Source organism: Protopterus annectens, chromosome 16.part0 (genome assembly GCF_019279795.1).
Source record: "Protopterus annectens isolate FY-2018-M chromosome 16.part0, PAN1.0, whole genome shotgun sequence".
Taxonomy (NCBI): domain Eukaryota; kingdom Metazoa; phylum Chordata; order Ceratodontiformes; family Protopteridae; genus Protopterus; species Protopterus annectens.
In genome coordinates, this window is record NC_056750.1 from 652,620,099 (window position 1) to 652,692,187 (window position 72,089).

Below are 72,089 nucleotides of genomic sequence, written 5' to 3' on the forward strand. Positions count from 1 at the left end.
AGTTGGAGCAATTACAACCGACAATCTGGATGATTCTACTTAGATTCCTTTTAGATGCTTCTTCCATGAGGATTATAGATGACTAAAGCAAAAGGTGCTTCAACAAAATATTAGTTTAAAGATGTGCACACTTATGCAACCAGCTTATTGTACGTTTATTTTTTTTTCCCCCTAACAGATTTGTTTGTTTTTCAAGTGAACTGTACAAGTTATAGGTCACATTAAAGGTGGGAAAAGTTTTGAAATTATTTATTGTGATCTCATTTTTTTATATCACAAATACCTGGCATTTTAACAGGGGTGTGTACACTTTTTATATCCACTATATATAGTTAGTGGCTGTGGGGGGCTTGCCCCCTGCAAAAACATGATGTGAACTGTAGGAGTTGCACTTACTGAGCTTCTATACGGACATCACGTTCAATATTTGGTGAAAATCTAATATCTGCTGAATTCATTCAGCAGATTCGACATTTCAACTAAGTGATATTTTGCGATTTGGCATTACCGTTCGAGGTTCCAAACGGATTTTGTTTAAAATTTCGAAATTTTGGTAGGAAACAGGTTCTGACATCTGTGTAACAGTTTAGTATGGAAAAGCAGCAAAGTCATATATTTAACAGTTTTCCTATCAATATATATATATGCATATTTTTTTTTACTAACATTATTCTCTTTTATGTGCAACTGGTTTATACAAACGCTTACTGTAGTCTTGAATGTAGTGTGTATATATACATACGTGTGTGTATGTGTGTATGTGTATATATATATATATATATATATATATATATATATATATATATATATATATATATATAAAATAAAACCTCAAACTGTGAAGACTTAAAATTATAAAAAAAAATAGAACTTCAGTGGACTAAAAGAAAGGCACACTGACGCTGAACGGATGTTAAGCTTTCGTTCTTGCCAAGATTAAAGAACTTCCTCAGAATACAGGAATACAATAGAATGCAATAATCACTAGTTCAAATATATACAACTCTAGAATGTAAATACATTAGCCAATAAACGTGTTTTTCCAAAAAAAAAAAAATAAGGACACTGCCATTATAATAAAAAGGTAGATCAAATGACAGCATTAATGGGTACAGTGAATAAGATGCTGAAGGGGGCATGTCATTAGTTATACCGGCATAGAGCACATTTAATGTTTAAACTCTCATTCAGTCCTGGGCATGCTTCTGCATTCAATAATTATTATAATAATATATCCATACATACACCCTACTTCTGTTGTCATTTTGTGCTTCAATTATACAAAACAAACACTGTCTTCATTCATCTTACCCCCGTCAGGGAATCGTGACTGGAAGAATTGAAGAGAATGCGTGATATTGTAATCTGCAGATGTTTTTGTTTGTTTTATTTTTCAAGATTGTAAAATTATTATTAAAGGTTTTGTAATAATTTGGAGCTTTTCTCCCCGGGCCTCTGCTGAAAATGGGGTTCTACCTAGTCAGACTTTCTGGTAATCAAATATCAGTAAATCATATGAAAAGAATAAATAATAGATAAATAATACGAGAAGAAGCCTCATGAATCCCTTTGATGTTATGTGGTCCAGTCTCGCCTACATTCTTACTCACAGGTTCGGAGCCGAACATCGGCTCCGACTCGGCCAACTTATTTTTCTAGCACGAAGTCTCTAATTGGCTGGGCTAACCTGGTATCCCATGTTGCACCGCTCCATAGCCCCAGATCTCGTTTGCCGCTCATGTAGCTAGGACGTGGTCTCGCTTGGCTGTGGCTAAGTAGCTTTAAAACTTCTTTTTTTCTCACTAAAAATGGTATTTTTTCCTCACAAAAGCTATTTTAATAGCTGATTGCTCTTGTTTAGCATGTTTTTTGTGGTGTGAGTGATTTGTTTTGTGGTATCCCTCTGTTCCTACGGGCTAGGCCCGTTTAAGTTAGAGGACCTAGTCCTCCCTCCGTTGTATAGTTTGTCTTTTCCTGTGAAAAGGAAAGCGTTTTTTTCCTTGCTTCTGTGTGTGTGGACGTTAGTCGTGTCAGAATCGTTTAACTTAGAGATTCTTGTCAGCAGTTGTTAGCGGTAGTTTCCCGCCTTAACCATTGTGGGCCTAAGGTCCTGTTTCTGTTGTGTTGTGTACTGTGCTTTTTTGATATGTCAAAGGATCAAAAGGAACACAAACCCTCTGGGTTTAAGAAGTGTTCTAAATGCAGCTACAAGATGTCCATAACAGATGGACATTCTGTTTGTGTATACTGCCTGGAGGCTATACATTTACAAGAGTCCTGTAGCTTTTGTCACGCATTCAGCCCAAGGGTGCTACAGGAAAGAAAAAATAAACTTATACTGAAGGGTCTTCTAAAGCCTTCCTTTGAGGAGTCGTTGGACTCTTCCAATGGTTCACAGACTAAAGCCAAGACTTCTAAGGCTAAGAAGAGATCTCTGGCTCCATCTGTTTCATCGGAGCCACTGGAGAAGACTACCAAATTGGATTCTACTTCCTCGGCTCCCTTGTCCTCGGGGCCACAGGAGGGAGCTGTGGTTTTTGAATCAGCCTCTGCTCCAATCCTGTTAGAGCCCATTCAGAGCCGGTCTTTTAGTGTCAGACAAGGATCTCCATATACGAGATCACAGTCACCTTCTCTCTCCTCCAAATCCTCCAGACTCTCTGATATGTATGTGGATAGGGTGGTCCAGAGGCTCCAGCAGTCACCTGTGTTGGCAAAATTATTTTCGTCTCCGACCCAGTCGGCTCCGGAGCCAGTCCCGATGAGTGCACCAATGTTTCCTCCTCCGAGCACCTCCTTGTCTTCGGAGATGGAGTGTTCTGCTCCTGGTGATGATCTGCCAGCTCCGATACCTCTTAAGGCTTTATCAGTGCCGACGTCGGCTCCTACCATGTTGGCTCCGTCCTCTGGTTTCGGAACCCGGGTTTCCTCTGTCTGGCCCGAGGTGGCTAATTCGGGACTTTTGTTGGTTCCAAGCCTCCCTCTCGGCGCTCCAGCTTGGGGAACTTCGGCTCCGGTCGTAGCCTCGGAGGTTGGTCGATCCTCGGATTCGGGGGGACCCGCCTTCGAGGCCATGAGGAGCGCACTGGCCAGATCTTCAGTGACATCACCCGGATCGGTCATTCCATCCCCTTCCACACCGGTGAGAGCCTCTGATGTCCCCCTATCAGTTGACGGCACAGCCCCAAGGTCTTGGGATACCCCCATGAGCGGTCCCCAGCTTTCTTGAGGGCCCCTTGGAGTCTGTGCCTGAGGAGCCCCCAAGAAAGAAGTTGTGCAAGAGGAAGCACATAGACTCCCAGGATGAGTCTCTCACCTCTGATACCGACCTCGAAGAGTCAGAGGGGTCCCCCAAGTAGTCTTCCGATGACGTCTCTTTCTAAGACATCCTGAAGATTTTGAGGCAGAGAGGTGGCTGGTCGTCCAAAACCCCCTCTGAGGAGGAGTCTGTATTCCTCAAGACCTTTGGGGCTCAACCCTCCACCTCCTGGGTGTCTCCACCCTTTGATGAGCTCTTAGATTTGATCTGTCGAAGGGAGTGGGAGACTCCTGACTTGGTGGAACCTGTACCCAGACACCCTAATAAATTTCTTTCAGCTTCCCCTGGGAAAGAGTTCCTGTCCAAAGGGGTTTCTGTGGATGCCGTGGTGGCGGCGGCCACTCAGCAGGAAGTAGCAGAGTCTTCTTCCTCCGTCCATCCTCCTAGCAAGGAGTCCAGAAGTATGGATCGGTGCGGGAAGTGTACCCTCTCTTCAGCGACCTTCACACTTCGGTCTCTGAACTATCTTTGTCATTTTACTCGGCTTCAGAGAGATCTCCTTAAAGAGTTAGGAGATACTCTAATGGGTAACGTACCTGAGGTGTTAACACAGACAGTTAACGCCCAGTTGTCTACTCTTGGCTCGATTGTCAACTCGTCCATGAGGCTCATATCTTGTGCAGCTGAGGGGGCGAGCAGGGCAGCTAGCTCAGGTGTAGCCCTTAAGAGGCAAGTCTGGATGCGCCTTTGTTATTTTGCGGAGGCCTTCAAGTCTTCCTTCACTGACTCCCCCTTTGATGGGTCCTCACTCTTTTGGACCAAAGTGAAAGGCACCCTCACCAGATGCGAGCAAGAGGGAAAGACCCTGTCTGCCGTAGGGGTCCATTTTTCCCTCCCATCTAGGCCTTACCCCAAGGCTCAGAGGGGAGGAAAAATGTGGTTCAAAAAGTCACAGAAGTCTTTCCCTGCTGGTCAAGGTGAGTCTCCCTCCAGAGGCAGAGGAGGGGGGTGGCTATTCTGGGAGATGCCGCCCTAGGGGCAGAGGAGGCCCTCGCAATTTGGGAGACCGTGATTCCTTTCGCGGGCCCTTCCTGTCATCGTCCCTGATGTATTGCCCGACTGTACTATTCCGGAGCCAGTTGGGGGCCGCATTTCGTTGTACCCGGAAGCCTGGGCAAGTATCACTCAGGATCGATGGGTGCTTTGTATAGTTACCGGAGGTTATTCCATCCCCTTATTGTCAGACCCTCCTCCACCCAAGAGAATCCCAGACGTTCCACCCAGTCAAAGGGATCACGCAACACTAGAAATTTCAAAGTTGCTGGAAAAAGGAGTCATCCAACCTGTCCCCTCAGACCAGATCGGATTAGGGACTTACTCAAGACTCTTTTTGGTGCCGAAAAAAACAGGGGACCTGAGACCCATCTTGGATCTCAGCCGACTGAATCGCTATGTTCTAAAGTCCAAGCTCCGAATGGTCACCCTTCAGTCTATTTTTCCGTTACTGGTAGAAGTGTGGATGTGCTCCATCGACCTCAAGGATGCTTACTACCATATCAAAATGGAAGGGCATCCAGGAGTTACTTACACTTCGGCTGGGAGCCAGTCATTTCCAGTTTCGTGCCCTGCCCTTTGGCCTCACCACAGCCCCCAGGGTGTTCAACTGTTTGGCAGTGGTGACAGCTCACCTGAGACGTCAAGGATTCAAAGTGTTTCCATACCTGGACGACTGGCTCCTCACAGCCCCCATCAGGCATCTTCTCATTCAGGCCAGGGAAAAGACCATTGCCCTTTGTCATCAACTAGGAATTACCTTGAACTGGGGAAAGTCTGCCTTGCTGCCCTCACAGCTTGTCCTATTTATAGGCGCAGAGCTAGACACCATTCATATGTGGGCGTTCCTGCCTCAAGAAAGGATAGAGGTATTGCAGGGTCAGGTTCGCGCGTTGTTACCCCTCAAGAAGGTTCAGGCCAGATGGGTCCTACAACTCCTGGGATCCATGGCAGCCACCATTATGTTAGTGACTCTAGCCAGATTACACATAAGGCTTCTGCAGTGGCTCCTCTCTGCCCAATGGTCCTTTCAGAAACTTCCCCTGTCCCATTTGATCCTACTCACTGATCGGTACAAACAGGACCTCTGTTGGTGGCTAGGTTCCACCAACTTGAACAAAGGGAATCCGTTTATTCCTATGCCTCCGATTGCCATGGTGACTACGGACGCCTCCCAGATTGAGTGGGGGGGCATTATCTTGGCAGGATGGTCCAAGGCACCTGGCAGGATCACGAGATACATCTGCACATCACTGTTCTAGAGATGAGAGCGGTGTTACTGGTGTTGCAAGCACTGCAGAGCTTTCTTCCCCTAGGAACGATTGCGATTCACTCGGACAACATGTCCGTAGTGTGGTACCTGAACAAGTAAGGGGGAACCAGATCTTACCCCCTATGCAGAGAGGCCATGCGAGTGTGGCAGTGGGCAGTGTCTTCCCGACGGTTCCTAGTGGCAACTCACATTTCAGGGAAGGCCAATGTGATAGCAGACAAGCTAAGCAGATCTATTCTGATGCCTTAAGAGTGGTCCCTGAACTGCCGAGTTGCGGAACAGATTTTCAACAGGTGGGGTCAGCCTTGATGTGACCTTTTTGCCAATCCCCACAATGCCAAGTGCAGCGACTACTTCACTCTGATCCCCCCACAGGGGGAGTCACCCAGGGATGCTCTAGTCCACGATTGGCCTCCCGGTCTGCTCTATGCTTTCCCTCCATTTCCTCTGCTACCAGGAGTGATTCAGAAAGCCATTTCCTTGGGAAGCAAGATGATTCTGATTGCCCCACACTGGCCTCACCAAGTCTGGTTCTCCTTTCTTCATCAGTATGCAGTGGACAGTCCTTGGACTCTGGACCCAGCACCAGACCTACTGACACACATGTTGGGACAGTCCCATCCTTCCCTGTGGACCCTCAGGTTGACAGCCTGGCTACTCCACTTCCATCTTTAGTCAGACTTCATTTTTCACCTGAGGTAGTACACATTTTATCTTTTCATAAATCGTCTACCAAGAAGATTTACTCCAGCAAGTGGAAAAGATTTTCGATTTGGGCTCAGGCCAAGGGACTGGATCCTTTCACAGCCCCCTTCCCTGCTGTCTTAGATTTTTTATCCACACTTTTTCAGCAGGGTTCAGCTCCTGCAACCATTAAGGTCCAGCTGGCCGCTGTTTCTAATTTTCATACCTCTTACGAACCTTCTCTCATGGCTCATAAGCTAGGTAAGGCCTTTTTGAGGGGCACTTCGTTGCTACGGCCTCCTGTGTCAGAACCCATCATGCCATGGGATTTAAATTTTGTTTTACAGGCCCTGACTTCATCACCTTTCGAACCAGCTGCCACCTGTGAATTAAAATTTCTGTCTTGGAAGACTGCATTCTTAATAGCGATCACATCAGCCAGACTGGTGTTGGAGATTCAAGCGTTGTCCATCAAATCCCCGTATTTAATCTTTCATAAGGACCTGGTTTCCTTGAGACCTAATCCGTCCTTCCTTCTGAAAGTAACCTCTGCTGTTAATCTCAATCAGTCCATTGAGCTGCCAGTTTTCGTCCCTCAATTTTCCAACAAGGCGGAGTTTAAGTTTCATCAGTTGGACGTACACAGGCAGCTTTGATTTTACTTACACAGGACAAAACATCTGTGTCCTTTTCAGAAAATAGAACAGGTTCCCCTATTTCTAAGATTACAATTTCCAGCTGGATTTCTGATTGCTTCTCCTATGTCTATTCGTCAGCAGGCAGAGAGTTACCGTTCCCCATCAAGGCTCACTCCATCAGGGCTGTTTCCGCTTCAGTAGCTTATCATTCCAGGCTATCTTTGGATGAAATTTGTGCTGCGGCCACATGGGCTTCTCCCCACACCTTCATTACAAATTAGACGTGGCTTCTAGGGGCCGGGCTTCCTTTGGTTCCACTGTTCTCAGGAGCATCTTCCATTGAGCCTCCCAGGATAGAGGTGCTGGGGACGCTGTCCCGAGAGTAAGAATGTAGGCGAGATTGGACCACATAACATCTAGAAGTTATGCACTCACCATAACATTCAATGTATGTGGTCCATCTCGCCTCACATTCTTACGTTCCCTCCCACCTGTCCCCCCTCCTGGAGGATTTGGAGGCGACATTTGTCTTCACTACCCTTTGGTATTGGTTATTTTTTTCTTTGCTGCCCTGGTTAGTGTTCTACTCTACTGAACTGTGGTTGTGCATGAGGTGTGACTATGAGTTGCTGCAAACTAGATCTGGGGCAGTACAACATGGGATACCAGGTTAGCCCAGCCAATTAGAGACTTCATGCTAGAAAAATAAGTTGGCCGAGTCGGAGCCGATGTTCGGCTCCGAACCCGTGAGTAAGAATGTGAGGCGAGATGGACCACATACATCGAATGTTATGGTGAGTACATAACTTCTAGTTACTGCTTATCAGCACAAACTTTTATTTCAAGACACTGGATAATTGATACAAGCAGATGACCACTTTGTCAGCAAATCACAGCATTGGTTTATTTGTTGAGTGTCTGTGTTAAATGTGTGTGGCCACAGCTGTGCTTAATCCTTAATATGAAGAATATATTAAGTGTCAAACTTCTGTACTGGGTATTTTGCATAAAACTTTGTCGATTCCTCAATTATATGAATGATCGCTTAAAGTTGGGACGACATTTGAGAGAGGTAGGCTCACCAAAAGTCAAATGGAAGACACTTTTCAGTGATTGTAAATGTTTTGGATTTCATGTACAATATCCTGAACTTTATACGTTTTCCTCCAATATGGGTGCCTTAATGTAAGTGGAGCTGATTTTTATGTTCATCCTACATTGCGGATTAGACTTTCATATTGCTAAGACTTAATGCTGTTTAAGTGTTTCACTCCACATTTAGTAAAATAGAAGACCTTTTAGCTTTTACTTGCTTTCAATGGCCGAGTTTTCCTTTCTCTAGTTGTTTTTCAAACAAAATGCCAAGTAAAAAGAAATGCATTCAAAGTAACTAGAGTTTTTATTTCTTCCATTAATGCTCAGCTGACAAGATTTCATTGTTGAATCAATCTCTGGTCAGTCAACTCCAAATTACAGTTTTAAATCTGTGTAATGAAAAATACTGCTGTATGGCAGCTGTATACAAGATGATGCTAAAGAACTCACACTTTATTCACTAAATTTTATAAGAATACAAGAATAGTTGGCAGTCTTGTATTCTGATTTGTTCACACAATGGAACTTTTCTTAATTCTTAAGCCACATCAAAATCCAAGAAAAAAATTAACCTTGGAGATTGCATAGTTATTAAATTCATCTAAAGCTCATCTTAAGAGCCAGATAGTATATATATATTACACACACACACACTCTCACACACACACACACCATGACTTTATTGGTCCCCCAGCAAGTATGCTGTCTACTGGCAGTCAACAGAAAGCAAGATGACCTGACTGGCTTTGAAATTCTCATGTGCTGGTTCTCTTTAGAAACATTTCTGCAATAGGAGACACCAAAACTTTTTTTTAACTAGAATAGTGGTGAGCATTGTTTCTGAAATCTGGATTCTAGAACCTGTAAAGCTGTTATAAATGAATATAAGAAATTGCACTGGCGTTAACGACTATGAATCAAATTATTTTGTGGCACTAGAACTAGATAATGCTTTCTATCTTTATTTTATAGTAGTCATTATTTTTTGAATCTGTATTTTTGAGGTACTGTCTTAGAGGAGCAGTGAGTGTGTGGGTGGAACATTCTGTTCATCCTTGTTGTGTTGGTGCAGTTTACTGTGAGGTAGATCTACACCGATTTGCTGTAAAAATCTTGTATTCATTTTAACAATTGAGATAACATAGGAGCAGTACTAGGCAGTTGATCCCAGGGACCATAAGATACCTAGCCATATGCATGTGTAAGTAAAAATGCTTAAAAAGTTCTTAACACCTTTTTCAACCCTTAATAGTGCTCACCTTCCAAATTGAGCAGGGCCATAACATGATTACCCAATGTAAATTTCTCTAACTATCCAATCTTGAAGACTGGCCTCAAGGGTAGTGAAAGTAGTACTATTTTTGAGTTGTAAGGGTAACTTATCCTGTAGGCTGGGAATACATTGTTAGACGAGACTCTAGAGAGAGGTTCCCATTTGTCTTTGTTGTAGATTTAGGTCTGTAGTGTGGATGATTGCAGAGCCAATGTTTTTGCAAAAAATAGGTCAGATAGGACTGTCTTGTCTTAAAAAGCAAAACAAACATCACTTCAGAGCAGCTAGTAGGCTTCTGAGTATAAGGAGAGTCATGCTAGTCTTTTGAGATGGTTAGGAATTTAAGGTCATTTTGTGTACATATCTATGAGGACACTATATCTGAAGATGGGTCTAATAAAGAAAGAGTACAGGATGACTTCTTTGGATTATGGAGATATTTCTTAATAAATTAACAAGACTGGATTGATTCCCTGGCTGTGGTGGATCGAGTGAGAGTTTTCCACACAAGTTCTCTGGTGTCTTAGGTGGTTTTATCTCCCTGAAGATGATATGAGGTGGAGCACCTTTTTTGCTGAATAATGTTGTGCTGCACTTCTTGCATTCAGTTTGAGACAATTTTTGGTTCAAAAATATGTACACATTCTAGAACTTGTTGGATAATTTAGTATCTTTGGATGAGCAGATACAAGTGCCCAGGTGGCAGTCTTCAAACTTGGTCAACCACACTTCTGGGTTATTGGTTGGATGTCTGAAAAATAATTGGCAAATGGAGGAAGATACAGCACCGACTTCTGTCAGTGGGGTAATAGTTATGTTCAGACATGGTGCCTGCAACTTTTAAAACTTGGGATCTGTTGAATAGCAAAGTGCAATCCAGTGGACAACATATGGATTTACATTAAATTTTTCTTATTTTTTTAATGCCAATATGGGGAGTATTGCCAGAAGTCTTGACCAGGTCTGTATCAGTCTTTTCAAAGACGCTTGCTAGGTTCGGAAGACTTGACCCTAACCTTCATAAAAAAAAAAAAAAACTTATTGGTGTTTAGGTGAGTTGTGTTTTTGCCTACTTCAGTGATTTCTACTGTAAGTTCCATGCTTTGCATTATAAGGCTGGTGGACCTATAATTACTTGAGTCTGTAGAGTTTATGCTGTTGTGTAGATGAATCAGTAGAGGGATAGAGATTTCTTACAATGCTTTATTTTTCCTTTTGTTATACAGTTTGTTTATGTCAGACTTAAGACCAGATAAAGCGAGTGCATGCAGAAATTTTTTCTCACTTGGTCGCAACAATATACAAATCCAAAACCAGTTGACCAGTCGGGTTTGTGGACTGGTTTTCTCCATCTTGGTGTTGCGGACTGGTTTCCTCCATCTCGGGGCTGCTGACTTCTCGATTGGTTTTAGACTTACAACCTGATAGGTTTATTCCCTAAGTTATCATTATTATTTAGGATGAACAGGTGTTCACTTGACTGTTTAGTTTGTGTGCTGGTAAAATTTGGTGGTGAACTGGGCAGCCCACTCAGGTCCATTAGCTGGAGATTGTTGGCAATTTTGTGTAGGTCTTCTACAAGCTTAAGTACGTTTGCCGTGGAGCAGTCCCTAAAGATGGACTCATTTAGTGGGAGGGTGGTACCATTAGGCCTGTCAGAGATGACGACTGATTGATTTATGGCCAGATTAAACCAGGAATGAGGTAATTGTGGGTGAGGTACAGATGATGGCTAGATTAGTAAAGGCCAGGTCAAGGTTATTAGTCTCACTGGTGGGTAGTTCTACTGTTAGCTCCAGTGCATTGATAGTGAAGTCTAGATGACACTGAGCATATCCATTTTTAGAAGTTTTAAGTGTACGAGTCATTGCTTGGATAATTGAAGTCCCATATTATAAAGGTATTGGTTCATTTCCCAACCATCAGTGGCATTAAAGTAATTTCTATGATCCTTGGCAATGAAATCATTTTTGTATTTAAGGATGATTTGGATTTCCAGTATCTTTAAGTTAGGGTCATAAGTAATTAAGATGATGGTATCTCTGATGAATGCAGGTACTCCCTTGCTGTTACCTGGAGGTGTGATAGATGGAAAACCATGGTATAGACTGAGTACTATCAGTGCACTGAAACCATGTTGCAGTGATTAACACAGCTATGAATATGATCAATTTATAGGACTTCTTGAAGTTCTAGCATCTTTCTGCTTAGTCTCCTAGCATTGTGTGGTACCACTGTAATGACGTTTAAATTTGAGTTTGACATTGCTGTGTCGAAATTTCTAGTAGGAGACTTTGTCTAAAATAGACACTATTGAGGAAGCAAAGACTTAAGCCATTATGCAGATGTCCTGGTATGATCATTAAAAGAAATGCCTGCGCTACTGCTAAAGTAGGTCTTAGGCATGTTTATAATCAAGATAAATTAAGTGAGAGGGATGTGGATTGGAGATGGCCTAAGATTTCACCCTCCAAAGTTAGTGGTAGTATGTGTAAGGGAAAGAGGGTGTTGGTTAGAATTGCCACTGCATAAAGGGAAGAGATAACATTTTGGCAGCCATAGTGCTCTCATGTTTGAGTGAAACGGAGAGGAATATTGACTGGAGTTGCAGAAAAATATTCTAGTGATTTTTGATTAATGGAGTGAATGTGTGGGATGCTGGGGGGGGGGGGGGGGCTAAGATCAGGATGATGACTGCAATGATTTTATTAGAGGCTCACCTTAAGGACCACTGCTGCAGTAGCCTTAGCTATATGGGTTATATTCAGCTATGGACATAACCATTAGAACAGCTCAATTAAGGTTAATTACTTGTGAACTGAGGTCAGACCTATGAACTAAACCTTCTGTTTAAGGGGTAAAATAAAACATTTCAAGGCTTTACTGGAAAAGCTCACTCAGACACTGCCGCATCTTGCTGGTGTGCTTTTAAACTCCGCTCTCTCTCTCTCTAGCTACTTGTCCTTTGTTAATTTCCTCGATCTTTGGCTATTGTAAGCACAAAATTACCATTTTGTGAAGTCACTCCCCTTCGGATATTTAAATTTATTGGCCATCCCTCTGTATTCCATAGAGCCAGATTACAAAGTGCCTACACCCTTCCAATCTGTCTTGCTCTTTTAAAATTAGTGGCTTTCTACTTAGATAGCTAAAGCTTCAATTAACCCCTCTTCCATATCTAACTGCTTAATGCACACTGCAACTCAGGATATTAACCATTATCTTTTATCTTAATCTGCAACATCTATTCCAAGACCACCAGTTATTGGAGAGCCCACATTCTGCCCGTCAGTCATTTTGGAATTAGTGCTTTTGTTTTGCTGTAGGTGAAAGAAGGAGCATAGGGACATTATTTCCTAGAGACAGCTCATCACCAGAAAGCATAATAACTATTTCATAGGTGCCAGCTTGAAATTTGTGCTTATATTTTGCTCTTGGTGAGAGAAGGAACAGTGTATTGATTCTTGACTGTTTCTCATTGGGCATTGAGTGCCTGTCTTTGACCTTCCTGATTGGTCTGGTTGCTATTCAAGGCATCTACCAGGAAAAACCTACAACAAGCCTACAGACCCTTACTGTTGATCACCAAAGAGCCTGTGGCCTGCTTCCCATCTGAAGATTGGTGCTGTTGTTTTGCTTCTGGTGAGAGAAACAAAGAAGCACTGTATCCCAGCAGTAGTGAAGATGTGGTGAAACCAGCACCAGTAGTAGCCAGGCAATAACCATTCAGGTGAATGCCCTCTTTTCATCATTGTTGACAAAGGTAATTGAGTATTTTCAGTAAGTACTGCTTGATTTGCTGCTATCTAACGTAACTTCAGAATATCTTCCTAAATGCTTCATAAGTAATCTGTTTCTATTTATTAGTTTCCTCTCGAGTGTTTTCAGTGCCCCTTATAGACTCAAATGCCTTGAGTTAACATTTTTCCTTTAAAAGCACTTTTGAGATTTCACCAGTACCTTGTTGCACACAGGCAACTAGTTTACAGTGACAAACAGTGCCCCCAGAGTTGCAAACCAGATACTGACATTATTTTATATTCTCTCACCAACTGTCTAATCAGTAAATAAATAACTTTCCCACTATCTCCATTACCAACTTGGTGAATATGGTGAACTTCCTCTAGGTACGTCTCAGGTCATTCACACCCTCATCATCTAAAGCTAACTATGAAAGCAGAATTGCAGCAGATAGTAAAGACAACTACAAGGGCCTTCTTTAGTTATGTAAAGAATCTCCACGGCAGTACCCAGATTTGTTCTGAGCTACTGCACAATGGTGCCTCCTATACCAACCCAACAGATATAGCCAATATACTGGCCAACAGATACAGTGCCAACTTTACCCCCCCCTCCAAAGACCAATCACAATACCAGTAGATTGCCAAGCACTCAGTGTTACTGCCGCACAAGTTAAAACAGCACTGTCCAAGGCCAAGAATACAGCTTCTATGGGACCTGACAATATCCCTGGCTGTGTTCTGCATGAACTGCAGAGTAAACTGGCACCTCCCCTGCGTGCCCTGTTCAATCACAGTCTCACCTCAGGCTTTGTCCCTACCGAATGGCACACTACTACAGTTATCCCTTTCCACAAAGGAGGAGTGACTACAGACCCTGGGAACTATCGCCCCATTAGCTTGAGAAGTCTGATATGCAAAGTTATGGAATGCATCATCATGGACCTAATAAACAAGGATATAGGGAGTCTGCAAACTTTGGATTCCACACAGTTTGGTTTTTGTGAAGGGTAGATCATGCCTGCTCAACTTGGTTGATTTCTTTGAGTCCGTCACGAGAGCTTTGGGTGAAGGCAAGGTGGATCATTCAGCCTACCTTAATCTGGCCATGGCCTTTGATACCATTCCCCACTCAGGAATCATAGAAAAACTCACTAAGCTAGGCATCAACCCCTATATCACTAGGTGGCTTGCAAACTGGCTCACAGATGGGATCCCACAGTGTGAAAGTTGTTGACTCCAAGTCAGACTGCCGACCAGTCACTAGTCCCACAGGGATCAGTCCTGAGTCCTCTCCTGTTTGGTATCTACTTCTCAGAAGTCCATGCCAACAGGAAGGGACTCTGGCTGACAAAGTTTGCAGACAGTTGCAAGTTGGGAGCCATTATTAACTTCCCAAGTGATGTTGACATCCTACAGAAAGTCCTCACTGAGACCAATGACTGGTGTCAGAACCATGGCCTTAAGCTCAATGCCAAAAAATGTGTTGTCATCCCCTTTGGGCAAAACTCTGTTCCCATGAATTACCTCATTGATGGTAGTCCACTGAACACAGAAGATGTTATAAGAGATCTGGGAACACAGGTTGACAGCATCCTCTCTTTTGACCACCACATTGCCACTGTGGTCAGAAAGTCCTTCTATGTGGCACCTCTCATTACTAATGGTTTTGCATCCAGGAAGAAGGAGGTCATTGTCTCCCTCTACTCTTCCCTTATTAGGTCAGTCATCGAATACAATGCCCCATTTAGCATGTACCTCACTAGACACCTGCAACAACTGGAGAGGCTGTAAAAGTACCTCACAAAGAGGATCCCAGGCCTTAAAAACTTGTTCTATATGGACAGACTAAAAAAAAAACTCCAACTATTCTCTGTCTCATATTGCCTACTTAGAGGCGAGCTCTGCTTGACTTACAAAGCCATGTCTGACCCAGCTTTGTTAGAAATGCTACATCTGAAGAAATCCCAGTCCCTCCGCTCCACACGCTCCAGAGACCTCAACCTCGTTACCACAATCAACAGAACTTGCTGGAGGGACAGGTTTATAACCCAGAGACTGCCCATGCTATGGAGCAGACTTCCTATACATGTCAAGCAGAGCACCTCACTGGCCCTTTTCCAGAGAAATTTTGATGAGTGGATGGGAAATAGAAAATTCACCCTGGTGATCACTCCAGTGGCTCTACTTGACAGAGGTACTGGAAACTATGGTCGGGTGGCACCATGCCAGGGTAATCCTATGGGCTAGGCTTGTAAAGGCTCCAGTGCCATTAGCCTGGTACACACCTATGAACTTATGAAGCTATGGGCATCCTGAGGCAGTGTAGAAATTGCCTAATGTTTACTGACAGTTGATTCTCAAACAGACTGATATGGTATGTGAGAGATGTATTTAGACAATGTTTCTAGAAGCCAGGCTCTCACGTAAAAGCACTCCTAATGTCAGTTAGGTTGGCAGTAGTACACAAAGTGCACCCCCAACACACACAGTTTAAAGCAGACACACAGACCTACATATGCTGAGGCACTTGATTGTAACCTTTCTAAATCCCAAAGATGTCCTAGATGAAGTTCACATAACAAATACCATCAGCAGCCCCAAATGCACTATTTCAAAACACAGTTCAGCATTCTAGTCATTGGAGACTCCATTGTGAGACACACTGATGCCCCTGTCACCAGGCTGAATAAGGAGAAAGTCAGTCAGTTGCTTATCAGGGGGCCAGAATCCGCCACATTGTGCACAAACTCATGTCATTGAACCACAAGTACCAGTATGACTCAGTCATAGTCCATGAGAGTGTAAATGACCTTAAACTTACTTCCCTAGATTATATGAAGAGAGATTTCATGGTTTACTATCAAAATTCCGAACCGTACTCCGTCGACTGTACTTTCGTCGAACACGGAATTTCGAAAACGGTAATATTGATGTAAAAAAAAAAAATCTAGGAACGGGTTTTAACATGGGTCGAGGTAGGGGAAATGTTTGTAGTTCGGAATAATACTGAACACCTACCTCAACCCATGTTAAAACCCGTTCCTAGATTGTTTTTTTGACATCGATATTACTGTTTTCGAACTTCTGTGTTCGATAGTACAGTCGACGGAGTATGGTTCGAAATGTTGATAGTAAACCGATTTCATTGAGCTCTCGGAATATGTTAAAGCTGGTATGAACCAAGCATTGAGCAACATTTTACCTTCTCCAAGGATGAGACCATAATATGAACAGAAGATGACGGACTTTAATAATTCGGTTAGTTTCTGATGTCATTCTAAGGGGGTGCAATGTTTCAGTATGGAAGATGTTCAACAGGCCACTCCGCTTTCTCAGGGATGTTCTGTACCTTTCCCTGCTAGGCTTTTTAATATTGGGTAAAACATTGTCAAACTGAAAATACTTCCAACATAGCAAATCAAAGCCAAGAAAATCTAAAGGTGTCACTGTTCAGTGCCAAGAATCTAAACAAAAAACTCCACTCCCTACAAGCTGTCCTCACCCTAGAGAATGCGGACTTGCATGCAGTCTCTGAGACATGGTTTAAAGCCAAGGAGAGCATAGGGGCAGTGCAAGACTGTAATGCCTTCCACACATTTATACCAGCTGCTACAAGACAGGGGCTAAAAGTGGACATGTCTTGATATACATCTAAAATAAATATACTTCTAGGCTGGTCAGACAGGACAATTCCCTTGAGCTTCTCCAAGTTCAAATCACCATAGGCAAAATCCCACATCACTTTCCTCCAAGCTATAGGTCCCACTCTGACCCAGGAAATCCATAACATGCATTTAAACTGCTCACCATACAACCCATTAGCATATTCATGGGCGATTTTAATTGCTCTACTATTGACTGAAAATCAAATATGACACCAAGAATACAGACACAGCGATTCCTGGATTTTGTGAACACAAAATTCGTGGGCTAGATTTTCAGTACACCAACCAGGGCTGCAAACATACTGGGTCTGGTCCACAGTAATATGGGAGAATGCTGCACACTCCCTAGTGTAATGTCAGACCACAAAATGGTCTCTGAAGTAAAAACAAAACCTGGAACCCCAGGTTAAACCTTAGAATGTTCAGGAACTATTCTAAGGCTAACTTTCTACTTTTATGTGATAACCTTGCAAAATTTCAATCTCCCATAAATCCTGACAACATAGCTACCTATTCAGAACTGTCACAGAAACCTTATACAAACATGTTAACTGAATAGAAGCAGCTGTACCCACCAGGTAGAAGTACAGAATTATCTCAAAAAACAAGCCACACTGGTGGGATCACACCATCAGTAGGCTGTATAACAGAAGGAAGAAAATCATGGCAAAAATTAATGGGTGCATCACCAAGCAGGATAAAAGCACTCGCATCAAACTTAAACAAACAACTCAGAGGATGAATACAGTCTACCAAAGCCAAATTTGAGGTAAATTTGGCCTTCCAGGCCAAGAACAACCACAAGACATTCTTTAGCTATGTCCACAACCTGAATGGCAATACATGGTTGTGTGCAGAGCTCATTGTTAATGCAACCACCTATACCAATCCAGAAGATATAGCAAACCTACTGGTCAACAAAATTCAGCTCCAGCTTTACCCCTGTTCCCCCTGTCAACTTTCTCTCAGGAAATGTCATCATATATAACTCCCTCCTGCTGTCGCTAGAGAAAAGGTCCTTAATGCTGTCTCTAAGGCCAAAAACACTCCAGTGGGTCCAGACAGTATCCCAGAATGCCTTCTAAATAGCTTGAAATATGACCTCTCAGGCCCTCTTGAATTGCTATTTAACGGTAGATTTCAAACAGGCTTCATGTCTCACAAATGGAGAACAGCAACAGTCATCCCTCTGCACAAAGGTGCGCCATCAAAAGAGCCTGGAAAATGCAGACCCATAAGTCTCACTAGTCTCATATGCAAAGCCATGGAAAGAATTGTCATGGAAGTGATCAGTAATGACATATGAAACCTTCAGACACTGGACCCAATCCTGTTTGGTTTAGTCAAGGGCAAGTCATTCCGATTTCTTTGAGAAGGTCACCAAAGCAATGAATGAGGGCAAAATGGTCCACATTGCCTACCCTGACCTGGTCAATTAATACAGTACCCCACAAGGACATTGTTGACAAACGCAAAAGGTTTGGAATAGATCCTTATGTCACCAGATTGCCAGCTAGCTCACAGACATGATGCAGGATGTTAGAATTTGGGAGTCCACCTCTACAAAGAGGCCAGTCACAAATGGAGTCCCTCAGGGATCAGTCCTGGGACTGTTCCTTTTTGGCATTTACTTCTCTGATTCACAGGACCCAGGAAGTTGGAACTAGGGAGTCTACCTTTACAAAGTGGCCCTCAGGAATCGGTTCTAGGACTGCCGTCATTTTTTATAGGCCTTTAGTAGCTCCCTTCCCTTTCTTTGGTGTGCCATTATGTATGTGTGTGTGTGTGTGTGTGTGTGTGTGTGTGTGTGTATATATATATATGTGTGTGTGTGTGTGTGTGTGTGTGTATATTAGATTCAAAGGTTCATAGATAGGTACTAGGCTATTGGCCCTAGGGCCTAGCCAGAAATGTACCCTGGCTTTTGCCACCCAAGAAATGTATTTTCCTGTGCCCCTGTCGAGCAGAGCCACAGAAGTGATCCCTGGAGTGAATTTCCTATTTCCCATCCAGTCATCAAGATTTTTCTTGAAGAGTGCTAATGAGGAGCTCTGTTTGACATAGATAGGTAGTCTGTTCCAGAGTATGGGAAGTCTCTGGGACAGGAATCTCCCTCCAGCATCTTCTGTTTGTTGTGGTGACAAGGTCTAGGTCCCTAGAGCATGTAGCTCGGAGGGATTGGGATTTTTTTAAGTGGAGCATGTCCAACAGCTTTGGGTTAGACATAGCTTTGTATGTTAGGCAGAGATCTCCTCTGAGTAGGCGATATGTGACGGAGTAAAGCTGGAGCTTTTTGAGACGGTTCATGAGGGCATCTGTTTGAGGCCAGTAATCCTCTTTGTGAGGTATTTCTGTGGCCTTTCCAGTTGTTGTAGATGTGTTGTGAGGTACATACCAAAAGGGGTGTTGTACTGTATAATGGTTCTAATGAGTGATGAGTAGAGGGGGGAACAATTACCTATTTTTTCTGGATGAGAAACCTTTTGTGATGATGTGAGCCATGAAGAAGGATTTACTGACCACTGTGGCAATGTGATTATCAAAGAAGAGCTACTGTCCACCTGTGTCCCAAGGTCTCATCACATTTTTGGCATTAAGTAGACTACCAGCTATGTGATAGTTCATGGGTAGAGAGTTTTTACCAAAGGGGATGACAATACACTTTTTGGCATTGAGCTTCAGGCCATGGCTTTGACACCAGGCATCTGTCTCAGTGAGGCCCTTTTGTAGTATGTCCACATCGTTAGGAGTTTCGATTGTGGCTCCTAGTTTGCAGTCATCTGCAAACTTTGTTAGCCAAAGACCTTCTGCTTTCGCCTTTACTTTAGAGAAGTAGATACCAAACAGGAGAGGACCCAGGACTGAACCCTGTGGTACTCCACTTGTCAGTAGTTTGAAGTTGGATTTGGAGTCTGCTACTTTGACAGTGTGGGTTTTGTCCATGAGCCAGTTGGCAACCCATCTTGTGACATAGGGATTTATACCTAGTTTAGTGAGCTTATCTATAATTCCAGAGGGGGGGGGATGGTGTTGAACGCCTTGGCAAGATCCAGATAAGCTGTGTGAACCACCTTACCCTCATCTATGGCTTTGCTGACTGCTTCAAAGAAGTCAGTCAGGTTTAGGAGACATGATCTGCCTTTTACAAATCCGAACTGGGTAGGGTCCAGAGTTTGGAGATTACCAATGTCTTTGTTTATGAGTTCCATGATGATACGTTCCATGGCCTTGCAGACCAGGCTCGTCATGCTACTGGGGTGGTAGTTTCCGGTGTCTTGTCGTGGCTTCCCCTTTGTGGAGTGGGATAACTTGTCGTGGAGCACCATTCAGTGGGCACAAAGCCTGAGATGAGGCTATGATTGAACATGGTACTTAGGTGGGGTGTCAGTTCATTCTGTAGTTCGTGTAGAACGCAGCCTGGGATATTGTCAGGTCCCACGGATGCTGTGTTCTTGGCTTTGGAGAGTGTTTTTTTTTACCTGTGCAGCCGTGATTACAGGAACTTTGCATTTGTCCGGTATAGCGATGGGCCCTATAGGGGGTGAAAGGGGGGTAAAGTTAGCACTGAACCTATCTGCCAGGATGTTTGCAATATCAGTTGGTTCTGTGTATTTAGTGCCATTGTGCTGTAACTCAGAGCAGATCTGAGTGTTGCCATTGAGATTCTTGACATAGCTATAGAATGCTTTGTGGTTGTCTTTAGAGTCAGTGGCAATTCTGTTTTCGTAACTAGCTTTGGAGGATTTTATGAGGGATCTCAGCTTACTGAGGTTGACCAGGGAGTTCCTCCAGTCATGGGTCTTTACTCTTTTTTGCAACAATTTCTTTCTTCTGTTGTAGAGTTTGTTTATGGCAGAGAACCACCAGATTGGCTTCCTTTTTTTGGAGGATAGCATCTTGGTTCTGTTAGGGATAGCATGATCCATGCAGTCGTGTAAGTGCTTATAAAGTGCATTTGTGTAGGATTCAGCAGTTGTACTTCTATTGTCCGTCTGCATGGGTGTCATGAATATTAGAATAGGTTTTTCAGCTTAGAAGTGTGTTTAGAAACATTTATAGCCTTTAGAGTGTGTTTATATATTTATACTTGGCTCATATTTAACTATTTAGAGCCCATTTGTTTTTTTAAGGGCTACTTTCTATTTGAATATTATAGTGTTGTTTCAGTTGTTAAACGTGTGTGTGTGTGTGTGTACCTTTTGATAATACAAGTTTGCTTGTGCGCATTTAAATATTTTTCATGGCTGACCAGGATAAGGAGAAACAACCCAAGTCTGGGTTTAAAAAATGTCCAAAGTGTGGATAAAAGATGTCTGTGACTGATGGTCAGTTGTGTTTATTGTTTGGGGGCTTTGCACTTGTAAGAGAGTTTGTCCATCTGCCATTCTTTTAGTAGCCATGTACTTCATGAAAGGAAAAAGTTAATCGACAGAAGACTGTTAAAATCTTCCTTTCAAGAAGCTTTGGGCAACCATGATAAAACTAGCCAGTCTCCCAAGTCCTCTAAGGCTTCATCATCGGACTTGACAAAATCAAAAAAGCCTTCGACGTTGGCTCCACAGCCTTCGAAGCAGAGCGTTTTGTGTTTGTGGAGCCAATCTCCAGTCCTGGAACCGGTCTCCACAGTATTGAAGTCACCAGTCCTCCAGTCGGTACTACCCTCTATCCATTCATCGCAGTCCTTGATCAGCCTATCCGATTTGGATGTGGATCGTGTGGTGCAGAAGCTGTTACATGCACTGGCGTTAGCAAAATTTTTATCTGTTCCGACCCAAGTGGTTTCAGAACCGAAAACTGTTCTTCCATCTACTTCTTTTCCTTCTCTGAGCCATACCGGTCCGTTGGAGCCGGAGGAGTTGGACCTTATGATTGTGGAGCCTTCAGAGCAGACGCCTGCTCCAGTGCCATCGGTTCCGTTCACTCAGACTTCCTCGGTGCCCATCGAGGAGTCTAGGAGCCGACACTCGCCAGTCAGGTCTGGGGAGGATAGTCAGACTGACCTCCCTGTTCCAACTTTGCCTCTCAGGGCCTCTGCTTGGATGAATTTGGCTCCTACCTCTGGATCGGAGCCCACTGTTCTGGTGCTGAGGGAATTGTCTATTTCTTTGGTTTCAGCGATTCCTTCTCATCGGAGCAGAGATGCTTTTGAGGCCATGAAGATAGTAATGTCCCCCAGGACATCCACAACTTCAGGACCAACTATCTCTTCCCCTAAAGCACCTGTGTCCACTTCTGCATCACAGATCCCTTTGAAGAGTAGAGACCCTGAGCCTCAGGAAGCCCCACTGGGTGGCCTCTGCTCTTCCGAGGCCTCACCAGAAGTTCCCACTAAAGAGGTTCCCAGGAAGAGAATTTGCAAGAGGAAGCATCTATACTCCCCGCAGGAGTCTCTCACATCTGACACTAACTTAGATGAATCAAAAGGTTCCCCACGGTCCCTCTCTGAAGATATCTCATTTGCAGATATATTGGAAATCTGTAAGCAGAGTGGTGGCTGAAAGCCTACCAACCCTACTGAAGATGAGTCTGTCCTGAAAGCTTTCGGGTCTCAACCCTCCACCTCTTCGTTGTCTCCGCATTTCGATGAGCTTATGGAACTGGTCTCACGAAGGGCGTGGGAGTCTCTGGATACCATGGAGCCTGTCCCTAGGAGGCCCAATAAATTTATCTCTGCCCCTCATGATAAGACCTTTCTCACTAAGGGAGTGCCTGCTGATACTATGGTGGGTGGCGGCAGCCACCAAAAAGGAGATGTCAGAAACTTCTTCCTCTATCCATCCTCCTAACAGAGACTCCAGGATCATGTATAGGTATGGGAAGCACATGTATAGTTCAGCGATTTTTGCCATGTGTTCACTGAACTACCTTACACATTTCACAAGACTGCAGAGAGACCTCCTAAAAGAGCTTGGAGAATACTCTCCAGGGTACGGTAGCTGAAGGACCTTCAGACAAGCTTGCTACCCTTAATTCCGTAGTGAACTACTCTTTACGTCTGATCTCATATGCAGCCGATGGAATGAGTAGGGTAGCGGGTACAGGAATTGCTCTCAGGAGACACTCCTGAACACACTTATGTTCCTTTCCAGAGCCCTTTAAATCATCCTTTGTCAACACCCCTTTTGATGGCTAATCTCTTTTTGGGCCCAAAATTAAGGAAACTTTGACCAGGTGTGAGCAGGAAAGAAAGACTCTTGTCTGCCATCGGAGTCTGTATTTCCACCCACTACTAGACCCTACCCCAAGGGTCAAAAGGGAGGAAAGATGTGGTTCTGAAAAGCCCAAGGAGCCTTTCTGGACACACGTGGTGAAACCCCCTCCAGGGACAGAGGAGGGTGCAATAATGGAAGACGCCGCCCTTGCGGCAGAGGGGGTCTGCAAAACCTGGGCGACAGAGACCAGTTCTTTGGGAAGTCCTACCAGCGCTCCTGAGGTGTTGCCCGACTGTGCTGTTACGGAGCCAGTCGGGGGCCGAATTTCGTTGCATCCGGAAGCCTGGGAAAGCATCACCCAGGATCGTTGGGTGCTTCGAATAGTTACCGGAGGCTACACCACCCCCTTTATATCACACCCCCTCTAGTCAAAAGAATCCCGGACGTTCCACCCAGTCAACAGGATCAGGCAGCACTAGAAGTTTCAAAGCTGCTAGAAAAAGGCGTTATCCAACCAGTCCCTTCAGACCATATCGGATCAGGAACTTACTCAAGACTCTTTTTGGTGTCGAAAAGAACAGGGGACCTGAGGCCCGTTCTGAATCTCAGCCAATTGAATCCCTACATTCTAAAGTCCAAGTTCCGAATGGTCACTCTTCAGTCCATTTTTCCCTTGCTGGAAAAAGGAGTATGGATGTGTTCCATCGATCTCAAGGATGCCTACTACCACATCAAGATGGACAAGGCATCCAGGACTCATTTACACTTCCGGCTGGGAGCCAGTCACTTCCAGTATCGTGCCCTGCCCTTTGGTTTCACCACAGCTTCCAGGGTGTTTACCAAGTGTTTGGCAGTGGTGACGGCTCACCTGAGACGTCGGGGATTCCAGGTGTTTCCATATCTGGACGACTGGCTTCTCACCGCCCCCACCAGGCATCTCCTTATTCAAGCCAGGGAGGCTACCATTACACTTTGTCACCAACTAGGAATTACCTTGAACTGGGAAAAGTCTGCCTTGCTGCCCTCACAGCGTGTTGTTTTTATAGGGGCCGAGCTAGACTCTGTTTAAATGCGGGCCTTTCTGCCACAAGAGAGAATAAGAGTGCTGCAGTCTCAGATTCACGCATTGTTGCCCCTCAAGAGAGTTCAGGCCAGGTTAGTTCTCCAGCTCCTGGGATCCATGGCTGCCACCATCATGCTGGTGCCTCTAGCCAGGTTACACATGCGGATCCTACAGTGGCTCCTTTCGGCCCAATGGTCCTTTCAGAAACTTCCTCTTTCCCACTTGATACTTCTCAAGGAACGGTGCAAACAGGACCTCCGCTGGTGGCTATGCTCCACCAGTCTGGACACAGGGAGGAGCTTGATTCCTACGTCTCCAGTGGCCATGGTGACCACGGATGCCTCCCAGATGGGGTGGGGGCATTTATCTTGGCAGGACGGTCCAAGACGCGTGGCAACATCACGAGGTACACCTACACATCAATGTTCTAGAGATGAGAGCGGTGTTACTAGCGTTGCGGGCACTCCAAAGCTCTCTTCCTCGGGGAACGATTGCAATTCACTCGGACAACATGTTCGTGGTGTGGTACCTGAACAAGGAGGGGGGATCCAAGTCTTATCCCCTCTGCAGAAAGGCCATACAAGTGTGGCATTGGGCAGTGTCTTCCCAACGGGTTTTAGTGGCAAAGCACATTCCGGGAAAGACCAACGTGATAGCGGACAGGCTGAGCAGAGCTATTCTGATGCCTTATGAGTGTTCCATGAACGACCGAGTGGCGGTTCAAATTTTCATCAGGTGGGGTCAGCCTTGCTGCGATCTCTTCACCAGCCCTCTCAATGCCAAATGCAGCAAGTACTTCACACTGATCCCCCCACAGGGGGAGTCACCCAGGGACGCTGTAGTCCACGATTGGCCCCCCGGTCTGATCTATGCTTTCCCTCCATTTCCTCTGTTACCAAGAGTGATTCAGAAAGCCATATCCTTGGGAAGCAGGATGATTCTAATTGCTCCACACATTCCTCGACAAGTATGGTTCCCCTTTCTTCAGCAGTACGCAGTGGATGGCCTTTGGACTCTGGACCCAGTGCCAGACCTACTGATTCATATGTCAGGACAGCTCCACCCCTCCCTGCGAACCCTCAGGTTGACAGACTGGCTGCTCCACTTCCATCACTAGTTAGACGACATTCCTTTTCACCTGAGGTGGTACACATCTTGTCTTCGTCTCATAAGTCTTCCACCAGAAGGATTTATTCCAGCAAGTGGAAGAGATTCTCCATTTGGGCTCAGGCCCAAGGTTTGGACCCCTTCACAGCCCCAATTCCATCGGTCTTAGACTTTTTAGCCAAGCTTTTCTGACAGGGCTCCGCTCCTGCTACCATTAAGGTGCAGCTGGCTGCAATTTCCAACTTTCATACATCTTACGAACCTTCTCTTATGGGCCATAAACTTTGTAAGGCCTTCTTGAAAGGCGCCTGGTTACTTCGCCCTCCGGTTTCAGAACCTGTCATGCCATGGGATATAAACCTTGTGTTACAAGCCATCACTTCACCGCCCTTTGAACCGGCTGCCACCTGTGAATTAAAGTTTCTATCTTGGAAGACGGCTTTCCTGATGGCCATTACATCGGCCAGAAGAGTATCAGAGATTCAAGCCTTGTCCATTAAGCCTCCGTATTTGACCTTCCATAAGGACAGTGTTTCCCTGAGACTTAACCCATCCTTCCTTCCGAAGGTGTCATCCACTGTTAATCTGCATCAGTCTGTCGAGTTACCAGTGTTCTTTCCGAACTTTTCCAGTAAAGCAGTGTTTAGGTTTCACCAGTTGGATGTGCACAGACAACTAAGATTCTGCTTACACAGGACTAAGCATATTATGAAGTCTGATCAGCTGTTTGTGTCCTTCTCAGAAAACAGATCAGGTTGTCCTATTTCCAAGAGCACAATTTCTAAATGGATCAAAGATTGTATTTCCTTTATTTGTCAGCAGGCAGAAATTTACATTTTCCTGTTAAAGCTCATTCTCAGCTCCGAACCCGTGAGTAAAGAATGTGAGGCGAGATGGACCACATACATAGATCGTTATGGTGAGTACATAACTACCTGTTTTTGTGGTAAAAGTTATGATAATTTACTTTTGGAGGATGGGGTAGGTGTTTTAAGTGCTTTCAACTGTGTTTTTTGGGGGGAAAGGTTTTTTTTTTTTCCTGTTTTACCAACTACTGCTGTCTTAACCGGCTTAGTCGGCTTAACCATGGACCAGCCTATCAGTTCCTCACTCCTTCCTTTTAGCCACAAAAAAGTTACTAAACAGCCTTTGCCTTCACAGCAGGCTGCTAGTGTCTCAGCTGCAGATGGATGACTGTGCTTTCATCATTACTGTTTCCTTAGACCATTCATCTTTTTTTCATGGCTCGATGTTTTATTTCTTACAGCCACCATGGCAAAGGGGTTAGATAGTACCTCTTAGGGAATTTCTCAGGATTTTTGGTCTCAGTTTCTCTAATTATCATAATTTCTCTTGCAGGACTCCATGTGAGAAAAATGCAGCAGTACTTGAAAAATATGTATGGTCCCAAAAATCAACATCCATTAACATTATATGTTCCAGTTTTGGGATTTGTGAAAAGGGAGATTTCTTTGGAGGTGAAACCAAATTTGTCAGAATCTAGGCCTCCCGTTGCCCGTACCAGCTTTACCGTAGTTGGTCACAACAGACATATTTTGTTTGGGTAGCAATGTCTGTGTGGATAAAATTGCAGGATCTTTGGAACAGAAAAGATGCATCAAAACACAGATGTAAAAGAGATGTTGGCAATTATAAATGCTCTCAACTATCTCATCTGTGGCCTCTGGGACCACTTTGTGTTTGCAGACAATTTCACATTGACGTGGTATATAAACAAGCAAGGAAACCTGATCGTAAACTCTTAGCAGACTAGGCTGGTATAATGCTTTCATCACAGTCTCACTCTGCAGGGATCTTGCATACTGGCAGAGTAAAATTGAGTGGCAGGTTAGGTGAACAAGGCCAGGGCAGACAGACAGACATGAATTTAAATTAAATCAGGGTTCTTCCAAGAATTGATCCAACTGTGGGGAGTACCTCAAATTGATCTGTCTCCTTGCACAATAGTCCATTGGCAAAATCGTGCTCCAGGACTCCATGCAAGAAGGCCTGGAAGGCAGGTGCATTTTTCTTTGGAGAGGAGTATTCCTATATGCTTTTCCACCCTTTCCTCTAATAGTTATGGTCATTTTGAAGATTCTGAAGGACTCTGCAAAGATTATTTTGGTTTTTACCTTCTGGCACTGGAAATAGTTCTCCCTTTTGTAAATGACTAGGGGCAATTACATCAAGCTTCCTGATACACTGGATCTACTTACACAAGACAGGGGATGTTTGTTGCATCCTGGCCCCAAACAACTGCAACTGACTGCCTGGATAATAGAATCATAATACTTCTTAGACAGCTTTTTTTCTGTGGATGTGCACCAGGTATTAGGAGGCCAGAAAACCTGCTACTAAAAAAATCCTATATTAGTAAATGGAAAAGGTTTTCCATTTGGTGTCAAGAAAAACACTAGTACCTGTTCAGGGCTAGTGTTTCTCTGGTGTTACTGGTTCACCTGTTAGAAATTTCAGCATGTCTACCTACATATCCTACTTTTAGGACAATATCATGTGAAAATATTTTTGAAAGAGTTGTTGCATACCAAGCCTCCTAGGAAACAGGTGGCTCCTCCCTGGGATCGAAATTTTGTCATTTGAACCAGATTATCATGCTGACTTGAGGTTTTTAACATGGAAAACAGTTTTTCATATTGCTTTGACCTCTGCAAGAAAAGTATGAGTTGCAAGTTGTTATCGTTGGTAAACCTCATCTCATTTTCTACAAGGACAGGGCTTCCTTAAGAACTAATCCTTCATTACTAAAGTGGTATCCAAGTTTACTTTGAGCCAAGCTGTCCATCTCTCTGTCTTCTCCCTGGAATCTAAAAATGAGGAGAAAAGAGTACTCTCTACATTGGACGTCCACAGACAACTTGGTTATTTTCTTGACAGGACAAAATCTTTCAAGAACTCTGATCAGTTCATTTCTTGTGAAGGTGAGATGGACAGCCTGTGTCAAAGCAGACTTATTTCCAAGTGGTTGTCTTATGCTGTTACCACTTGTTGCATTCAGCACAACAGGACAATTCCAGGAAAGTTCAAGGTTCATTCTGTCAAGGTGTTGGCTTCATCTTTGACTTTGTGGAAATGTTTGGATTCTACAAGTTTTCCTGAAGAAGCAACTTGGTCCTCTATGTTTACTTTTCCAAAGCACTACAAACTAGATTCCATCTCCAGTTTAGAACAGGTTTTGCTAGGACCATTCTTTAGGGACTTCTGGACCCTTCACCTACCACAAACCAATTTTTCTAAGCTCTGGTAATTTACCAATATATCTTGGGCTACTGCAGCAATGATCAGTATAAAGAACATAGTATGGTTGTGTAAGTAAACTTACCATAACAGTAGATGTTTAAATGATCACTGTTGCAGTAGCCACTCCCTCCACACCCCCCACATTTTGGATTCTTTTTATTGCCAGGGTGAGGTGGTCTTTTTTTCCCCCCTAGCATTGTCCTTTTCAGAGTTTTAGCCCCCCTTTTCTCTCTCTCTCTCTCTTTCTCTCTCTCTGTTGGCATAAAAGCTATGAGGGGCTTGGCACCCAGACCTGACTTGGTGCATAGAAGGGGTCCTGAAAGCTTTGGAAACTGGCTGGCTGTTGTATCCTTAGCAGGATATAACCCATATAGCTAAACCTGCTGCAGCAGTGATCATCCAAACATCTACTGTTATGGTAAGTTTACTTAAACGATGGTACTTTTTGTGTCCATTGATGCAGGATGTGCTTCCTGAGGCTAATGAAAGTACAGAGAGTAAAATGAATTATAGTAGCAGATTGTAGTCTAGAACTCATAAGTGGATAGGAAGTTTAAGGATTACAGGCTTTGGTAGATATATTATATGGGATAATGTGAATCAGATTTAGAGTGGTAGAGGAGAAAGGGTTGTGCTGGTTGAAGTGAATAGAAGGGAGAAGCGATGGTAGTAAGAGGCATTTTTGGTGGACAGAGACTGCAGTAAACTGGAAGTTGAAGAAGCAGTTTGGGAATGCACTGGTGTTTAGGAAAGTTATCAGGTTTGAATTAGTAGAGGAAGAATTTGGGTCATATTGGGTTAGTATCCTGGAAAGATGGATGATTGATTAAGGCTATATAGAGGCATGAGGATGTGTATGAGAAGAACTGAGAGAAGGATGTTCAAATAATTTGTGGAAGCTGTATGGAATTTGTCTTGTGTAGGGTGCATAGAGTCTGAACATTACTGTCAAAGTAAATAGGTGAGGAAGAGATGATAAAAAATTGGGTGCTGTGGATGAATTTGTGGACTAAGAAGTGGGGAAGAGGAAAGGCACAATAATGAGACTTGGTGTTGAAGCCTAGAAATGAGGGATAGTGAGGGTAGTGTGAGTTTGATGGTGGAATTTGGAAGGTAGAAGGAATATGCAATGTGGAAAGGGCATAAGATGTCTGAATGGGGCTGAAACTGAAGAGAGTGGACCATTGGCTGGCTTGCAGACAAAAATGTTGCATTAGTGATATAAAATGTCAGGTAGCCTAAAAGAGAGAAGCTAAGGTGATTTGAGTTCTTGTTGATGTGCAGTACAGGGTGCAGATAATTTGCATATGTGGTAGTACTGTAGAGTGGTTAGAGGCTCATGGGTAGAGTTGGCTAAGCTGTAGTAGGGAGTCTGTTGGAAGGAAGTGGAGGTCGAATGACAATTTGCTTGAGGTGGCTGTATGGCAAAGACAGTGGATGAGTGTAGAATAGATGGAGATGTATACATTTTTGTGAGTAAATGTTTAAATGGCTAGGCACTGAAAGGAGCTCCATGATAGAGGCAAAAAGGATAAATATTTTATTTATTTTACATTTGTTGACCGGGCTAGTCCAACTGGATATATGTCCATTTTCAGTGGAGGCCCGGGGAGAAAAGCTCCACAAATTACAAAAACATAAAAGGTCAAGACAAAGAGAATAACAGTATAATTTGGTACACAAGTTTTAACAATTATAGTACAAGCCTAAGATTATATATTTTATATTTCAGTAGGAAAAAGGAAAAATTTATCTAAGAATAGATGAATAAGACTAATACATTTGTATTACAAATGGTGTAGTACAAATCTTTATAACATATTACAAAATTAGATACACCTAGTAATTTATGATGAGATACTAAGGTCTCACAAAAACCTAAGAAAGAAAAACACTAGAGATCAATAGATAGAGTATAGAAGAACAGCAAAGAAGGATGGATTTCTAGTGTTATTTAACACATAGGTTGTGATACTATATGAAGGTGTTTGATCATTCCACAGTATATACTTATTTACATGAGAAAAAATCCTAAGGAAGGTTAAGCTCACTAAAAATTAGTGAGACAACACAAGATCATGATCATGGGAGGCTAGGAATTGTGGGAGTCTAGTTAATAGTTAGGTACTTAGTCTGGGTTAACACAGGGGCATAGCCAGTGTGATTTGAGGTAGGATTTAAGCTTGCTTTTAAATAAGCTGACAGAGGATATTGAGGTTAGTTGGCTTGGGAGAATGTTCCAGGCTTTACCTACTGTATTGGAGAACAAGGTGTCACCAGCTAAGTTGTTGGATTTTGATATTTGTACAAGTAGGTTATTAGCTGAGCGTAAGGTCTTGAGGTTATTCTATGGGATGACTAGAGATGTAAGTATGGGTGTATTTTGAGGTAAATACAAAATCTTATGGGCTACTATTAATTGATTGAAAAGTATTAAATTTGGCAGCTCTAACCATCCTAACTGATTCAGATTGATACAGTGATGAGTTCTATAGGAGGACCCAGCTGCAAATCTGGCAATATTGTTGTAGGAGGATGTAAGTTTACTCAGATTACTTCTACATATTTTGGTATAGATAGGGGAGGCATAGAGCAAGGTAGAGATGAGGTGGGTACGAGCAATAGTAACCCTGGCTGGAGGTGTAAGAAAGGGTTTTATTCTATAGAGGGAACCTAGTTTCTTGTTTACTATTTTTATGGTGTTATTAATGTGAGGTTCAAAGGACAAGTTGTTATCTATTAGTACCCCGAGTAGTTTGGCGGTTGGTTCAGGAGATATAGTTCTATTATTTGAAGTAATAGTAAAGTTAAGTGGGGAGGTTCTGCGGTTGGGGGTAAATAGTAACATTTTTGTTTTTTTGGGGTTAAGGATAAGACGTCTTTGTAGGAGCCAGTTTGCAACTGTACTAAAGGTCATTTGGGTTAGTGACTGAAGTTCTGATTGAGAAGCAGCAGCGCATATGAGTGCGGAGTCGTCAGCGTATTGGATACAGTCAGCTTGAGGAATTACAGAATGAAGGTCATTTGTAAAGACAGAGAAGAGTAATGGGCCCAATATAGATCCTTGCGGGACCCCTAGAGTGACTGGCATGTGGGAAGATAAAGTATTTTCCCATAGTATAGCCTGTTGCCTGTTATGTAGGTATGATTGGAAACACTGTATAGTATGGTTGTCCAATGACAGGTTTTTGAGTGTGTCTATAAGGAGGTGGTGATTCATCATGTTAAATGCTTTGGACAGGTCAATAAAAACAGCTGAGGATAGAGTATCAATATTACGATTACTGTTAATATGTTGTATTTGTTGGATGAGATGATTTTTGAAGGGCAGAGTGAGCCATGGGGTTGAGGTTAGCAAAGATCCAAGAAGTGACAAGGACAGGAAGAGGGAGGAGGATTGTAGCAGGTGCATCACTTTAGCAGGTGGTGAAGTGGATAGCAAATGTAATGTGGACTATGCTGCAGTGTATCACTACTGTGGGTGTTTAGTAGTGGAGAGAGAGAGAAGGGTCAGTAAGGAAAATATCACTAATTTGTAAATGTTCATCAGTGGTCTTTAGTAACAGTGTTAATAGTAAGATATAGTTACTTTGAAATATATGGAATTTCAGACGTGGGAAAGGCTTTGGCATGGCTGTGTTTTGGGGATACTGCATCTGTTCACTCAGACATTACTCATCTACTGCTTAGATATCTGTGCAGATTTTAAGATTTACTGCAGTAATAATCTTCCAGTAAAGTAAGGCAGTAGAGTATTGTGTGCTATTAACCAAAGCAGTAGACATTCTGCTTGGATAAGTCACTGTATTGGTAAAGCTACCTTCCTTCCTACTTAAACAGATTAGTTTTTCTGTAGCTAGGCATGATCGCTGTCTTCAAGCAAGTTCATTTTTTTCTGAATATCTCTCAGAAACGTCACAGTTCAAATAGCACAGAATATTCACAACAGTCTAAACTATTGTCTGCTGTACATTGCAATGCAAAAAAGCATTCCTGAGAGGAATATACCTCTAAAGTGAAATTTTTATGGTTTTAAGTTGCAACAGTTGAAAATTGTGCCCCTTTCTGAAATGCACAGAGGCAGCATTTTGAGAGCTGAGAACATTTTTTTTTTAATTACAAGTGGGTGGTTGGAGAATCGACATAAAATCTGAATACAAAATATAAATTTTTGGCTATACCCTTGATATATAGTATGGCAACTAACATGTATGGGTGCACTGAATATAGATGAAACATGCGAACACCGGCATACTACTACACATGTGCCGAGCAATAACTCAACACATCCAAAATTAAACTGCTTGAGTCCCTTACCCCATACTAATTATGTATACCAACACACACATCACATAGTTTTGGGGGAAGGGCTTTTTTCCCAACCCTGAGAACTGTGCATTTTCACACACGTCAGCTATCTGCTTAGTCGACCAAATTTTGTCAACTAAACATATGTTGGCCAAAGCTAGTAGTTAGAATATTCAGTGCTACTATGTAATGTGTGCGTGTGTATGTATTTATGTAATGTATTATGTATAAATGTGTGCATGTATAATATACATACATTTATATTATATATAAATACGTGTGTGTATGTGTGTGGGTATATTGAAAAAAATCTCTTATGAGTCACAGCCAACTCTTACAGTGACCCTGCTGACAGCCAGCACTGTCCATGGACTTGACAAGTTAAAGATGGAAACAGAATAGGTTTTCAATTCTTCTTTATCACACACATACAGGAAACAAAATTAGGTTGCCGGGTCACACAACATGCACCTACAGGCAATTTAGAATCCTCGATCCTCCTGCTACATGTCTTTGGAATGTGAGACGAAACCGGAGCACCTAGAGAAAAACCCCACACAAACACAGGGAGGGCTTGCAGACTACATAGAGAATGCGTGCCAGATGATTAGAACCAAGTTAGTCAGTCTAATGCTGTAAGGTAACGACGCTACCTGTTTTGGCACTGTTCCACCCTATATGCACACACATGCATATATGTAAATGTAATATATATGTAGTTTGTTGTTTATGTAAGCTATTTATTAGAACTTCGAGAGCTTATACTATTATGCCACAAAATGTGAAAATGCAGAATTTCAAAGCTTATTGTTAAAGCACTACTATTTTTGTGGAGCGTTGCCACTCTACTGCTCACATCCCTTGTATAAATATTCTGATATTGCTGTACCTCAGAATGAGCAATATTCTTTGAGATGCCACAGGCTCAGAGTTAATATTCAGTCATATTTGCAATGTGAGGATTGCATTTCGGTGGATTACAGTCACTGTCTTCAGAATTATAGCAGGCATTAATTTATCTGTTTTTTTTTTTTTTTTACAATCGCATATCCTTGCTGAGGTTTATTGCCTTGAAGAAGCGAAGTAAGCATGTGCAAACACTTCTATGAACGCTTTACTCTCCAGCATGCTTACATTTGCCACTACTACACTAAAACTGGTCTTCACAGGGGGAGCAGGACAGATGTGGAAAATGGATGGACAACACTGTTTTACAAGTTTGATAACCCCAATGTCAAGGTTTATTGCTAGAGTGATCTCGGATTGATTTATTGCTGTGGTGAATACCTCATCCTACTGTACTGCTGGATCACGACCTTTTACTACAGCCTCGTCACTGCCTTTTCCTGTAGTCCAGTGCAGTTGACTGTATGGTCACTGTGGCTTTGGCATCAAGCTAAGATGCATTCTTGTTTGGATTTTGAAAAAGAAAAATTACAAAGGTATGTGTTTTCTGTCCCATTCTCTTATCAATTTGTTTTTGAAGTGCACATCAGTTTTCTATTTATGAAAAAAAAAAAAAAAGTTAAGAATAAAAATGGTTCCCAAGGTCAAGATGGCTTTTCCTTTCTTGGTTGTTCTAGCCAAGCTTTCCAGGAGAGTTAGTTTGATGGCTTAGCAGTCACATTTGTCATGCAAATGTTTGTGTGTGTTTTGGGGGAGGGAAGTCTGCAAGGTTGTCATGGCTTGAAAAATCCTCGTCAAAACATCTAGGCTTTAAGTTAAATCACTGACAGCCATATATTAGAGATTTTAGATTATTTTTAAAAAGGGGAACCACTTGGGACCAAGCCTTCTTCACAGAACCCTTTGGACAGAGATGGATTTGTTCTACGCAGGTAGGACTCTAGAGATTGTCCCTTCTTTAAAATGATTGAAAAGGGTTCTATTTCACCCTTTTTTTTGTTCTAATTAAAACAGAAGACTTGCAATCCCATCTTTAACATCACTAATTTCATTGAGGACATTTTCATGATTATCTTCCAGTGAGTTTGCCAGTAGCATCATTGGAGTTCATGGATATCATTTAGCACGTCACTGTCTGGAATCTGCACTCATGGTTCCATCCTTTCAGTCTCGGTGGGCAACACTGTCAATAAAGAATACTTTATTTGGTCTCTCCTTTTCTGCCAGATTATTTACAATGGAGCCTAGATGTTTTGGTAGTGGACTTTAAAGGAAGAACTTAATGGTTCTTCCTTATTTGCACAACTACATCTTGGTGGTCCCATTTGGGGACTCCCTTATAACATCCTTTGCTTGAGTGCTTTTATAGCTGCAAACCCTGGATGTCAGTGTAATTAGAAGTCTTTTGAAAAAAAAAAAACATTTCAAAGGATCAGCTGTATTGTGGGTGAGCTGGGCAGCCTTTAATTTTATTCACATCTGCCCTCATAGAAGTGGACCAGAAAATTCATATTATTAGCTTTCTGTGTAGGGGTCCAGTAGAGCATCTTGGCTCAGACCTTCTATTTTTGCATATATGCCAGCATTGAAGGATGCTGTTCATCCCCTTGGCACCATAAAGGGGAAGGCTTACATATGCTGGGCATTCACATGCCAAGCGGATTGCTATCTGCATTTTTTGTGTTCTTTCTTTCCTTGTGCTTACTAGCCATCAAACTTTCTTCCAGCTGAACTTTGTTGATTCATCAATCTGCTGAAAATCCCTGCCCATTGTTGGGGTGAGGGCTTTCTGGAGAGGCTGTCGTTCAAGCATGCACAAGCTTCCTTTATGTTCTCACCTGCATCACAGCTACATTGACATTTTTAATTGTATTGCCTAACCTATCCTTTGGCAGGGGGACTTGTTGCTTGCATCTCCACTGGACCTGCAGTGCCTTCCCTTACAAACACACACACCCATACACCTGCTACACAGTCTACTACTAGGCATTGGCTTACTGAGTCAAAAGGCTTCCCCTGGGATGCGTATTAGCATCACCCTAATTTTAAAGTGAAGTTTGGCAGTCTATATCCTGCACTGCCCACTCTCTTTGCCTCCACAGATAGTCATGCCCATTTTCCCCCCGTCATCTGCATGATTAACAGTGGGTCACCCAGGCTGTAGTCAGGACTTTATTCCTCTGGGCCACTGGTGCTGGTTGCTGTCAGATAGCTCTCTGTCCATTCATAAGTGTTGTAATCAAAGTATAATCTACAACAAGAGTGGCTGCCTCTATTGATTGCTTTCAGGCATGTCCCCTTTGTAGACATCTGTGATCTAACCACTTTGTATTTGGTTGTTAACGTACCAAATAACTTTCACACGTCACAGTTCAGCAGTGAATAACAATCTCCTTTACTTCAAAGAGAAACGGCCACGTGGGAGACTAGGAAATTAAGGTTCAGTCTCCTTGACCTGTACAACAGTAGACTTTTTGTACTTTCTTTCATTAAAAGTAACATTATTGTAACAATCAGAACATCCACCGACCAATTAAAAATTAACACTACAACATTAATTTTGAAGCGAAGATCTTCTGACTCTTGTTTGACTTTTTATATTAGGCTTGAGTTCCGAATTCCATAAAATAACTTTTTACACAGAGCATAACTTTTTTTTATATTTCTTACTGTTAGTAATTGCAATATATTAGAAAGCAAATCAACAGGTACATACTGAAGAACATTCAAGAATCCATGTTATTACAAAAGCATAATTGAAATGAAATGCTTACACTAACATTTTCCCTTCTTTATACTCCTCACCCTTCACAGGTGCATACCTTTCCAGACATTATTTCGGGACTTGAGCAATTAGGCTACATCCTGAAAGTCAGTACTCCAGTACTTGACACTCTGAGCTCTGTGCTTTTGCAGTGCTTGAGTCCCGTCCACCCTTTTTGTAGCAGTTTGGGATTCAACCCTACTAGGCTGCTATCAGGGAGGGTCCCCAGTGTTAGATATAACAGATAAGATATTGCCATGTCAATTGCTCTAAGAGAATACAGTGTTTGATTTAGAAATACATTTTCTCAACCCCTGTGGATATGCATCTCTTCTGCCTGCCTCAACTGTCTGTTATATTTGTCTGATAGTATTATAGTTACAGTTTAAGTGTTAGGTCTTTATTTTTATTTCTTGATGCTTATTTGTGCCTTTACAGATGCAGTAGCTTACACAGCCAGTGTATTACATTACAGCATGCATTTGTGTGGATGTGCAAAGTTCCTGAATATGGGATTTTGTAGATAAAATCTGCAGAAATCTGTTTGAAGTATCCCAGCCAAGGAAAGGTTTGTCATAGATTATATTGATTGAGTAAAGAACACCTTACTGTTTTTACTGAATAGTTTGTGTGACCTTTTTACCCTTTGGTTTGGCTATTTATGAAAATTGCAACAAACCTTTGATTGGTTTGGTTAACTCATTACACCCGAGTGATGCCTCCAGGTGCATCTACAGTTAATGCCTACTGATGCCTCAAGGAGTAAAATATTGTTTGATCATACTTGCATCAATAATTCCAAAACCAAGCTATGTACAAGATTTTAAAAGATTTTGTCGTAAAGCTTACACAATGGCAAACTACTCCATTAATATTTGACATCTGAATAGTGCAAGTAAAGAGATATTAAATGTTTTTATGATAGCAATTTTTGTGGATATAATTCTCACATTTTCCTAAATATCCCAACAACCAAGTAACACAGACAGAACTCCTTAGCCTCATATTAAAGCTCTTAGTCAGATGAATAAAATGTTGCTGACAGTATGTGTATAACTTGAAAGGTTGCAGAAATAGTGTGTTGTTTACAAAATATTGCAATCATAATAGTTACTGTGTTTACTGTGACTTATAAAATTCAGTTTAAGACCTAAAGAATACTACCACTATAAAAATAGTTTGTGCTGAAGAGTTTTCCATTTATACTTCTTTCCTAACCCCTATGGTTCCAGAGAAATGAACATTTGTTTGAAATGTAGTTGTTGTTGTGTCTTTCAGCTATTCCCGGTTAGGGGGTCGCCACAGCAGAACTCCGGTCCGCTAATGATTGGCAGTAGATTTTTACGTGCCGAGTTGCCGGCCCTGATGCATAACCTTCAACGAAGGTACGCCTATTCATGCATGTCTCCACACAGAAGACGCTCTAGCTGAGAATCGAACAGGACAACGTCTTACTGTGAAGCGAATTTGATTCTGTCAAAAGGCTTAGTCTCCGCCTATTGGAAGTTACAGTGCAAATTTCTTGAGCTCCACTGGAGTGAATGAGTTAATGTTCTCCACCAAGTCAACAAATACCATTGTGGTCTTCTTTAAAATGATTTGTCCAGAATGTTTGCAAGACTGCCTCTTGGAAAACAGTTCTTACATTTTCCAAAGATTACAAGCTGGATATCCAGTTTAAGGGTACAGCAAGATTAATTTTTAGCCGTCTTGATATGCATTCTTTAAACCATCCTCCTATTACTGGCAGCAGAGGATGCAGTGCTTGGTACTGTTATTGTTCATTGCTGCATCCATGAGCCGTCTGGTGACTATACTTTGTTCAACCTTAAGAGTAAATCAAAAGGATAATTGCTACAAAATTAACTCCCTCCTCCGAAATGATTGACTCTGCATGTATGCTGTGTCTTGTGATCTTTTCTGTAAGTAGTCTGTATTGGATGCAGGTTTTATCTTTTTGTGGTTTATTAAAAAATGTTTCATTGTATTATTTATTCTGCTCTATAACCAGGTATTTAAAGAGAGTTATCGTAATGTGTGCCCCAGTAAAGAAGTCTGTTTTCATTTTTTTTTGTTTGTATTCCTTGGATTTTCCTGCAACACAGTAGCAAAAATTTTGAGGAGCTGCCAGGTGTTTTCTACAGACAGAACATAAGTTTTGTCCACTGCAGTTCGTGAAGCAGTCTCTGAGTCCCTTGTATGCTTATCCACTTACTATGTGCGTGTCCACCCACTCCCCTCATACAGAAATTTCTTCAGAAAGCCATGTGGTGAAAGATAATGAGCCTCATTGCTCCCTTTTTGGGCTCAGCAAGTATGTTTTCCCTTTCTCTAACCTCACTTGGTACATCCACCTTGGGTGCTGGAATTGCTTCCAGACCTCATTTCTCATCTATCCAGCAAGCCTCACCCAGGCATAACAGCCATGAAATTAACTGAGTGGTTTCTCCAATTCCAGGATGGCCAGAATGTTCAGGCTTTCCTCCCCTGTGCTTTATATTCTAATGCATTCTTAGAAATTGTCTACTAGAAAGATTTACAGAAGTAAATGGAAGATTTTATGTGTGCGCTTCCTCCAGGGGCATTGGATCCCTTTTCGGATCCCGTTTCAGACCCCCTTTTCTTCTATTTTTGATTGTCTAGCTAGCCCATTTCAAGAAGTGGGGCTAGTTATTCTACTATCAAGGTTCAAATGTCTCCAGTCTCTCAATTTTCATGTGGGAGAGGACCACACTCCTGTTGCTTCACTGAAGTTAATAACCTTTTTAAGGGGTTATTTTCTCCTCTGCCTTCCTTTTAAGAGACCATGTTACACCTTTTGGTATTACCTTTAGTTCAGGTCCTGACCAAGTCCCTCTTTGAATCTGTTGATATTGCAGAGCTGAAGTTTTTTTTTTGGAAAATACTTTCTTGTTGCATCACCTCCACTCAAAGAATTTCAGAGCTCCAGCCTCTTTCCTATAAGCAGCCTTGGTATTTCACAAAGATGGGGTGTCTCTTCGAAGTAACCCTGGCTTCCTTCCCAAGGTCCCCTGGGATTTTACCTTGAATCAGACAATTAACTTGCCCATTTTCTTTCTGCATTTCTCAAACAAAAGGGAGTATGCTCTGCATTTGTTGGATGTTAAGTGTCAGTTAAGATTATACCTACTAATCCAATAAAACGATCGTGTCAGCACACAGGTTGCAAGTCCATAAAACATTTATTGTATAAATTCCACAAGCGCTTTCACCCTAACTCAATTGTAGGGCTAAATCTTATTGAAATTATTACTTAAAACAACCACTGAAACAATTATTAAAGTAACATTTTGATTGTATTGTTTAACATAATTTTAAAGTGTTTTAAATTTTTGACATCCTTTTTTTTTCTTTTTTATATAGAACTGTTATTTTGTGTTATTTTATACTACTTTGATTTAAAGTTTTATCAAGTTTATTAATGTTGGGTAAACCAAGTGAATTTATTTGTGTTTTTAAATTTGACAGCTGTAAAAATGTGCGTGGTTACTTTAAATTTAGGTCAGACTGACTTTGGCGCCTTTTTTTTAAATGAAGTTATTTAAAAATGGCTGGTTGAACAGTTACACTGTTTTTACACTTGAAAAAGCCCTACAATTGAGTTAGTGTGAAAGCGCTTGTGGAATTTATACAATAAATGTTTTATGGACTTGCAACCTGTGTGCTGACACGATCGTTTTATTGGATTAGTGGTTTTGTTTCTACGATCTTTTTCCACTTGTTTTTTATTTTTATTAAGATTATACCTACATCATACTAAAAACTTTAGGAAAGCAAACCAGCTCTTTATTTCTTTCTCTCCTGGCAAGTTGGGAAATTTTCTAAGGGTACCCTTTCCAGGTGGCTGAGTCTATCTCTTTTGTGTACAAAGAAAAAAGATTATCATTACCTTGCAATCGTAAAGCTCACTCCTACAAAGCTGTTGCAACTTCTACAGCTTTCTTTTGTGGATCTCTTATTGATGACATCTTTACTGTAGCAACTTGGTCCACTGTATATTTATATTCTTATTCTACTACAAACTGGATTTTCACTCCAGGTTTTGGGCTTCTTTTGGTTCCACCATTCTGTATAATATCCTTCCATAAGATGTCCTAGGTTTTTAGGTAGCTGGGGACACTATTCCATCAGTTGAGGATGGATAGAAAAGACCGTGGCAAATATGAATATTATGTACTTCTCATAACACTACATCCATGCGGTTGTCCTTCTCATTCTCCCTTCCCTGTGTCCTCCTTGCCACTTTGCTATTCTTGAGCTCCCATTTGACTGCACTAACCTCCTTGAGTGTTGTCTGTCTTAGTCACTGACTGTATTCCATTTCCCTATGCTCATGTCCATATGTTTGTCTTATCTGGAGGAGTGTTTGCAGTGTTAGCCAGACAAACTTGATCAGAGGTATTAAGGTTGACAGAGGGGAATTATGGGTAGGAGCCTGAACCATGGATCCAAATGCCTAAAGCAGTATGCATTTAGTGTTATGTTAAGTAGATAACTTAAGATGTTCATCGTGTTACCCTGCTGCAGTCATCACACTTGGGTTATCCTGTCGTCACGCGGTCCCGCAGTCGGCCTGAATTCCAAAGTCTTGGTCCGGCGTCGGTTGCTATCGCTTCTTCTCTGACGTCAGTGTGCCAGGGGTATATAAGAGGCATCTGACGCCATTTTCTTCAGTCTTTCTTGCTGCGCGGTGCCCGAAGCAGAAGCAGTTCGCAAGTGCCAGTCGGCCGACACCTGAGATTTTCGAATCGAATTTCAGTCCGAAGTCTTCAAAGCTAAGTACCCCGTTGGGGATCCTTTTCTTGCCTCAGTCCGATGTCAGAAAAAGTTAACAATTGCATTTCTTCTGGGAAGAAAATACCTCATAAGGACTTTCATTCTGATTGTATACCTTGCCTAGGCCCAGACCACGACGTCACTGGTTGTCGGTTTTGTGCTAGGTTCAATAAGCGAACTATAAAGCGACGCTTTGATTTCGCATGACACTACTTCGGTAGGAAATTTAATTACACTATGCCGTCGGAGCAACCGACTACTGGCGTGCATAAAAAACGCAAAGATAAAGACAGGCAGCCTAGATGCAAGCCAGACTCCGAGGCCTCGGCTGGGCTGGTCGCCGGTTCCCTGGTTTTCATTGAGGCACCTACGCAGCCCCTGGTGACCGCAGAATTGGAACACCAGACTGCTTCAGATTCTCAAGCAGAGAGTTCAAAGCCGATGCAGCCATTTTCTTTAGGCCCTACTGTAGACATTGCAGAAGGAGAAGCCGGTGCTGTGGAAACACCTTCGGTTTCAGAAGGTGCCTTCAGACCGACTACTCTCACCATAAAATGTTATGCTAAGCTTAAGACAACTCTAAAACCTAAAAAGACTGCACATCAGTCTCCAGTTCAAGGCCCCATGCCTAAGAAACAGATGCTTAAAATGGCTGAAGATTTGATTTCTTTAATCAGGGGTTCACAACCCTCCCCCAGACAAAAGGCCTAGACGAGAGGAAGATTATGCCTCCTCTGATCAAGTGTCTATTTCCTCCGGCTCCTCTGAGGAACAGGATTACTCCTTTCCCCTTTATGAAAATTCTGATGCTGAAGATTCCATTTCCTCAGCTTCTCCCCCTGAAGACTATTCCTTTGGGGAAACTTTACACACCATGAGGGAACATTTCCACTGGGAAGGTCAGGACTACTCTGACTCAAAGAAAAGACTCCGAGAGTTTCTTTTACTCCCCCAGCACAGACTACTTGCTATCCCTCCAGTTTTAGACATTGTGGATGATGTTTACTTAGAATCTAGTCTAAATCCAGATTCTCTGCCTCCAGCTCCAGCCAAACCAGATAGATATTATAGAGTGCCTGACTCACACAAATTCCTTTACAAAAGCCCTGTTGCTGACCCAGAGACAATCTCCCAGGGTCCCAAAGGGGCTAAGGCTTCTATGGCTAAAAATCCTGTACCTCTGAAAGGGACTCTAGAGCACTAGATAGGTGGGGAAGAAGGTTTACACCTCAGCTACTCTAGCTATTACAGCACTAAATTGTCAATTTCACATGCTTAAATACCAACAATTCCTAATGTCTCAAATAAAACAAAAGATGAGCATGCACCCTCAACAGTCTGAATTCAAGAAAATGCAGGATCTGATGCATGCAGCTGAACAGGTGGGCAAACATACTTTACAATGTGGATTTGATTTCTTGGAAGCTTCCTGTAGAGCAGCTGTTACTGGGTCTGTTGTACGTAGGCATGCTTGGTTAAAGGAACAAACTCTGCCTGATCATGTTGAAGCAAAGTTACTAGATGCACCCTTACAGCAGGATGTCTTATTTGGGGTTAAAGCAGAAGAGGTTTTAAAGAAAATGGAGGATAAGGCAAAATCTATGCAGACGGTCAAAGATTTCTTACAGGTACAACCCCCACACTTCAGCAGAAATTGGCCAACAAAAAAGTGGTCCTTTCCAGCTTCTGACAGACCACAGAGGGGTAAATACAGGCGCCCAAGGGGCAGAGGACAAGCACAAATCCCTTACAAACCTCGCCAGTGGAGCACTGCAACACAGAAGGGAGGAGAAGACAGGTCTCAAACTACTAGAAGGCAAACACAATGACTTAAACCTCAAACTGCCGAGCAAAACTCTCTTGGCAGCTCCCTTGGGAGGAAAATTAGCATTTTTTACAGACAACTGGCGCATCGTCACAAAGGACAAATGGGTCCTAGACATTATCTCACAAGGATACAGATTCCATTTCTACACCTTGCCAAGGATAAAGGGTATGCCAAACCTGCCACAAAATCAATGGGCAGAGGCACAAAAACAAATTGCAGCTCTCATGGACATGAGCCATTCAACTGGTACCTACACAGGAGCAAGGCCAAGGATTTTACTCAAGGCTCTTTCTAGTCCCCAGAAAGGACAATGCTTGGAGACCCATTCTGGACCCTTCAATTCTAAACACCTTCTTACAAGTACCCAAATTCAAGATGCTAACACTACAGCAGCTTCTTCCCATGTTGGGCAAGAAAGCTTGGATAGTAACGTTGGACCTCAAGGAGGCATACCTGCATGTCCCTATCAGACAAAATTGCAGAAGATACCTCCGTTTCATTGCAGGTTCAACCCATTACCAATTCTCTGCACTGCCTTTGGCTTATCTACTGTGCCCAGGGTCTTCACAAAATGCCTGGCACCAGTAATTGCATACTGCAGACAAAGAGGAATTCAAATATACCCATACCTGGGCGACTGCCTCATCCAAGCAGAAAGCAAGGACATTCTCTTACAACATCTGGCTTTTGTAAAACACCTTCTAAGTTGCCTAGGGTACACAGTGAACGAAAATAAATCAAAACTAGTGCCCTCACAAAATATGACATTCCTGGGTGCCAGCTTGAATACAACATCCCAGATGGCTTATCTGACGCCAGACAAACAACTACAACTAACTCAATACTTCAAAACAATGGCAACAAAGACCCAACTCCCTGCAAGAAAAATTCTGCAGGCCTTGGGCTTCATGGCATCTTGCGTACTACTAATACCATTTGCAAAACTGCATATGAGGAAATTACAATGGTACCTAAAAAGCGTATGGACTCAACACAGCCACAGCTTGGAAACAATGATACCTCTCATTCCCATACTATTAAAAATGTTCTATATAAAATCTGTTTTAATTATTTGCAAGTTGTATATACTGATTCATAATCGCACAAACCTAGATTTTACTGGGTCATTATCTTTAATAACCTACTTTCTTCCTTGAGGCTGTTAGTATTTGCCCAGTAGGAGAACCAAACCTCCAGACAAATTTACTCCAGATTCTTTCAAATTTTTTAAACCAATGGGGCTCTGGTGGAATCAACACACTTTTAGTAAAAAAGTTCCATAAGGAATAAAATTTCAGTTTGAAGAACTTATTTAATTCTTCTAGTGAAAGAATATTTCAAGTTAAACAATTATTTGTTAATGTATAGTATTTGAGCTTGGGTGTTAAGCTTATTTTGGTTAGAATAACACCAACCTATGATCTTTATCTTGTTGACTGTTAAATTAGAATTCGTTAAAGTGTTTTGACTCGGTGGAAGAAGGTTTGTTTTAGAGGGGTTTATTGTGTAACCAGTTACTACCTTTATGTTTTTGTGATCTCAAAAACAAAAATCATTTTAAAGAAGTATTGGTTTATGCAGTAGTTAATATCTGCTTATGTAGTAAACTTGTTTAATACTAGCTAATTCTGTAGCTTTGGTTTTATCTTTTTCTGTATTTCTAAGGTTTGGATCTACTGCCAGCAGAAATATTGTTGGGGAGAGATGGCATCCTTGTATTACTCCTTTTTATTTAACGGAGAAGAGAAAATATTAATCCTGTTTAGAAATTTTTATTTGTCAAATTGTACTATACTTTTATTACTGATAATGGGTAAGAATTTTAAGTATTTCAGATGTAACTTCTGATTTGAGTTCAGTCTGTTGGTTATTGGATCTGACGCTGATATGATACCAGCCAACTTCCAGAGACTTCAGTTCGGCAAGCTCTGCCTTCTCTACCCATAGCCACCAACTCCACCAGAGCTACCTCAGATCTAGTTTGCTGCCCTACCATACAGCCTGGTTGTGTACTCCGTTCACTGTATCCTTTGTGGATAGTGATTTTGAGAGTGTTTGCTCCTCTACCTGCTTTTTTCCTTTGTGTGTATTAGGTAGTTTTGTTAGTACAGTGTGTGTGTGTGTAGTCATGTTGATAGCTTTTTGTAGTTAGTGTTTGAGTTAGGTTGTGTAGGTTGTTTTTTTCCACCTTTAAGGGATTTTGTTGTAGTATCTTCTGTGCAAGCTAGAGTTAATTTAGGGAGGTGGTAGATGAGGTAATGAATAAGGGTTTTAAGAAGTGCATTTCTTGTGGGCATAATCCTCATTCTCTGGATGCCCATGAGTGATGAGCAGCCCCGAGGCAATAGAAGCATCAGTCCCCTTGTGCCATTCGCAAGGGCTTTGGCTCTCACGAGGAGGGCTATACTTATGCTGAAGGGTCTTATGCCTTCAGGTGATTCTTCATCATCCTCCTCCAGCAAAGGAGACAAGTCTGATTAGAAGCTGGCTAAGGACCCTAAAGCTTCCAAAGGGAGACCATAAGCGGACGACCCCTTCTATGACTGTCCTGCTGGATCCGAAAGTCTTAAAACCCTTTGATTCCCCCAGCAGTCTCAGGTTTGCCGTCAACTCAGATAAACGTCAGATAAAATTGCTTTCGGCACCTCTACCTTGGAGTCTATCTCTTTTGGCTGCGGTTGCTGGCAAGACACCTTCCTCTTCCAATAGTGTACCAAGCCTTTTTCTGACTTGGGAAGCTCCTTCCAAGTTTACTTTTTCTCCTTGTACACCACTGAAGTTCTCATCACAGTCCTGTCATCTCCACCTCTGATCAAAGCTTCCCTGGCTGAGATCCATTGGCTGGATCCATTGTCTGGGCAGTGATCTTTTAAGTTTCCCCTCAGTGGCTTCCTTTCTCCGATCTTCTCAGTCTTTTGGGAGCTTAAAGATTTTGGAATTGGAGCAATTGATGAGATCCTTACAGACACAGATGGGGTTAGGCCTCATTTAGGGGTTAGGTTGGGAGGGTGGCCTAATGGTTAAGGTATTTGCCTTATAAACACAAGGTGCAGGGTTTGAGTCTCACAAGGGGTAATTGGCTAAGCTTAAAATGGCTTGAAAGGGCAGCTAGCTTAGTATGAACCTAACTACATCACCTAAAAAATACAATACATTCCATTGGCTGCAGGTCATTGCCCCAAATCTTCATCTCCTGTATCTTGGTTTCCTCCCTCAGGCCTTACAGATTCAATTTCTTGACCGGTTGTCTTCCATTCCTTAGTATTGGAAACTGTGGCCTGGCCATTTTTGACTCTGATTTCTCAATTGATTTTCTTGATTGTGGCAGTGTTGGAGCTGGGAGGACTTTGGGGCCAACAATTCAAAGGTGTGCAGGTCAAATTTATTCCCAATTTCAGGGTTGTATGGTGTGTCTTTGGGGTCTTCAGACCCTAGGTCTGCAAGATCCAGTCAGCCTGCGTCTACCTGTCCTTTTGACGTCATGGAAAGAATGTTCTCCTGTCAGGAGAGGGAATGGTCTAGTATGATTGGTGTCCACTTTTTCCACATCTGTGTCTGTGGCCGTTTCTCATCTTGCTCTGGGATAGCATGCCCTCTGGGATAGCATGCCATTGGTGGTCTTAAACCACCCTCCCAGTAGGGCCTCCAGTCTCTTCCATTTCACCCACATGGTCTCCTGTGTGGAAGTTTCTGGTAAGAAGTGGTGCAAGAGGAAGCACCTGGACTTGCCTAAGGAGTCCTTTATTGAATTCACCAACCTTGAAGGAAAGTAATCCCCCAATCCCCTGTGAAGATGCCTTTTTCAGCGATCTTTTGGAGCTTCTTCCCTAGTGTGGGGGCTGGACTGCCAATGCCCCTTCTCTGGAGGCATCAGTATTTTTGGAGGTATTTGGGGTGGGACCATCCATGTCCTAGGTGGTTCCCTTTCAGAATGCACTTACTGATGTCCAGTAGGGTGCAGAAGGCACCTGATATGTTGGAACTGATCCCCAAAAAGCCCGTTGACATTCTCACCCCCCTCAAGAATTGGCAACACTGGAGTAAGGTCCTGCTGTGAATGCTGTTGTGGTGGTGACCACCACTAAGAAAGACAGTTCCTCAGTCCATCCCCCAGATAGAATATCAAGGGCATGGACTGCTTAGGAAAGTGTGCCAGGTATGCAATGAGTGTTAAATTATCTAGTTCATCTGAGCAGGCTTCATTCGGGCATTGTCAGAAGTCTCAAGAGCAGGAAATGTACAGCAGACTTCTGACTTTCAGAAGACTCTGGAGACTCAGCTGTCCACCCTCAATCCATCTCTGTGTCCATGCATCTGTTTCTGATGCAGCTGATGGTACATCTTGGGTGGTTGGTACCTGCATCACTGTGTCGACATGCTTGGATGATAGTGTGACTTTGCAGACTACTTTAAGTTGTCCTCTGCTAAAGCCCCATTTGATGGCTCATCTCTTTTTGGGTCGAAAATCAGACACTTTGACGAGGATTGAGCAAGACTGAAGGAGGCTGTGTGCTATTGGAGTTAATTTCACTACCCCTCAATGGACCTTTTCTCAGAACCCAAAGGGAGGAAAACATCTATTTTTGGGAAACCGCAGCAGCCCTTTTAAGAGGCTCCTTCTGAGGGTTCTCCCTGTGACGGGGGGGGGGGGGAGTAACCACAACAGACACCGCTCTTGCGGCAGGGTAGTTTGCAGATCCAGGGCTTATTTGGAGAGTTATCTGGGAGGCCCTTTCATTGAACCTGATGGGTTGCCTGAATGTCCTGATCTGGAGGTAGTTGGAGGTTGATTGGTTTTACTCCCAAAAGCTAGGGGAGGCCATCACCTTGGACGCATGGATGTTAAGTGTCATACCCAGAGGCTATTCAGTACCATATTTACAAGTTTCATGTATAACTCCCAAATGACTTCCAGATGTTCCACCCCATCAGAGAGGAGCAACGGCCATCGAAATTCAGAAGCTACTCACAAGTAGTCATCCAAGAGGTCCCAGTAGACAAACAAGGAACTGGAGTCTACTCAAGCTTCATTTTTTTTCTTCAGAGAAGAACAAGGAGTTCAGGCCAAACTTGGATTTGAATAAGTTGAATCAGTTTGTGAAGCAGACCAAGTTCTGGATGGTCACAGTGCAGTCCATTTTACCTCTGTTGAGGAAGGATGTGCTCAGTCGATCTCAAGGATGCCTCTAATGTAATGTATTTCCAGTTTGATTACCGGCGAAGTCCACTGGGCCGAAATGACCCATTTTCAGTGGAGGCCTGGGGAGAAAAGCTCCAGGTTGCATAACAGTTAATATACAAGTGGTACATAAGTATAAAAGATGCATTATACAAAAAAGTTACAGATTAACACATTTTGTGTCATCAGATTAACACATTTGGTGTCATGCTATTTAACAAACTTCATAGAGAATGAAGTTGAGGGTTATACAGTTTCATTTAAGGAGCACTCTAATGTATTGAGTTTGACAATGTATGTATGAACATGAGTAGAAAGAGAAGACAGAATAAAGAAATAGTGAATACACTCTGCTTACGCACATTTAAACATGGATCTATTTACAATATTTACAAGGGTGAGTTGAGTCAGAGTAGCTATAGGAGTTGAGAGTATAGAAAGCCTAGGAAATAGAGTGTGAACACACTGGGAGCAGAAGGTTTATCTTGGGTTAGGTAGGGTGAAGGCAGGTACATTTTTCGCTTAGAGGGCAGGTGTTTGAAAAGCAGGCTTTTAAAGTTTTCAGAGTTTGGTATAGATCTTAGAGTAGATGAAGGGGAATTCCATTTTTTTGCCAAGTGAGTTAGAGAGGAGAAGTTGGCCAGCAGGATGTTTAGGTTTGTTGATAGCAATTAGATTCTGATGTTCAGATCTTAGAGTTCTGTAGGGTATGTAGGGGGGAAGGAGATTAGTTAAGGCAGGACATTTTGTTGGGTGAAATATGAGTCTATGAGCAGTGGTGAGTTGGAGGCATTCTAGGTAGTTAGGGAGCCTGAGCCATTTCAGGGATTGTAGGGTAAGGCAATGATGGATATAATTTTTGGAGTTAGTGGCAAATTTAGAGATTTTGTTATAGCAGTTTTCTAGTTTGGAGGTGATAGTGAAGGACAGATTGGTTAGGAGAGGGATTCCATATAATAAGGAAGGAAGAGGCTAGGTTCTGGCCAGAATATGCCTAGTAGAGTTGGATAGAAAGTGATTGTTCCTGTACAGCATGCCTAGCTTTTGGTGGGGTTCTTGATATTTTGTTGAATATGGATATCAAATTTGAGGTGTTCAATGGTAATACCAAGTAGTTTGGCAGAGGGAACTAGTTCTATAGCTGAATTGGTAAGGCTGTAGACTTTGAAGTTGTTTTTGTCATAGGAGAGGGACTTTGTAGAGGGAATAGTAGAATCTTTTATTTATTTGCATTTAGAGAGAGGTGACTTTGGCGCATCCAGTTTTTGGTTGTTGAGAATACAATTTGGGTTTTGTTTAGCAGAGGTTTGAGGCAGAGCAGACTAAGGTTGAATTGTCTGCGTATTGAATGATTTTGGTGTCAGGAATAGCAGAGTGAAAGTTATTGATGAAGATATTAAAAACATGGGGCCAAGAATAGATCCCTGTGGTACTCCAGTTGGGGTGGGGTAGAAAGGAAGAGATGGAGTTCTTCTATTTGACTGCCTGTGATCTATTGGATAGATAACTGGAGAACCAGGATAAAGTGTTGGGTGAGAGATGGAGGTTAGAGAGTTAACAGAGAAGGTGCTTGTGGGACACAGTATCGAAAGTTTAGACAGATCAGGTAAAATGGTAGAAACTAAATGTCCTGAATCTTGGGCTTGATTGACAGTCTCAAGGAAAGAGAGTAGAGCGGTTATAGTGCTATGCCTGGGTGGGTGGGAGTGAGAAGATTGTTTAGGGTCAGAAAAGGCACGAGTTGGAGGTGGATGCATTTTTCTAGGATTTTGGAGATTGGTGAGAGCAGAGCAATTGGGCGAAAGTTTGAGATGCTGGTGTTTTTGCCTCCTTTGTGAAGTGGAAGTATATAGGCTGAGTGCCAGAGTTTAGAGACATATAGGATTCCTTTATGGATCTGTTAATAATGATGCAGATTGGAAGTGCAATACCATCAGCAGCACATTTCAAGAAGGAGGAGGGGATATTGTCAGGAGCATTAGAGCAAGGTTTAAGTTTGGGCAAAAGTTTTTGTATAAAGTTAGTGGAGATGGGTTTGAGCTCAGAGAGGGGAGGGTTGCTAGGTGAATTGGAAACTGGTGAGTGAAAGGAAGTTGGGTTATTGTTAGGAAATGTCTTGGTGAGGTTAGAAAAAGTTTCTATGAAGAATGAGTTAAATTCAGAGCTTAGTTCAAGGTCAGATTTACTTTGGTCAGGACAGGGGTTATTCTTGGAGCCTGGATTGAGAAGAGAATTTATCGAATGCTAGAAAAGTTTGGGAGTTTTATTATAATTATTGGAATGGAGTTTGATATAGTAGGAATTTTTGTCCTTGGTGATTAGTTTTTTTTGCAATGTTACACAGCTGTTGATATTGGAGCAGTGTAGTGAACAGTTTATTGTTTTGGTAAAGTTTCCATATTTTATTTCTTTGGTGCATGATCTTTTTTGTTTCTTTGGATAGCCAAGGAACAGTTTTAGCATTTATACTTTTGTTTCTTAGAGGGGCAAGGGAGTTTAGGGTTTTTAAGAAGACAGAGTTGAAGTAATCTATAGCACTGTCAAGAGGAAGGGTGTTTTGAATTTGCCAGTTCATCTGTTTGAAAATGTTTGAGAAAGTAGGGGGGTTGAAGTTAATGAGGTTGCGAGTTTGGATGTATTGATGCCGGTGTGGGGAAGAGCTGTTTGAGCGATGTATGAAGGCTGTGGGGGGAGGTCGCTAATGGCATCAGGAATAGTGCCAGAGTTGGTTATTTTTTTTCAGATCTGAGACTAGGATCCAGTCTAAGGTGGATCCAGATGGATTTATTTTGTTTAGTTGGTGATGGTGAAGATTAACTGAGAGAAGTTATAGAGGTTAATGATTAGGGAGGGAGAGTGGCAATTGATTTTGTTCCAATCAGTATTTGCATCTCCTAGGTTGTATGTTTTGTAGTGAATTCTGGTAGAAGCCCATAAGAGAATTTCTTTGAGTGTACAGATGTTATTACCAAGTGAGATACATAGGGCAATAATACAGATAGTTTTGTGTTTATTTAATTTTAGTAGTCCAGCAGTTAGTTCTGTATTCTGGAATTGGGGAATTGGAATTTGGAGGGGAATTATGTTAAGGAGGTTAGAGTAGACTAGGGCAGAGCCACCACCTTTTTTGTTTAGTTGGTGACTTCTGAGAGTATGGAATCCTGGGGGTAGGATCTCAGAGTCAGCGATGGAAGGAATCCTGGGGGTAGGATCTCAGTCAGAGATGGAGGGTTTGAGCCATGTTTCGGAGATGGCTAAGATGTCAGCTTGGTTATGGCTTAACCAAGCTTGAAATTAGTGAACTTTAAGACTTTGTGCATTTATAGTGAAAATCTTTAGGGTGTCGTGGTAGGAGGGGGATGATAGGTGGATGTTGGCAAAGGAGGGAGTAGGACCAGGGTTAGGATGAATATCACACGCTTGGCACTAAGTTATTAAAGGTAATATCCCTTTAGCCATTTAGGTTTACTAGGTATGAGATTTGGTGATTTTAAGGTTAGAGTGGGTGACAGTGTCCTAACTTTAAAGGAGAGGATTTTAGGGTGGAATAAGTAAAGAGTGTTGGGCTGAATGAGCGATGAGGCAATGGAGTGGAAATGGGAGTAGGACTGAGTGTGAAGGTGTGTATGTATGGTAGTTGTTTTAGTAGGTAATTTTGTGAAAGCATTAGAGGTGTATGTGCTAGCAAAGTATAGGGGAATTAGGAGAAGGGAGAGGAGGTAGGGGGACTTGGAGGGTGTGATGACTCGAGAAGAGCATGTTGAAGCAGAAGGGAGAGAGAATGATGTAGGACTGTGGAAAAGAGAGGGCTGAATAGGAAGAGAGGTTTTAGAAAATGATTAAGGTTTTAATAGAATTTTAATAAGGGAGTGATGAAGGTTTTTATAGAAATTTAAAAAAAGAGGAGGGGCTGTAATTGTATGGGTGGTGTGCAGATGGAAAAGAGTGAAGGGGCAGTGGATGTGAGGGAATTGGTGGGGGAGCAGCTATTGGGTGATTAGGTTGGGAGGGAGGTGTCAAGGATGAATAAAGCTAGGTGTGCTGGGGCAGGTGGGAACTGGGGGCAGGGTAGGGGAGCGGAGTGAACCCGAAGGGCAAACAGAGTGGGAAGGAGCAGAAGAGGTGAGTACAGCAGAATAGGTATCGGTGAAGGGCAGTTAAATGGCTGTAGTAAGAGGGTTTGTTCTAATGTTTTGGGAAAGGTAGTACAGGCTGACCTCTACTGAGGGAGGTTTAGCATGGAGGGAAATTATATATGCAGTCGTAGAATATTAGATTCAGTGGACTCTTCTGTAGAAAATTAACTTATCAGGATTAGTGTACAAGTAGGGTTTACTTGGGTAGATGCTGCCACTTAATGGTACAGGGAGGAAGCAAGCAGCAGGGAGAGTCTTAAACCCGTCTTAGGTGTAAATATAGTCTTAGTTATGGAGAACAGGAGCTGGAGAGGGCATATGGTCTACGGTAGGCTGCTTGAGTGCGTGCACGGGAGGGCAGACTAGCACAATAGGTAGTACAACAAATCCATGTATAATTAGTAGTGAGCAACATACATTTAACAGTCTTCTTGGGGGGGGGGGGTCTTCTCAGCAGTAGCGTTCTGAGTACCAGGCAGGCTAGCAAAGTTAGGGTGTCTTCAGGAGGTGGCTGGAGTTATTCCTTTTGCTTTGGGGCAGGGAGGGAGCACCTGGGATGGATTATTGTGGAAGAGAGAGAGAGAGACAACACTTAGGTAAAGTTGTAGGTAGATAGAAAAGATTGGTGTTAGGAAGCACAGAAAGTAGATCGGGGATGGAGTTAGATGTAGCTAGAGCTAGGCTGTGGAGGGAGAGAGACTTTAAGGGAATATCAGTATGAAGAAGCAGGTAAAGGCTAGACGTAATACAGCTGAAGCAATATGGGTTACAATGTTTAAAGACAACATTCACTTTCAGCTCAGCTTTGTGTCAGAGACCATATTCCTTTAGTGGGAAAGAGTTAAACAGCAGTAATGTTAAAATACATTCAACAATGAGCAAGGCGAAAGTAACACAGTCACTACCTAAATATTCAAGTTAGTACAACATAATATGCAGAACAATATCCAGGACACAAGGTAATCCTTATAAACTCAAACTGAGGGAGAAAATTAGCTAAGCCGATAATTGAGCTGTAAAGCTCACAGTAGGACCTTATTTCTACCTTAAGAAAAAGCAGGCATCCAATTATGCATTTTAGTTAGCGTTCTCTTAGCAAAATATTATTTAGAGTGGATATCTGGACATAGTAATAACACAGACACTACCTAAATGTTCAAGTTAGTGCATTATCATATGCAGAACAATATCCAGGGCAGAGTGTAATAATTTTAAACTCAAACAGAGGGAGAAAATCGTATAAAGATTGTGAGGAGGTCCAGGAGACTTCTCAGCTTCTGACTGGGGGCCACTTATTACCAGTTCAGAGCACTGCCATTCATTCTCACCCCCGCAGGTGTTCACAAGTGTGTGGAAGTAGTAGAATGGCTCAGGTTGTAGGGATTCAAGGTCTTTTCCTGCATGGACAATTGGCTCCTAACTGTCGCCATGAGAACATCCCTGATCAGGCCTAGGGACTTATTACAGCAGCTGTGCAATTTCTTAGGGATCACAGTCAACTACAAAAAGTCCAGTCTCCATCCAGTTCAGTCCTTGGAAGTGTATAGGTGGCCACTTGAACACAGTATCTGAGATCACCCATCTTCCCGAGTCCATAATATTGAACCTCTGGGATCTGGCAGGTTCCTTGATTTCTTACAGAAATCCTTCAGCATGTCGTATTCTCAGGCTTGTGTCACATGGTGGCTATTTGTTTGGTCCTCTTGACCAGGTATCACATGAGGGCATTGCAGTGAACTCTGGCAGTATAATTGTTATACTTAACACATCCAGTAGACTTTACAGTCCTTCTGATCAGTGTTTGTCAAGATCAGATCAAGTGCTGGATGAGGTCTGCCTTGGTGCCCACGGGCTAGCAGTTTGCTTTTCCTCCTCTCAGGCCACAGTTACTACAGATGCCTCTCTTCTGGGGTGGTAGTGGGACCATTTCGAAGGGCGGATTATCCTGGGGACCTTGTTTGCCACCGAGGTCAACTTCCACATCCATGTCTTGAAGATGAGTGGTCCCCCTTGCTTTGCAGGCTTTTCAGGCTTTTCAGGATGTACTCCCAAAGGGTGTGATTTCTGTCCAAATGGACAGTATCTTGATGGTCTGATTTCTGAACAAACAGTAGAGAACCTTTTTCTTATCCCCTTTATTGGGAGGCTATGAGGGTCTGGCAATGGGAGATGTTGACTTAATGGTTTCTGATTACAGTGCACATCCTAGGAAAGTCAAGCATCTTAATGGACAGTTTGAGGAGGCATATTCTCTTCCTCATGAGTGGTCTCTGAATCTGAGGGTTGCTGCTTGGATTTTTCAGCTCTGGGTCTTTCCATGTTGCTGCCTGTTAGCTTCCCCTTTCAGCACCAAATGCAGCAGCTAGTATATCTTGGCTCTTCCTCTGGGACAGTCACCCAGGTACCTTCTCCTGTACACTTGGCCCTAGGGTCTTCTATATGTGTATCCTCTGACCCCCCCGTTGGATAAAATTTCTTCCAAAATTGCCCCATTGCAGAACAACTGTAATCCTTGTTGCTCCCTTTTGGCCTCACCAGGATTGGTTCCCCTTCCTTTGGTCTTTCCTGAGGTGTCCTCCTTGGGACCTGGATCCCATTCCAGATCTCATTTCTCACCCAGCTGGTCTGAATCCCATTCCAGATCTCATTTCTCACCCAGCTGATCTGAGTCTGCCAACCTTTCCAATGTTCAGGTTAGCTGCTATGTTTCTCCAATTCTTTTGACTGCCAGGAATCCAAAGTATCAGAGTTGTTCACATCTTAATTTCTTCCCAGATGATGTCTACAGCAGGTGAAATTGTTTAGTCTTGTGGATCCCTCTCATGGCTTTTGTCCTTTTTCAGCACCATTGGAAGCTATCCTGGATTTTCTCTTGGATTTGTTTAATTCTGAGACTAGTTACTTGACCATTAATATGCAGTCTTAGCTATAGCCAGTTTTCACATTGCCAGGGATATTGTCATTGGCTGCCCTTAAGATCACAAAGGCCTTTCTTAAAGGAACCCATTTACTTTGTCCTCCTGTCTACCTTGGAACTTTGTGCTCCAGGTACATGTCCGCACCTCCTTTTGAGCCCTCTGCTACTGTTGATTTAAAATTGTCATGTAAGATTCTGTTCTTGGCAGCCATTACTTTCGCTAAACATGTCAAAGCTGCAGGCCCTCCTTATTTGGTCTTTCATTGAAACTGTGCGTCCCTTAGGATCCTGCCTTTCTGCGTAAAGTGGTGTGTCTGAGAATAATTTGTATCAGTCAATTCATCTGTCAGTAATTTTTCCAATGGGGTGAATCTTTACTGCATTGTCTTGAAGTCTATAGGCAACTGAGGGTTTATTTTGACAGGACAAACTCCTTCAGAAAATCTAATCACTTATTTATCTCATTCTCTAAGTCTCAGTTGTGTGCTCCTATTTCTAAAGTTACTCTGTTCAAATTACTTTCTGATCGTGTTTACTTTGGGAATGGTTTGTAAGTAAAGTCTTTGTATTACAAACCCAAAGGTCATTCTACCAGAGCTATGGCTACTAATACACTTTTTTTTCTCCAAAGCTGCTGTGTATGACGTTTGTGTGGCTACAACTTGTGAGAGTCATCATACGTTTGTGTCCCACTACAAACTGGATATCCAGTTGAGGTCTAGTGCTTTGTTTGGTTCCACTGTATTTCACAGTATACTTCCATGAGACCACCCTAGGTTGTTACTTGGCTGAGGACTCAGTCCTACAAGTTGAACCCAGACAGAAAGGGCAACATCAGATATGAAAGTTAAGTACTTACCATAACAGTAGATCCATGTTGTCTTTTTCCGTGTAGTTCTACCTTCTCCCCGCCTTCTTGGCTATCCTTTTATTCCAGAGATGACTGAGCCGGGGAGATGCTTCTCCTCTTTTCTTGGGGTTCTTAGTTGCTTGGCTTTTCTCCCTTTTGGGGCTAGGTCCAAACGTTTAGAGAGAGAGAACAGGTAAACTCGATCTGAGGTAGCTGTGGTGGAGCAGGAGGTTCTGCGTAGAGGAGGAGGAGCTTGTTGAGCTGAAGTCTTTGAAAGTTGGCTGGCACTGGATCTGTGTCAGATCTGATAACCCACAGGTTTAACCAGATGGAAAGAGTCGATGCAGATTTGTTATATTTAAGTAGTTATCTTTCATTTAATGGTATCAGAAGCTATATATGCATCATGTGGGCAAAGCACGAAGTTCTGAATTTTGTTTTAGCTTTATCTTGTTTGAATTTATTCAAATTGCTTGCAAGAATTTATTAGCTGTAGTGACAGATCTTCAAGGAGTAAATCTAAATTGTAATGAATGGACTACTTGTGGTAAAAGCTTCAATTATTTGTTTTTCCCAAGTTTGAGTCCAACAAAGCTATGAGCCTATACTTTTCCACTAAACTGGGAACTTTGCCTTTTTAAGCATAATTAAAGTAGCTAAAAAATTAGTCTGGATTCATTGCAAGAAATTCAAATAACTCATGGAGATGGGGGGGTGTAATTCTGTATAGAATTCCTTATAAAATTCCATGGGAAGACCATCGGGGCCTGATGCCTTGTTTGCTGGAACATTCATAATTATTTCTGATGTTAAATTAGTTAATGTAGAAAACTTTGTTGGCTGGTAAACTGTAAAAACTGTTTCAGATCTACGGACTTGTCCTCTTTGCTAGAAATCTGAATAAAAGACAGCGAAGTTCTTTAATATTTTGATAGTATCAATCTTTATACCCTTGGGTGACAATTTGATTAATGTATATTGTAGAATGATCCTTTTATTCAAGTGACAGAGTTTGGATTTTTGTAGAATGCATGTTTGTATATATTTTATCAAAAATTATACTAATGTCCCTGCCATTTTAACTGTGAAATTAGCCTATTGGATTATACCAGCTTTTGTTGCGTTAATATTTTAAATAACTGTCATAATGTACCAAAGATAAATGCTTTAATAGATGCCAGCCTTGTAGTTTTAGATATATAGACCAAATTATTATAACAAGTCCAAAATTGCTGCATTTGTTCATTTCCTTTTTATGTATTGACAGAACTTGTGATCAAAACTTAGGCATAATTTTATATACATTACTGAAGAAGACACTTGTGCAGTATTGCAAATGATCAAATGATACTTATGGTGTAACATGCGTATCTTTAAAAGTGTACTGCATACAAAAACTAGTTCAAATGTGCAGGATGTTCTTCGTGTTTCACTGTTGCAGTCATCACTTTTGGGTTATCTGCTTGCAGTAGCCCTCAGTTGGCCTCATTAACAAAGTCTTGGGTCCTGCGTCGGTTGCTGTCCCTTCTTCTATGACATCAGGGGTATAAAACATGTAGCAGACGCCATTACATCAGTCTTTCTTGCTGTGCATTGCCCAAAGCAGAAGCAGTTTGCAAGTGCCGGTCGGCCGACTCCTGAAATTTTCGTTTTTCGAGTTTCAGAACCAAAGTCTTAAACTAAAGCCAAGTACCCCATTGGGGACACTTTTTCTTACTCCTTACCGATGTCAGTAAAAGTTAATAATTGCATTACTTGTGTAAAGCAAATACGTCATAAAGATTTTCATTCGTACTGTATTCCTTGCCTAGGCCCTGACCACGACTTACAGTGCTGTCAGTTTTGTGCTTTATTTAATCAGCGCACTATCCGTCGTCAGTATATTTTCGCCTCTAAATATTTCGGTTTTCAGTTTAATTATCCAGAAATGTCATCTGTTAGTCATCCGACTACCAGGATTCCAAAAAAACGCAAGGATAAAGACAGAGACAGGCAGCCGAGGTCCAAAATTGCCAACGTCGCTTCTCCTAAGCCAGTCGCCAGTTCGCTGGTACTCAGTGAGGCGCTTTTGCAGCCCCTGATACCTGCTACTTCTGATTCGCAGGCCTCTACTGAGACCCATTCGGAGTCTGGTATGCCACGAGATGCTTCAACTATGGAACCTGTGGATGTCTCTACCTTGGATGGGTCCGGAGCCGCTGTGCAGGCACCAGCTTCTGAGGGCATATTCAGGCCTACGGACTTGCATATTAAACAGACGCCTCCTTCTTCTTTTAGGTCTAAATCTCGAACCATGCCTAAAAAAACAACGCCCAGGCTGCATGCTCAGGCCTCTATGTCTAAAAAACAAATGATAAGAATGGCTGAAGATCTTATAACTCTAATCAGGGGAAGCCAGCCCTCCCCCCTTCTAAGAGACCTAGGACTGAAGAAGTTTATGAATCTTCTGACCAGAATTCTGAATTTTGTGATTCTTCTGATGATCTGGATTTGCCCTCATCTACTTATGAGGATTCTGATGCAGAGGACTCTATTCCCTCTGCTTCCCCTCCAGAGGATTTTTCTTTTGGTGAAACCTTACATACTTTAAGGGAGCATTTCCACTGGGAATGCCAATTTTTTCTGATTCAAAATAGAGGTTTAGGCATTTCTTACTCCTGACTCGGCATAGGTCTTTAGCTATTCCTCCTGTACTAGACATTGTTGATGATGCTTTTTCGGAATCTAGTTTGGCTCCTAATTCCTTGCCTCCTGCTCCCAGAAACCCTGACAGATATTACAGGGTTCCTGATTTACACAAGTTCCTTTATAAAAATCCTATTTGCGGATCCAGAGACTATTTCACAGGGACCCAAGGGCATTAAGGCTTCTACTACTAAAAATCCTACCCCTTCTGATAGAGACTCCAGGACGCTGGATAGATGGAGTAAGAAGGTTTACACTTCTGCAACCTTGACCATTAGTGCTTTAAACTGCCAGATGTTAAGTTGTCTATCTCGCCTTCATTCTTGCTGGATGGGTTCGGAGCCGACCTCGGCTCCGACTCGGCCACTCTAAAAGCTCGAGAGTTGGTTCCACCGGCTCGAGGCTCCCCTTATATCCCACAATGCTAGGCGAGAGTTACCTCAGATCTCGTTTGCCGCTACAGCTTCGAGGTTGGTTGCTTCTACCGGTTCCTGGTGAGTTTTAGCTTTTTCTATTAAAAGTTACTCTTTTTCCCCCTTTTTCAGTTTAATTCTTCTTAAATTAGTATAGTTCATAGAACTTTATCCCCGACCCTAATTTTTCCCATTTCTTGTTTAAAAGAACCTTTGGTTCTTCCCTTGGGCCTTAGGCCTTCTCTTCCCTAAGGGAGTGTTTGTGTAGTTTACTATAATTTGCTACTGTTTGTTGTACTTTATTTTTTAGTATCTTTACTAAAATTGTTATTCTGACAGGGTATAACTGGTGTGTTTGAGTGTGTGTTTGTCCTCACCAGTTAGGCTATGTCAAAAGAAGCAAAGGTCTCCGGATTCAAGAAGTGTGATGCGTGCTGTCAGAAAATGTCTCTGACAGACGCTCACACTTCTTGTGTCTATTGTCTGGGGCCTTTGCACCTGCAGGACTCCTGTGCTGTTTGCCATGGCTTCAGCCCCAGGGTCCTGCAGGAAAGAAAAAACAAGCTAATTCTGAGAGGCTTGTTGAAGCCTGAGGATTCCCTGTCTGTCTCAACAGGGAAGCCCTCTAAGGCATCGAGGTCTTCGGCTCCGGCATCTGAGCCGAGACCTCAGGTTGTTCAACCTTTGCCTTTATCGGCTCCGGCTGGAGCCGATAAGACTCAGTCCACAGTTTCTGTGGCTCCCTCGGCTCCGGCCGGAGCCGAGGTTATCGAGGTACCCGTGTCGGCTCCGACAAGATCTTCGGAGCCGACAACCAGAAAGAGGTCTAGGTCACCTTCTCTTGGCTCCGTTCATTCGGCTCCAGGATCTCCCTGCTGTCTGAACGGAGCCAAAGGTCTCATTCCTCTAGGTCATCGAGGCTTTCCGATCATGACCTTCAGAGGGTGGTGAGTCGACTACTTAAGTCCGAGGCACTAGCCCAGATGCTTCAGAGCCCGACTCATCAGTCGGTGCCTGCCCGGTCCATCACCTTGTTCCTCCTTGGACTCTTTTGAGTGCGGAGCCGGGTCGTGTCGGAACCGAGACTGTGGTCACTGCGGAGCCGAGACAATTGTCTTCGGCGCCGTCGTCGGCTCCGTTTTCTTCCATGGAGGAATCTCGGCGCCGGACTTCCCTCGTCGGCTCCGAGGGTGAGTGGCATCGGACCCTTGTCCGACCCCTCTCCCTCTCGGTGCTTGGCTGGTGAGTTCGGCTCCGACATCGGCTCGGAGCCATCACTGTCGGTGCCGAGGGGTCCTTAGCTCCTCGGGCGGGGACCTCTGGCTCTGCCTGACAGGGGTGCTTTCGAGGTCATGCGGAGTGTGTTAGAGCCTGGCTCTACTCCACAGTCGGCTCCGTCAGCCCCTCCTTCTATGCTGCCTCAGGGTAAGTCGACTCACTCCCTCATCCCGGACCGCAGAGAGCCAGCTCCTCAGGAGCCCCTTTGGGATTTCATCCTCTTCCGAGGCCTCTCCTGATTTGGCAGAAGAGCCCCCTCGGAAGAGGAAGTGCAAGAGGAAACACATTGACTCACCTGAGTCTATCACATCGGACACAGATCTGGATGATTCTGAGGGTTCCCCCCGTTCCCCTTCTGAAGATGTCTCTTTTGCAGACATTCTGGAGATCCTTAAACAGAGGGGAAATTGGCCAGCCCTCAACCCTTCGGAGGACGAATCTGTGTATCTTGAGGCGTTTGGCTCTCGTCCTTCCACCTCCTGGGTGTCCCCCTTGGACCCCCTCATGCAGGTGGTAGCTAAGAAGGCATGGACGGCTCCTGATTCAGTGGACCCCACTCCCAGGAGACCCTCCAAATTCATCACAGCTCCATCAGACAAGCAATTTTTATCGAAAGGAGTTTCTGTGGATGCTATGGTGGTAGCTGCCGCCACAAAGAAGGAATTGGCTGATCCTTCAGTGCCTGTCCATCCACCTAACAAGGAATCTAGGTCCATGGACAGGTACGGGAAGCGGATGTTCTCCTCAGCGGCATTTACCATGCGTTCACTGAATTACCTGTGCCATTTCACTCGCCTTCAAAGGGACTTGGTCAAGGAAGCGAGTGAAATGTTGAAGGACCCTACTGCTGCGGGTTTCCAAGAGAAAATGAACACGCAGCTGGCTATCCTTAATTCCATTTCCAACTCCTCCATGCGCCTCCTCTCTTATGCGGCCGATGGAGCGAGCAGAGCCGCAGGGACAGGGGTAGCCTTACGTAGGCACGCCTGGATGCGGCTATGCAACTTTGCGGAACCTTTCAAGACGTCTTTCACGAACTCCCCTTTGATGGATCATCTCTTTTTGGTCCTCAAGTGAAAGAAACCCTGACTAGGTGCGAGACTGATGGCAAGACCCTTTCTGCCGTCGGAGTCCGTTTTCGACTCCTTCTAGGCCTTACCCCAAAGGCCAGAAGGGTGGAAAGATGTGGTTCGTAAACAATCTCAAGGGACTTAGCCTGACGACAGAGTCGGTTCCCGCCAGAGGCAGAGGGGGAACAACAATGGTAGGCGTCGCCCTAGAGGTAGGGGTCCGCAGAACCAGGGCAATCGAGAAACTTCCTCCGATAAGCCCTTTCAGCATCCCTGAGGTGTTGCCCGGCTGCCCCTCTTCGGGGGCAGTCGGGGGAAGATTGTCACTGTACCCAGAAGCCTGGCTATCCTTGACACAAGACAAATGGGTACAGTCCATCATTTCCGAAGGTTATTCTATCCCCTTTCTTCGTTTTCCAAATCAGTCAAAAAAATCCCTTCCAGATGTTCCACCCGCTCAAAGGGATATAGCAGCTTTGGAAATTTCAAAACTGCTTGCAAAAAGAGCTATTCAGCCAGTGTCAACAGACCAACAAGGACCGGAATCTACTCAAGGTTCTTTTTAGTTCCAAAGAAAACAGGGGACTGGAGACCAATTTTGGATCTCAGTATCTTGAACAGATCGGTCAAGAAAACAAGATTTCGGATGGTCACGCTGCAATCCATTCTTCCCCTATTGGGAAAAGGAAACTGGATGTGCTCTATAGACCTTCAGGAGGCGTACTATCACATAAAATGAACAGGCGCTCCAGAAGATTCCTCCGCTTCAGGCTGGGAACCAGTCATTTTCAATTCAGGGCCCTGCCCTTTGGTCTCACCACTGCCCCGGTGTTTACCAAATGCATGGCAGTGGTAGCTTCTCACCTGAGGCGACAAGGATTCCAGGTGTTTCCATATTTGGACGACTGGCTCCTCACAGCTCCCACCAAGCATCTCCTTCTGATGGCCAGAGATTACACTTTTCGCGTCTGTCAAAATTGGGTATCTCAATAAATTGCGAAAAGTCTGTTTTGTCGCCTTGTCGTACTATTACCTACATAGGCGCAAATTTAGATACTGTAAACATGTCTGCAACACTAACGAACCAAAGGATATCAGACATTCAAAAATTGGTGTCACTACTTCTCAACAACAACAGAGCCAAAGCCAGGTTAGTTCTAAAGGTGTTGGGAATTATGGCAGACGCCATACCTCTCCTCCCATTGGCCAGATACCACATGCGGATCCTTCAGTGGATGCTCTTTTCTCAATGGTCATACCAGGAACTTCCAATGTCTCACACCATTATGATCACATAAGCGTGCAAAAAGCATCTCGTGGTGGATGTCTTCCCCAGCTCCTGTTGGGAGACCATTTGTTCCACCTCCTCCGGTTGCTACTCTGACAGCGGATGCCTCCCTGATCGGGTGGGGGCATTATCAGGGCAGGACAGTCCAGGGCACATGGCAACCAAGCGAATGCCACTTGCACATAAATGTTCTGGAGATGAGAGCAGTGCTTTTAGCGTTGCAAGCCCTTCAAGACTCTCTTCCCTTGGGAGCGATTGTAATCCAGGCGGACAATATGTCTGTAGTGTGGTACATCAACAAACAAGGCGGAACCAGATCATACCCCTGTGTCGAGAAGCACTCAGACTGTGGCAATGGGCGATTTCTTCTCAGCGTTTTCTGATAGCAACACATCCCGGAAGTCCAATCACATTGCGGACAAGTTGAGCAGAGCTATTCTTATGCCTCACGAGTGGTCTCTGAAAGACTCTGTAGTGAGAGAGATATTTCTCAAGTGGGGTCAGCCTTGCTGCGATCTTTTTGCTACTCCCCAAAACAGCAAGTGCAGAGAATACTTCACTCTATTCCCTTTACCAGGCCAACCCAGCAGGGACGCACTAGTCCAAGTTTGGCCCCGGGGACTTCTGTATGCATTTCCTCCTTTCCCTCTGATCTCTCAAGTAATACAGAAAGCTATCGCTCAGAAGGCCTCATTGATCCTCATTGCGCCTTACTGGCCTCGACAAGTGTGGTTCCCCTTTCTACATCGATTTCTTTTGGAGCGACCGTGGAACCTGGACCTAGTTCCAGATCTTTTGATCCATCAGTCGGGTCAGCTTCATCACTCCCTCCCCTCTCTGAACCTCACTGCTTGGTTCCTCCACTTCCAACAGTAGCCAGGCTTCCTCAATTATCTCACTCTGTTCGAGATATTTTGATAGCTTCCCATAAATCTTCCACTCGAAAGATTTATTTGAGTAAGTGGAAACGCTTCTCATATTGGGCACAAGGAAAGGACATAGATCCTTTCACCGCTTCCATCCAACTAGTCCTTGATTTTCTTGCTGAACTCTTCCATGCAGGTTCATCTCCATCTACTCTTAAGGTTCAATTGGCGGCTATTTCTAATTTCCATGTGGGTATTTCTGAATCTGCCCTAATGTCCCACAAACTCTGCAAAGCCTTTTTGAAAGGAGTTTTTCTTCTCAGACCTCCTGTCAGAAATCCTCCTTCTCCTTGGGACCTAAATTTAGTTCTTGCTTCTTTGATTCTTTCCCCTTTCGAACCTGCAGCTTCATGCTCCTTAAAGCTATTATCATGGAAAACTCTTTTTCTGGTGGCTATCACATCAGCTAGAAGAATTTCAGAACTTCAAGCACTCTGTTGTCGTTCTCCTTACCTTGTGTTCCATAAGGACAGAGTTTCCTTACGAACTAACCCGTCCTTTTTGCCTAAGGTGGTTTCAACATCAAATCTAAACCAATGCATTGACCTCCCTGTTTTTTCCCGGAGTATTCAAATAGGTCTGAACAGAAATTACACTACCTGGATGTTCATCGTCAATTAAGGTACTACTTGGACAGGACGAAACTATTCAGAAAATCTGATCAGCTGTTTGTCTCCTATCGCGGAAAGCAGAAAGGGACTTCCAGTTTCAAAGGTATCTTTATCCAGATGGCTAACATCTCTGATTACCCTTGTTTATGAAATTAGACACCAAGAACTGCCTAATAAACCTAAAGCCCATTCCACCAGAGCTTTGGCTACTTCTCTAGCTTTCCAAGACAGACTGCCTATTGACACCATTTGTGCAGCGGCTACTTGGGCTACTCCTCACACTTTTATTTCCCATTATAAGTTGGATTTAGCTTCTAGGCATAGAGCTAATTTTGGTTCCACTGTTCTCAGGAGTCTGTTCCGTTAGGCCACCGGGACAAGGTGCTAGGGGCGGTCCCATCCAGCAAGAATGAAGGTGAGATAGACAACTTAACATATAGAAGTTATGTTCTTACCATAGCGTTCCATGTTAGTTGTCTTCTTCTAACTTCTTCTTCTCCACCCTCCTTCCCCTGGCCTGGACAGACCTAGAGGAGTTGTGATCGTGACCTCTCTTTCTACCACCTCTTTCTTAGTCATATGCTATTATGCATATTTCTTGTTTCAGGATATAGGTCACCCCTTTTCTTCCTGCTGTTAGAGGTGGATTCTGTTTCACTGTTATACTGTTTTTTGGTATAAGCTGGGTTAGCTTACAAACGAGATCTGAGGTAACTCTCGCCTAGCATTGTGGGATATAAGGGGAGCCTCGAGCCGGTGGAACCAACTCTCGAGCTTTTAGAGTGGCGGTCGGGCCGAGGTCGGCTCCGAACCCATCCAGCAAGAAGAAGGCGAGAAGAAGACAACTAACATGGAACGTTATGGTAAGAACATAACTTCTATTTTCATACGTTAAAGTATCAACAACATGTTATTGGATTGCTTAAACAGAAAATGATGTTGATGCCTGACTGTGCGGAAAATAAAGAATTACAGGATTTAATGCATTCTGCTGAACAGGTTGGAAAACATACTTTGCAATGTGGATTTGATTCTTTAGAAGCCTCTTGCTGGGCTGCCGTTACTGGTTCTGTGCTCAGAAGGCATGCATGACTTAAGGAGCAATCTTTACCTGATCACATTGAAGCTAAATTGTTGGATGCTCCCTTAAATCAGGACCACCTGTTTGGCAACAAGGCTGAGGAAGTTCTTAAAAAGATAGAAGATAAAGCTAAATCTATGCAAACAGTTAAAGATTTCTTACAAGTTCAGCCTCCTAGATTTAGTAGGCACTGGCCCTCTAAGAATTTGTCCTTTCCAGCCTCTTCACTGTCTTTTCAAGCCAAACCTAGACATAGCAGAAACCCCAGGTTTCAGTCCCAGGGGACACACAAGACTAAGCAGTGGGGGGTTTCTGCACCCAAATCAGGGAGTAGTAAGACTCCTCCCTATGGAAAACAGTCTCAATGACTTGCTTCTAAAACTTCCAAGCACTTCCCAACTGAATGCTTCTTCAGGCAGAAAGATTGGTCTGCAGACCAGAAACTGGGAACTCATTACCCAGGACAAATGGGTTTTAAAATACAGTGTCCCAAGGATACAGATTTCACTTACCAACACCAAGCGGGTGGACCCGATCTACCCCCAAATCAGTGGGCAGAGACCCAAAATCAAGTACTGTCTCTCTTAAGCATGGAGGCTATTCAGTTGGTACCAGAAGGGAAAAGGGACAAGGATTCTATTCAAGACTTTTCCTGGTACCCAGAAAAGGCAATACATGGCGTCCTACCCTGGACCTTTCTACTCTAAATACCTTTCTGGTGATTCCAAAATTCAAGATGCTGACTCTTCACCATCTACTTCCTACACTAAGCAAAGATGCATGGTTGGCAACACTAGACTTAAAAGAGGCATACCTGCACATCCCTATCAGGGAGTCTTGCAGAAAATACCTACACTTCAAAGCAGGCTACATGCACCATCAGTTCTCTGCAATGCCCTTTGGATTATCTACTGCGCCCAGGGTATACACAAAGTGCCTAGCTCCAGTCATTGCATTCTGCAGGCAAAGAAATATTCAAATATACCCATATCTGGACGATTGTCTAATTCAGGCAGAAAGCCAGGACATACTTTTGAATCATCTGTCTTTGTTCAAAGGGTACTGACTTGTCTGGGGTACACCATAAATGAAAAGAAATCACACCTGGTACCTTGTCAACAAATTATATTCCTGGGAGCAAGCTTGAATACAACTTCCCAGATGGCTTTCCTCACACCAGAGAAACGGATTCATTTCACAACCTACTTCAAACAAGTGGCCACAAAAACCCAGTTATCTGCAAGGCAAATACTGCATGCCTTAGGGTTCATGGCCTCCTGCATTCTAATAATTCCATATGCAAGGCTACATATGAGGAAACTGCAATGGTATCTCAAAAGCCTATGGTGTCAACATTCATAGGATCTAGAAGCAATGATTCCTATCATACCTTGCCTACACCTAAATTTCCTTTGCTAGGCAGAGGCCTGCCATCAAAACAGGGTACTACCATTCACAGTACCCCCTGCCGCCCAAACCTTAACAGACGCATCAGACTATGCATGGGGGGGGGCCCACCTGGCAGGGAAGTGCATTCAGGGCAAATGGAACCAAAGTCAAATGCACCTGCGTATCGATCAAAAAGTAATGTTAGCTGTACAGTATGCTCTGACAGCCTTCAAGAACCACATTCTTCCAGGACAGTTAATGATAAAAGACAACACCACTGTTATGTGGTGCATAAACAAGCAGGGGGGTACACATTCTTACCGCCTCTGCAGACTAGCCATGGCATTGTGGAACACAGCTTTGAGCTATCAAGTACATTTACAAGCTCATTTCCTGCTAGGAAAACTAAATACACTGGCAGAAGAACTAAGCAGAAACCTCATGGACCCACATGAGTAACAACTGGAACCAAGGATTTTCAACACGTTGACAAGCAAATGGGGGAGCCCAGATATAGCCCTGTTTGCCTCCCCCCCCCCCAAAACTATCAGTTGGACAAATTCTGCACAATGACTCCCCGCAAACCAGCTTGGAAAGTGGATGCTCTGTCTTTCAGATGGAAAAAACTATCAGTTTATGCCTTTCCTCCTCTGCCTCTGCTCTCCAAAGTACTACTAAAGACCAAACAAGACAAAACAAGGATGATTTTGATTGCACCAGACTGGCCATGCCAACACTTGTACCCCCTCTTGCGCAGTGTATCACTCTGGGCCCCATGGCACCTGCCTCAGATGCCTACTCTATTGTCTCAGCAGGAGAACCAAATTCTGCACCCTCAAATTCAAACACTGAATCTAGCAGCCTGGCTAATTACATAATTTCTACTTTACCATACCTCAGTAAACCAGTGATGGATATCATTTTAGAGGCAAGGAGGTCTAGTACCAGAAAGTCTTATGCTGAAAAATGGAAAAGATTCTGTGCCTGGAACCAATCTCAAGGAATGAGCACAACAGTGCCCAATTTACCTCAGATTTTACAATTCTTAACTGAGATGCTTCATAAGAGCCTATCTTTCTCCTCCATCAAAATCCACGCCTCAGCCATCTCAGCTCATTATAACACAGAACTACCCCTCTTCTCTCATCCACTGCTTAAGCAGTTCCTCAGAGGGGCCAAAAATTTACGACCACCCAGGAGAGCTCCTACTCCAGCCTGGGTCCTCAACTTTGTATTGCAAAAGCTCACCCTTCATCCTTTCGAGCCAGCTGCCACTGCGGACTTAAAATTCCTTTCTTGGAAAACAGCTTTCCTTTTAGCAATCACTTCAGCAAGAAAGGTATCTGAATTACCAGGCCCTCATGGCAGTGGAGCCTTTTATCATCTTTCATGCAGACAGGATGTCCCTCCGGACCAATCCCTCCTTCATGCCCAAGGTGGTATCCAGTGTGGCCCTTCAGTCCATACATTTGCCAACCTTCTTTCCTAATCCACAGAACAAAGGGGAATGGATTCTGCACTCCTTAGACGTGCACAGACAACTTAGATTCTGCTTGGACAGAACTAAACCTCAAAGGAAATCTGATCAACTGCTGGTGGCATTTGCTGCAGGGACAGAGGGGAAGGCTAGTTCAAAGCAAACCATTTCCAAATGGATAGGCTATTGCATTCATTTCTGCTACAAACACCATGGAAAACCTATCTCACAGGGGATCAGACCTCACTCTGCCAGGGCTGCATCTACCTCTACAGCCTTTCTCAGAGGCGTCCATACCAGGGCCATCCTAGAAGCTGCTACCTGGAGTTCTGTACATGCTTTCACCAATCATTACCATCTGGCAATTTTCTCTAAATCCAGAGCTGGCTTTGCCACTGCAGTCTTGCAGGGCCTTTTAGCTGGTCTTAATTCTATTTAAATTCCTCCTCCCATTCTTAGCTTTGGGAATCTATCCAAAAGTGATGACTGCAACAGTGAAACACGAAGAACATAGTACAGTTGTGTACACTTACCATAAATGTAGATGTTTGAGTGTATTCACTGTTGCAGTCCTGGTTACCCTCCCTCCAACACCCTTCTTTTTTGGATTTACCTCTACTTTCCTTTGCTATCTTCAAAAGCTTTTTGGTATATTTTCTTTTTTGTTGGAGGTATTACCTTGTATATTTATAGATTTAATTGCTTCCCATTAAGGGGGCACCTGCATCTGGGGCAAGAAAAACTCATGTAATGGCATCAGCTGCATGTTTTGATACCCCTGACAACCTGACGTCATGGAAGAAGGGACAGCAACCGATGCAGGACCCAAGACTTTGTTAATCAGGCCGACTGAGGGCTACTGAAAGCAGATAACCCAAAAGTGATGACTGCAACAGTGAATACACTTGAACATCTACATTTATGGTAAGTGTACACAACTGTACTTTTCCTATTAAGTCTGTATGTTTAACCTTGTCCCTGAAAAGCTACAAATCACTTAAGTTTGTATCAAAATACAATTTAGCTGCATTCCCATATTTACTTTTATTAACTTCTAAATGTACTTTAAAATCACCCCTGAAGTAATTATATCTTTTGTTTACATATGTCAAACCTTCTTCCGTTCTTGTAAGAATTTGTCATATCTGTAGAAGGGCTCATATACTGAATCAAGTATAAAAGTGATTTTCTCGTAGTGAATTTTAAGCAGAATTTTGCATTGATTATCCCAGAATTTCTCACTTAAAAGTGAACTCTCTCAATTTAATTATAATGGCAACTCTTACAGATTTATTACTTGAAAAATTGACAGATAATTGAATAAACTTGCATTTAGATAAAACAGCATGTTTGTCCACAGCTAGTTGTACCTGCTGAAGACCTGCATCTTGAGTGCAATTTAGCAACTTTTTAATGTGGTAGTTTAAACTATTAATGTTAATTGACAATTTCTTGCATTAAATAACATTTTCAACTATCTATAAAATATAAACCCCCACCACAAAACAACCTTTGAGGAGTAGTTCTCGCAATGTCTCTTGCACTGTTTTGCTGCCGATTCACTTTCCTGTTTTATAACCAATGTAAGTTTAAAGGAAAGGTCTGAATGTGTAATCACCAAAGTTGCAAGGTAAAGAAATTTAGTAGGTATACCCTTTTGCCATAAAATGTTAGGTTGGCATATTGTTTTCAGTTAGTTAAGCAAAATGTCAGGTAGAAAGTCTTGATAAACATTTACTTTGACTTCTGGTACAGTAAATTTCTACATTTGGATGCAGTTTGAAAACTTTTATCCCTATGAGAAATTAATGAAAATTTAGCAATAATTGGGAGGCTCGTACCCAAACTTCAAGGTCCCAGTTTGTGTGCCGTACTCACCTTTGCAGAGAGTAGTGATAAGCTTAGAGTTTTTTTCTTTTCTGTTATGAACTAGATTTTTTTTTATTACTAAGTCATGGGGTATTGTTTTATCCAAAGCTTCTGGAATCCTCACAATTCTTAAATTATACCTTCTAGAATGGGATTCCAAGGATAGACCTATTTCTTTTAACACAATGAGCTTAAAGCTTAACATTTCATTGTCTTAGTTCATTTTTCTCTCTGAACTCAAAAAGATCAGATTCAAGTACCACTTGTTTGTCTGCGTGAGCTGGCATTTGAGTTGAGTGATTAATTATTGCCTGTAGGTCATTTTCTATCTTACTTTACTGCATTCATTGAAGATGTTAGTGTATCTGTTTTATCCAATAAAATAGCAGGCCATGCAGGTGGAATTTCTTCCCCTTTACGTGTGCCTTTAGGTCCCTTACTAACAACACTCCTATGAGAAATAAAATGAACAGTACTGAATCTGTTGGAAATGTTTCATCACTTGGCATCTGATATGGATGCCACATGGCAAATTGGGAAGCTCCAGTTCTCCATTTAAAAAAGGTTATGATTTTACCTTGGAACAAGTTTCAAGAAGTCCTTCTCTGCTAGCTTTCACCTGACTAGGAAAAAAGTTCAGGAATTGTGTCTTCAACATCTGACTATCTTCTTGTGTAGTTTCTTTGTTTCTTTTTCCTAATAAAATGGATTAGGAAGAAGTCCCACAAAACACTTCAAAGACTGGCTTACCTGATCTTAAAAATGATAGTTATATTCCTTATCTCTCATTTCTCTCCATTTCTTTAGAAAAAAAAATCAAACTTTGTACTCTGAGAGAAGCATTGCCATGGCAGCAGATGTGGTAATCAGAATTCAGAGCTGCTGCTTGCCTGTAAATATGCACACCTCAGCATGTCATGTATTCACTCCTTGTGACCACTGATCTTCTAAAAAGGATTTTAATACAGGTTTAATGTTATGTAAGTATGGGATAATATGTATTGAGGAGTGTACTACAGTATGTTTATACTTCAGTTAGGCTTTCTAGGTATTGTAATCTGTTTTGAGTTAATGTAGTTATATTGGTAGGTGAATTCTGTTTATTTTGGGCTAAACTATGGTTAGATTCGAGATTTCATTCTTTGGTTTTAGAAGGGATAGGTACTTTGGAGATGGTTAATATTGTTACTTTATGCAGTGTGTATGGCATGCCTGATTAGATGAGAGGTTGATAACTTCTAACTGAAGATGTGCAAGATGCACGTAAATGTGCTGTTGATACAGAAGATATAATGGTACCCCCCAAAACAAGATAAATGACTTTACTAAAGTATACGCTGTACAGTTATCATTTTTCCCTGTTGAACACAGTTAATCATTTATTTGGATGTTTGTACTTGCATAATTGATCTTTTCACTAATGGTATCCCAAGGAAATTTTGCCAGGTGCTTCTCACCACCAGAGACTACCTTAAACATTTTTTTCATTCACAATATTTTTGTTGAGAAGATTGCCACATTTCCTAGTTGAGTATTTTAACAAGTTTAACATGATAACTTAAGTCAGTAGGGTGTTAAATTCACTGCTTGTTAAAATTATTGAAAGGGGCATCAGGGTAGCTTTTTTATATCTTGTGTATCCTAAGAAAACAGGGAGTCTCGAGTTTAAGTTAAAAAGCTCAGTGAAATAGAGCAGAAGTTTGGTTAACTTCAGAGATTGGTGTTGGTGCTCCCATGTCCCAAGCCCACTTCAGGAAAAACATTTGGGTCTATAACTTCTGATGTTCAAACTCATTCCAGGACATTGTAATTTGATTTTCTTTGTGATTGTCTTAATCAGCCAAGCAAGTACCTGGCTGCCTTAATGAAAGGTTACAGAAGATGTAGCAGTTCAGGGGCTTTGGGGCTTGTTGCTACATGACCTAAATAGGTGGCCAGAATAGTTATTTTGCCATAGTTAGATAAGAAGCTGTAAATATGATGTCTCCTAGCCTGAAAGTTTGTTGGCATCTGTTGAGGCTGTTTTTATTGCTGAAATTTCAAAGCTTCAA